Source organism: Trematomus bernacchii, unplaced genomic scaffold (genome assembly GCF_902827165.1).
Source record: "Trematomus bernacchii unplaced genomic scaffold, fTreBer1.1, whole genome shotgun sequence".
NCBI classification, from domain to species: Eukaryota; Metazoa; Chordata; class Actinopteri; order Perciformes; family Nototheniidae; genus Trematomus; species Trematomus bernacchii.
In genome coordinates this window covers 1,000,197-1,072,285 of record NW_022987821.1, presented here as the reverse complement: position 1 = coordinate 1,072,285, position 72,089 = coordinate 1,000,197, and the positions used below count along the sequence as shown (strand labels likewise).

The following is a 72,089-nucleotide window of genomic DNA, read 5'->3' as shown; positions in this document are numbered from 1 at the left end:
TGTTACTTTATCTCAAAAGTCTATTCTGCCAAACCTGATTGTAAACCTTTTACCAGGACCTACATTGTACCTTTAAGACTATAGTAGTTTGAACACAAACATGGTACAAAATAGCATGAATGTGTCATTCTTGTTGCCATTTTTTACATGGGGTACAATAAGAATCCGGAAAACGAAGAGTGGACATATTGACCGGCGTAAAGTCCTGAGGCCTGGTCGGACGGCAGCTGTATATGCACGGTGTCTCCTTGTCGTAACGGGAGTACTGCGCTCCCCGATGCCTGATCCAGCAAGCCCTTTGAGTATTCGTCGTATGTGTACATCACTGGCTCATTGTTCTTCGTCAGTGCTACCCACACGTTACCCCCTTTGCAGTGGACGTGGTAAGCAAAATAGTAGACCCCTGGTACGCTACAGGTAAAAACACCATTTTGGGGGTTGTAGTTCTGATTTCCATTGTGCAGGAGTTTGTCAAATATGACAGGAGATCCTACAGGCGGGAACGGAGTAGTGAGCTTTGCTGTGAACGCAGGCATCTCGACGCCATTTCCACCTATGTCGCCTCCATTTTTCTTCCAACCTTGTTTTGTGCCAGGGTATGGGCCGGTCACGGGGAGGACCTGTCCGATGTCAGGAGATCCAGCAGGCAGTCCTGGAGGACCGGGGAGTCCGGGTTGTCCAGGTTGTCCTGTAAGTCCAGTAGGGCCACTTGGCCCAGTGTTACCTTGAGGACCAATATTACCAGAGGGTCCTAGTTTTCCCTCACCAGGATAGCCAGGTTTACCGGGTAGGCCCGTTTCACCTTTTGGCCCTGGCATCCCAGGAGGTCCGAGTGGTCCCCCTGGTCCTGTAAGCCCTGGGATACCTTGTTGTCCCTGGTAGCCTTTCCCTCCAGTTTGTCCCGCCGCTCCCCTCGGTCCAGTTAACCCTGCGGCACCAGGGGTACCAGGTGAACCCCTCATACCAGCTTCTCCTTTAGGGCCAATGGGTCCTTGAAAACCTCTCGGCCCCGGTTGTCCTTCCCCGCCTGAGAAACCCGACTGTCCTGGAAGACCTTGGGGGCCTATGTCACCCTTCATTCCTGGATTTCCTTTTTGTCCCGCAAATCCATCCTCTCCCTTTTGCCCCGGGAACCCGAGACTACCAGGAACCCCTATTGGTCCCGGTGGCCCGGGCATTCCGCTAGGACCATTAGGACCGATGACCCCTGGAAGACCTCCGTGACCTTTGTCTCCTTTTAGGCCCGGAGGTCCAGTAAGACCACCATGTCCAATGTGACCCTTAGGTCCTGGAAACCCTGGTTTACCATAACCTGGCATGCCTGGACCCCCTGGTAAACCGTGAGGGCCCGATTCCCCTTTCCCTCCAGGGGGCCCTGGCTGCCCTCTGAAACCATCATTTCCTGGTTTTCCAATTCCTGTCAAGCCTGCTGGTCCCGGTTGGCCTCTTTCACCAGTAGGCCCCGCCAGTCCTGACTCTCCAGAAGTACCAGTTTTTCCTGGTATTCCTGGTTGTCCAGGGACACCATTCATGCCAGGTTTTCCAAACCCGGGGCCGCCCGTATTGCCAGGTTGACCTGGTGGTCCGCTCGGTCCTTTCAAACCTGGTAAACCAGGTTGACCGTACCCTCTGTCTCCCTTGGGACCTGAAGGACCAGGAAACCCAGGTGGACCTTTATGGCCAGGCTCCCCTAGACGACCAAGCTGGCCTGGCAGTCCCTGACCTCCTGGTTTCAAAATCCCTGGAAGTCCAGGGGGACCTGGGCGCCCGGGAGGCCCAGGAAGTCCAGTTGATCCTCCACCACCATTAGAACCAAGGTCACCTTTAGGTCCTGGTAATCCAGGCCCTCCAGGTTTTCCTGGCAATCCTGGCATGCCAGGTTTACTGAGTCCTTGGTATCCTTGAGGACCAGGCGGCCCAGGCTTCCCTGGTTGCCCGGACAATGCCTGGCCTGGTAGCCCGTGTGGTCCTTGTGGTCCTGGCGGTCCTGGGGGGCCCTGAATTCCTTGTGGTCCCTCTCTGAGACCTTCAACAGGACGAGGTGGAGGAGGGCCTTTCGCCCCTCTGAAGAATGTTTGGCCTGTAAACAGAAGGGAACAGAGGTGGATAGAGGTGCATATTGATCAAATAAATCCACACTGATCAATAAAATACATCAATCACAACTAAAGTCGTGAAATCATTTGATTAAATGTATGATCACATATCAAGACAAATGAAGATTTGAACGTTGAAGAAAATGTCAAATGCTTGTGTAATGGTGATCATGTTTAATCCTATAAAGACAGACGTGTTGCACCTGCTCTAAGCATCGTAGGTGCAAAAAGACGTGCGAAAAAGCGCACAACAGCAGCACAGCTGAACCTCCCTGTACGATTAGCCTGTTTGTAAGTGATTCAAATTCAGATGTGTATTTTTGTGTGTTTCACTTTTGTCTATGTCATTGCTGTACAATTGGGGTCATTTCTTTCAGCCCTTCATTCATATTGCAAATAATACTTCAGTATGCATTTTGGGAGTTGTCCAACAAAACCGAATGATCCGATTTAAATACACCTTTAAAGGTAAATATCCCTTTGGCGACATTTTTTAAAAGGAAACCTGTCCATTACTCAATCAAAACTGTCTTTATGATATTTCAGCTAAAGTGTATATAGCTTAGCTTAACTGGCAAGTATTAAGTGACTAAATTACTAGGAGCTATTTTCCACTAACCTAAACGGACCTTACCTTTGCCTGCATTCATTGGCCTCTCTATGCCCTTTTGTAAAGGCAGTGGAGGAAGATCCTTTCCATACTGAGGCAGTAATGGCCCTTCATTGCCATAAGGCAGGTGTGGCATCTCGTTCCCCAAAAACTGCTGCTGAGGAAACCCATCGTTATACTGTGGCAAGGGCGGGGGCTGGGGCTGCGGGGGGGGCTGCTTAGGTCCGTAATAAGCCCCTCCGTTGGCCAGGTGTAATAAGCACAGCTGGAACACTGTGACATAGAAAGTGTGGAGAGGTACAGCTGCCATTTTTCTGCAGTGGAGAAGAAAGTAAAAGGAATAAATTGCAACACAGTGAATACGGTTTTTATGCAGCTCTGAAATAATAGAACGGGAAAAAAAGCATTTGTTCAGATTCTAATTGACTTCCAATAGTGTTTTCACACATTTTAGAACTTAACTAGAAATTGTTGATGTCTCCCTTTATATGGGTCGGGATTTCTTTGTCTTCCCACTCACTGAAGTTACGTTTATTCTCTCGGCAGAAAGTAATAAGAGATGGGGAAGAAGCGCCGCATCTGCAATAAGCTGTGTTCACCTGGATATATACAGTTTCACCAGCAGGCGGTGCTCTCTCAGAAATAATGAAACCCTCCTTTGCTCCTGCTCTCCCCTTGTTTACACATCTATTCAAACACACTTTGTAAAAGCCTCAGAGTCTCATATCCTTGAGGTGAATTACACAAAGCGCTTGCTGCTAAAACATATATCGTAATTAAGGGGCCCCACAGGGGAGGTGGTCAGCACTGAACATAATCCTTAATCCTTTAAACATGTCTGTGCTAAAGAGATTGGAAAAGTGCTGCCAAGAGCACAGTGTGAAAATAAACAGGGATGGTTGAATGTATGTTTTCCTGCGCTGTGCTGTTTGTGTGCCCTGAAACAGTACCAAGACATTTTTGGAAGTAAGACTCGCTCACATTTTTCCGGGCAATCGCTAAAAAAGCAAACTATAGTGCCGGGCCTAATGCGTTTAGTTCACCAGTGCAATAAGTGTGTAACAGGTATAAATGGGTCGCAACAAAAAAGCTACTTTAAAGGGGACCTATCATGCAAAATGCACTTTTGTACGTCTTTTATACATGAATATGTGTCCCCGGTGTTCCAGGGAACTCACCAAGTGTCAGAAAACACAACCCTCTCTATTTTCCTCCATACCAAAATCTCTAAAAAAGGGGCTGCAACGGATCTGATAAAAACTGATCCAGATTTGAACACTGTCCTGACATCAGGACAGTGGCGCTACGGCTATTGGGCCAACTCCACCAATCAGGAGGAGACAACCACGGCATTGCCGTTCGAAAGCGCTGGAGACGTTGTAGTACATATGCCAGGCCTCTAGATGGTGCTGTTGCTCACAGAATCAACCCTTGCAAAAACAGAGCTAACATTTTTCAAATTGAGCGAAATGAGGCATGGCTAAAATGCATGATCTGTTTGGTATTTTGAAAAAAAAAAAGTATAAATATGCCTTATATGCCTTATGGTCCTACACTATATTATTCAAATATAGCATGATAGGTCCACTTTAATTGATTCATTTAAAGCATTACAATAGTTTTTTTTAAACAAATAGTAGGAATCAGTTTGACCTAATCGGATCTCTTATGGTTCAGTTGTGCAAAACGTCAAATTCTCTTACTTTCAGATATCCTCCTGCGTTTCTCCTCTCCTTCACCTCACTTTAGGTCGTTTTTCCGGTTCTTTTCCAGGGCGCGAGTAGGACGGCGGCCATGCACGGGAGGAGCAGCCAGGTGTTAGCTGCAGTCCTGCTGGCCCTGTGAAAATATGAATGTCAACTTCGATGGATGTCAGATGGTGACCTTTCGCAGAGGCCTGGGGTTTGTAGCACTAAGCTGCCATCTCCACCTGGTAGACATATTTGGGCCTTGATACAGTAATGCGGAGACACACCTCGTTCCTTGAGGAATGTAGGGAGGGTTGTATCAAAATAAATGTCACTTTAAAATTACAAATCTATATCTTTGTATCCTGTAAAAAAAACTAGGTAATAATACATAACATGTTCCGCTACAATGTTCAACTTTTAAGATGATAACTAGTCCATTTTAAATGTTTTGACAGTGTGCCTCATCACACCCATCCCACTAATGTCAGTGCACTTTCAAAGTGAAAGAAGATCTAATGTATAGATCCAGCACCATGGACAGAGCCTGTCTACCTGTGAGACTCAACTGATCCGCTGGCCATACATTTCATAACACCACATAGAATCCAAACACCAGCAGAATCACATTGCAAATGTACAATACATTTAAAAGCTGTTGTCGAGATGGTTTTAATCTTTTGTCCGGAACATTGGGCAATCAAATGACAGGAACACGATTATATTGAAACAAATCTGGTAAACTGACTGAAACTAGGTCGCTTAAGTGCTTCAATGCCCAGACTAAACAGACTAAACTAAGGCAGAACTAGAGCAAAACATCTCTTTCAGATATAAAACCAGCACTGGATGGATCCAATCCACAAGCATTGATCTTCTTAATTGAACATGATTTCTCACATGTGGATTTCAAACTGATCATTTCTAAGGTCAAAATCCCTTCTACTCCCACAAGGAAAAGGGAACATATGCTTGGCGAGGAAATGAGACGACCACCGTAAAAAAAAAACAAGGAGGACAGAGCTCTGCTTTGAAACACATGTTCCCTCCGACTTCCAAGGATACGTCAGGTCTTTATTAAGCAGACAAAAACACATCGGATCCATTCACTGGAGATGCATGAGTAGCAGGGATCATATTGGAAGTTGGATGCAGCTTCAGAGCTTCATCAGCGGGGACCTTATGTCTAAGACACGCATGGGTTAAGGACAATATAAGCTAATGGAAGGACACTTTTGTCCACATGTGGTTCAAATTCATACATGCAATTGGCTGAATTTCACATGGAAACCCATAGGTTTGTCTCCATAGCCAAACTAAATGTACTCAACTGTACTGTATTACTCTGAAGAACAAGACTTTGAATTCCATATCAGCAGTCCTCCAGACAGTGTAATGGGGATGATTTCTGTCTTTCAACTTCATAGTCTTTTTGTGTTAAATAACAGTAATGATGGCTGCATTCCACATAGGTCCTGGAGTAGGAACACTTAATGGAACTGAGCCATTGTTTACCCACAGAATTATGGTTGAATTATAAGGATACTACACGTTTGAAAAACCCTGTTCAGCTAAAGTTTTGACCCAATTGAAGTATTTTCCGAAGTATGACTCCTTCAACCCTTGTCACAGGTAATTTCCAGGAAGAACATTCTCCAGCACAACATGAGCTTTCAATTAGAACAAGTGTGCGCTGATGGAACAAGATTTGTTGAGTTATTTTAAAGTAAAGGCCCTGTGGAGCTGTACAGTAATTCCATTGAATGCTTGATCTTTCAAGGTACAGCCAATGTTTCTTACAAAATAACTCCAACCAGAATTTCCCTTGCAAATAGGGGAGTTTAGTCTAAGATATCATCCAGGGACTACATCTAGAGTTCATGACGTTGGGAAATGAGAGTGTATAATGAGCTGGACTTTCAGATATTCAGACCAAAGCTTCAGATGAAAAGTGATTCCTCTCTGATGTTTTTTAACATTCAGAAGTATGACATTTACGGCAGGAAAGCACAGGTGTATTTGATCACTTTAATGGCCGCTGCATTCCTCTTAGGGGAGGTGTGTGTATTGTGCGTGCTGGCGCAGAATAATAGACACTTAAAAAGTCAACTAAACACCAGAAATATACTTCTCGTAAGTGATGATAAAAAGTATCAACATGGGCACAGCTGGGAGGGAGGCTGCCACACACCTGGTCTGTTGTTCTCATCACTTGCCATAACCAGTGTAGCATTTCAATCACATTAGAAGTGTCATGAGGTCTGTCCCTTTACCTCCATTGCTTTTCATGTTTGTGTTCTCAAATCAGAAGCTATTTGATTTGTCACCTATAACAGAACCGAGACACAAAAACAGATCCAGGCCATGTTTTCCTGCAGTAAAAAACATTGCTGTGAAAATGGTCCATTGGGTCAGCTTCACCAGACAATGTTAACAACTTTTTTTCCAGCTACTGAACTTCTTCTCACAAGAACTTCTGTGTATATCCTCATCAACATTTATCCATTCTATGCCAAAGTGAAACGAGATGATTGGTTCCAGTCTAATCTGCCTAGTAGCACCTCAACAATCCACACATTTACACCTCATATCTTGTTTTTGAAATTTCTTGGCCAGATGCCGTCATATCCCCCAGCAATGAAGGTAATTCAATTGAATTGCAAACAAAAGCACATCACTTCCATGTACAAAAGTCTGGCATTCATGAGACAACACTGCTGCTCACGGGATGACATAAATATCGATTTGGCATCATTGGTTGCAAGATAACGCATTGCAATTCACTGGGGGAGTTGTACCGCTGCATATTTGCACGTTATGCAGCCCTTTGACTTTGTGTTATTGATGCAGCATGTTACTGAAAGAATTCCATCCGGCTGTATATGTATTCAGATGGTTCCACAATAAATATCTACACGACGTGACCTCCTTGAATCTCAAAAACAAAGACGGAGCAAGAATCCTTTCCTTTTGCAGGCACCTCCTTCGCCCCTTCGCTTGATGACAATCCCATGCAACAAAGACTGCCCCCCCCCCCCTCCCCAGAATGGATGTTGGTTCCTATGAAGCTCTCTGCCAACACTTACAACCACAGCCGGCCCCGCTTGGTGATGAGCCACAAGTCTTTTATCACCTCCAGCTTTGGCTTTGAAAAATAATCAAATTTCCATTTCTCCTCTGTGTTCCTCTGCTGACTGATTCCAGATGCGGGACTCTCGCTCTTGATAAACAAACGATGAGGAACAGAGGCATGTCATTGCTTACAGATACGGGTGCCAGTCTTAATTGCCTGTGGTCACGTCTGGCTTTTGTATTTTATTTCAGAGGGTCTTTCTTTCACAATAACAGAAAAGCATACCACTATTGTACCTATGTGAAGACGCACTATTCACATGGCTGACGAATCGTGTGTTATTCATGATTCGCAGTGCCCGTAAACCCCGTATTTATTCAGCAACTACAGCAGTTTGAAAATCATGTAATATACATGTAACTTTTCAGAGCAGTGCGAAAACGTGTACACACACACAAACACAAAGGAATGCAACGATCAGCTGACAGAAGCATTAGAAGCGCCAAGTCAACATCTGTGGATGCACCTGTACAGTATGTGTGTGTGACTATTTGCATGTGTGTGTGAGTTGTTGCTGTTGTTACATAACTTGTAATAGCGAAACACTCAACAACTGTGACTCTCCTGCTCTCACTGCATGTGGAGCTTCTGCATTAAAAAGAGTACTTTATACATTTTCCATCCACCAATAATAATAATGTTTGGAATATTGGAGTTGAATATTTCTTGTTTCATGTAATATAATTCAAGATACATCTGAAATATGTGTCTGCCTTTTTCATGAGTAATGTCTTTTTTTTTCCACAACTAGAAAAAACATATCTGATTTGTTTGTATCTTTAACAAATCATACTATTGAGCCCTCAATATGGTAATAAGGTGTAAATCTCGCGCCAGGCCGTACCCATATCTGCAGCAGGTCTCCAAGGTGAACAGCCTCTGGCATGTTAGATCAAGGTATATATGACCTAATTTTTCAATCACTGCTGATGAAGAATCAGGTTTTATACCAAAAATCATGTCAAATTGTGGTATTCTGGGATATACATGCGCACAAACCAATCATAGGTCGAAACATTGAGAAATACAGCTTGATTATAAAATCACAAGTGGAAATGAAAGTTGGATCTTTTTGTTCCCAGACTTTTGTTAAATCAGATGTGTTTGTTTTCTTAGTCTCAGTCTCTTGCTGCATTATTCTCACTTACCACAAGTCTGAGAACATTATGGGCCTGAAGCTGTTTTTCTTTTCTGCTGCTCTTTCTGTCTCCAACAGGTGATTCATCCCACCTCAATCATACATAACTTTTCTGTTTCCACCACTAAGCTAATCTCGATGGGAAGGTAATATCTTGGTCCCTCTCCAACTTATTTATCTCTTCCACAGCATTCCTTCACACCTACTTGATCTCTTTGCAGGGCGAAGGCCGGAGTCGCCTTTCGGAGACGTCTACAGCCTCGTTCCCGATGAGGCAGACGCGGGGTCAGCTGACTTTTACAGCCTTATTTCAAACTGATGGTCCAAATAACCACGGAGGGAGAAAGTAGCATCCGGATGACTTTCAAATTGGCAACCGCAGTGTTTGCTTACTGCTTCTCGAACCTCTGACATACACGTATACGTACAGCACATAATTGCACCTACGCCACACACACACACACACACACACACACACACACACCACACACACACACACACACACACACACACACACACACACACACACACACACACACACACACACACACACACACACACACACACACACACACACACACACACAGTGTCCTCACTCATTGACAGATTATCCCTCTCCTACAGCTCTGGGAACCACAAGTCACCCAATGTCTGGCCACAATTTTCATTTCAGGCAAAAAAATTGGAGCGGGGGGGGGGGGGGTGAATTATTTTCCGATTTGCTTTGAGTTCTGTCAAAACAGAGTATCTGGTGTCAGTGGACAGCATTTAATAGTAGGTCTTTACTGTTTGTGTGTTTAGAGAGGAAACACAATGACCAACAAGGATGGGGAGAGTGCATTTCTCAGTCTGAAAATGTACCCTGAAGAGAGTTTGTTTTACAGGCCATGTTCCACTATCGTGCACAGCAGGAAAGAAACAGGCCTTTCAGACGGTTCCAAACTGACTCCAAGTGTTCGCCTGAGCTTTGTGTGGTTTTGCCACTTTTTTTTTCTTGCTCGCTCTGATATTTGCTCTGGCTCTCGAAGGGACACTCCACCAGTGAATGATTATTTTCATAGGCAATAACAACGTTTGGCCAATAATCAGATCCGATCGCTGATACTATGCTCACACCACAGATTCCAGTGGGGAATTCTGCAGTTTGCAGCTGCATAAATATATGTTATATACTGTGTAAAACCGGCCACAATGTGCAGGAGACCACATGTTGTCTCCCGTCTTTAGGTTTGACCCTTTCCAATGAATCATTTTCAAGTACTTGCACCTAACTTTTCCATTTTATACCATGGTGTACTTATACATACTACATTTATATGGAGGCCCTGAAATGCAAGCGAGGAATTCTTTTTCAGGTGATGCAGAAGTGTGATTTAGATTATTTCACCCCATATTTATAATTTAGACAGATTATACTGTTTCTACATTTTTAAATCATGAAGTTTTCTGCTGTAATATTTATAATAATAGTCTAACAGAACAAATTAAGGAATTTAGAAAGATCATCCTGACAATAAAACGTGTTTCTGTTTGAAAATAATAAACACAGTGAGAAAATAATTTACCGGTAGATCAGACCTAGAACAAGAATGCACTTTTCCTTTGCTTATGCCTTTAAGGGATTCCATACATTAAAGTGGAACTATTGTAGATTTCAGTAATCTGAAAGTTTACTGGTGACTTTTACGATAAGAATAAAAAAGCAACATGTAAACATTTGTATAAATACAAAGTTAGCTAGAGAATAAATCTGATGTTTTTAACCTTTGGTAGAATACGGAGCATTTACTTGCAGTCGAGTGTTCCTGTATGAAACATGAATATTTACTCAAAAAATCTGATTTGAAAGGCCAAAAAAAGCCCCAACTCAAATTGACCACAATGATTGATGCTTTTGCAATTCAAACACACAGCGCATGAACAGAAAGTACAAGCAGGCAAATGAAACCTTCAGGAGGAGTAGTAATTGGTGAAATGTGGAGGGTGAGGGCAGAGAAGTGGTGATGATTCTAGGTTTGCTTTAAGACAAGGTTTCTTAGAACCAGCAGTTTCACTTTGATGATGGCTTCCCCAGAGGAGTGTATCTCTCTGTAATGCACTGACTACTCCAGGGGCTTGTCGGTTGTCTGCATTTGCAAATGTTATTATTTATTGACATGATCAAATGGCCTGGGATAATGTAGTGCGTGCTGCAACAAGCATGCGTCTTCTGGCAGGTGACAGTAATGGGATATGACGACAGTCCAGGGAAGCCTAATGCGTTATACAGTCCCACCGTTAAATATGCCACTCAGGGCACACATATGATCCTCCCTTTCCTACTGTCCAGATGTTTCGCGCTGGAGTATTTACGAGGGATAATAAGAGCTGCGACTCGGGAGTTTAGGTAGGAGATACTTTACAGTAAATCTGCATGATTTAAGATATTTACTCCCGCAGCTAATAGGAGAGATTAATGGCTACAGAAACTTGGATATGATTAACATCACCTTAGTGCCACAATTGCAGTTAGAATTTATATTTGGAGCAATTTTTCAGGCAGCAGTGGTAGTGTGTTTGGACACATGGCTTTAAGTCACAGCGCTGCAGCTGCAGATCAACACACACATTCCCTCTGAGCTACATAAACACTTCCTGTTCAGTAGGTGACAACTGTGAGGGAGTCTGAGAGAGAGAGGGAAAACAGTCAGGAGACATTAACAGAGTGACAAATATTTAAAGTCACAGCCTGCTGGCGTGACAGAAGCTTCTGGATTACTCCCTGCACACACCGGGCAGCTTCTGCTTCTGTAACCTTCACACTTTGCTCAAAGCACATTTTCACAAGTTCAACACAAACAAAAGCAAGCACTATAAAACTGTGAAAGAAACATTAACATCCTCTATTATAGCTTCAAGTAAGTACACACACACACAACTACAATTGTACTGAAATGGCCGTGTTTGTGAGTCACTGCTTTAAAAAATCCTTTCTGACGTAAAGAAATGCAGGTAATTGTATACAAATATAGTACAATTGAATAAAAAATGAAATATTCATATCATGATATCACAAAAAAAAATGTACGTTCATTTTCCAGATGTTATCATCCAGACGTTTATTCGCTCTTTTTGTAAGTTGACAGATTCTCTCTCCACATACTTAAAGTGTATTCGAGTGAATTCATTTCCCATAAAATACACACATAGACTTATATATAATATTTTGGCTACAATAATCGTGAAGTTAAGTCTGATTTTGTGACAGCCCTAAACCCAATGACCTCAGACCCTTAACTTACTGTTTTTCTCAAGTTGGGGAATCTTTTTTCTTCTTCTTTCTAGGATGGAAAAGCATGCAACCTCCCCCAAAATGCAAGCATGCATCCTGGCTGTTGATAGCACCGCGGGGTAAGCCACCCACAACCTCTCTCAGGACAATCAAACATTCGCCAAATGTATTGCCCACAATCACAAAGCTCTACATTTTCTTCATTTAAGCTTCCGTGACTTCCTCCCATCTGCAGAACGGTGTTTTGTGTGTTTCCACCGCGCTGCTGCCACATTCTGCTGATGCCAACAATCCTCTCCGAGCACCCAGGATTACACTACGAGTGTTTTACGGTAATCAAAAACCATCAGCAACTTAATTGAGCTACTTCTTTAACCTCAACTATGTGAGCCCACCACATTTTCCCCTAATTAAAAGTGTTTTTCTCTCAAAGAAAGGAAAAACATCATCCCTTTCAATGGCAATAAAGAGCTGAAAGTTAGAAACAGCTGTAAAAAAACTAACCTCTCAGTTCTATAAATTCAACCATTGTGGTGTCTTATATTTGATTAAGACACTTATCACACCACCAGGCCTGTGAAGCTCATTAGCTTTTCCACTTGTGCAAAACAATCTGCTGTCATGCTAGCTACTACTATGCAAGTTATATCAGCGATCAGAAAACCCACCGTCCTCGCAGCGGAAACCAGGAACAGCTTCACCTTGTTAAACGCTGTCATAAATCCACATCCGGTGTGAAACAGGGTTCCTCAACTGGCAGGTGAACACTCACATATTCTGTGATCATCATCTTACCGCCTGTCGCATTGTCAACTTTTATAAATCTGATTGATCTGTGGAAAATGTGTCTTTAGAAGCAGTCAAAAACCTGACTCAGGCTAAATACCAAAGGTTTAAAACACTTCTGGTTTAGGTCAAAAGAAAGTTGGCTCAAAGATTTCTTAAACCCCAAACTTTCCAACTTGCATAGAATTCTCTGAGCCCTTTTCTAAATCTGACTTAAATCCTGTTTTCTTGTATTTATGTGCAATAGTTCAAAGCAGAATAACCTTAGCATTTCGTCCATGCCTTCATTTTCCCTGAAAGAGGTGCAGCCTAAAATCTCCAAAATGTCAAGAAATTCCATTAACTGCTGCTAAATCCTGTCAAGATGCTCCACCGTGCATTTATTTTAACAAGCTAAAGCCTGAGTTATTCTTCCCAGGTGTCTCTTTTGGATATTGTTTTCATTTGGAAAACGGTCAGACGTTATCTGCAGAGACTTCTGTCAGCAGAGGCTTCACAGCAGAGAGCTGGACGTCTTATGAAAACACACTTTGTCTCTGTATCTCAGAGATCTTCTTCCTCACGTGCCATCCCAAAAGCTATACTCTATTGTTTCAGGAATTCAAAAAGGGCGTGATTTGTCATATTTTTCCACGAGAAAAAGGGAAACTGATCCAGTCAAGGCAGTGCAATCAGACAACCATGCAAGACAAACACATAGAACCTAATGAATGTGCACCAAAAGGCCTATTAAGCAGAGCAGCATGCCAACCAAAACATGTCCGCGGTGACGCATCACTTACCTCTGTGTGCTGCTGCAGGGTGAAAGTATCACAGAGCTTTGAGGAGTTTGGGACAGACGCTGAAACAGCAGCTCTGCTCAGGGGTTTGGCTTTTATCTGCAGGTGGGTGGAGCTGCAAGAGAGGAGAGGAGAACGCATGAGAAGGAGGGAGAAGCAGAGGAGAGGATGTGTGTGAGGAGGGGGGGCAAACACTACTGGAACAGCATGTTTGCACCGTTAGAAGTTATTATAGACAGAACGCAATGAGCGGTAGAACGACAAGGAGGAAGACTCCTGTGTGACTGTCGCTGCTTTCTTTTCACGCACACAGATAGAGGGCCAACGCTGACAACACGATCCATTCGCAAGGTCCGTTGAGTTTAGAAGCTGTTTATGAGCTTATGATTGTTTCCAACCAAAGAAATTGAATATTCATACGATAGGATACACTTTATTAGTTTTGGACTCCTTCCTGCAATTCCATAGAATATAGAAAATCTAAATTCACTGTGAGCACAGAGAACCTTGGCAGCCGCTCTTATAACTGTTTCCTGTTCCTCAATCAGCCTTCTTTCATCTGGGGGATTGGCACTCATTAGTAATGCTTACAGGTGGATGCACAGCAGTTAGTAACAAATCCATGTGATGTTTTTGTCTAACGTTTGACTTGGTTCACATTATTTTGATCTTAAAAAAGTTGGTGCTATTCATGGGCATCACACACACATATTTTCCTAATGCTATTTGATCTATGTGATTGACTCAAATGTGACGAATCCAGTCATCATACAGTAAATATAATTCATTCGTGGGCATGGCTTTCATCTACCATTTGGCTACAAAATAGGAATGTGTTAATGCTCCAAAACCAACAAACCAGTGGGGAAAGAACTGACAGTCTACGTGGGTTCACTTTTAATTTATTTTCCTGGCCTTTTTCTCTGACATATGGGGTACGGGAACATAGTCAGAGGCATGTCCTTCATCCTCCGTCTAGAGTTTATGGCTATTCCTGAAGCTTTGTTATTTACTTTAGTTATTTACCTCATGCCTCCAAAGGTTTAAGAGTCATTTTTGTATTTCATGGTGATTTTTTCATGGGACGTTACCAAGCGTATTGATATTATAACAAAGGGATTGGTGATCTGGGTGTCCCTCAGACCTTAGTAGACCTACATCTGTCCATTTTGGCTGGTAATACGGACCCCTCGTCATAAAGCAACCTAACGACTTAGACTTAGCAGTCTGCAGACGTTCCCCTTCCTCCAGTGCACCCCTTGATTATTTGCTAAAGAAAGGACTGAGGAAATAATTGAGAGTTTTAAGACTGTGGCTGGCATTTCATTAAAACCTGGGAAAGTGTGAGAATGCAGAATAGAGCCAACTATTTCACAAGCAAAGCAATTACAATCTTCACATCAGTCTGGTTCTATAATGTGACCACGGACCTGGCAAAAAGAATAGTGGTGAAGAGGGTTTTCTCTCTTGGCATTGAGTGAGTTGAAACTAAACTATTCAAAATAATACCTTTTTTAAATGTTTGATTTATCAAGTCTGATTCCTCATGATTCCTGTCGAGCCACCTTAACCGTTTTGTGTCCTTTGCAGAGCACTTTTGTAAGGTTTTGGCTCAAACTTGACAGATGCAGGTCCTGGACTTACAGGATGTCATTAAATGAAACAATGCAAACTTAATACCAGTTACAGCTTTGGGGCAAGAAGACTAATAGTCCTAATGCAATGAGGCAAAACTGTATATATGTTCCCAGTTGATATACGGTGAAATGTTATGCATTATTCAACACGGTCTGCAGTGCTTCCACAGTGAAACAAGCTGGAACCAGTTACTTTGTGCATTGACGACTCTCTCTTTTCATGACCACCCCTGAATATTTCTGTCTGGCTGTAAATCCCTTCGTCTCAGAGGCGCTTTGAATCCGGTCTGCAACTCCAATGTTCCTCTCCATTTTTGGTGGATGGTTTGAGAGTTTGGCAGCCGGATACAAAAGATTCTGGAGACGACAGATTGCCTTCATCCCTTCATCAAAGCCAGCAGGCGGTGTGAAATGCCCAAGGTCTAACACTGATGTCTTCAACAAATAATTTGGCCTTTTCACTTTTTCTTTGAGCTTTTGAATGTGTTTTTCTGACAGATAGAGGAGGCAGAAACAGCTTAATTGGTTGAATATAGCGGCAAACGTGTTACAGGTTAACCCAAGAATGTACCGACATTTACCTCAATAGGAAACTTGTGCTTGTCAAAGTTGGCTTTTACTTTGAAAATGAAGGGATGAGTGAAGCAAAAACAAGAGGAAAACAACAAAGCTCAGTTGATACTAATAACACAAGTCGTTAATGTTATTAGTATCACATGTGCTTCCCCCCCCTGACCAATCAGGTGTCCCTCACAGCTGATTTAAACTCAACCAATCAAACTGAGCTGTAACTACACAATATGTTTTTTGAATAAGCCTTATAAAGAGAGCTACCTGACACCAATTAAAGGAAGACACAACAGTTGAATAGCATTTTTAAATAATATATATATTGTTTTAAATGATCTTTTTGGCACACATTTTAGAGGCAAGGTTCAAAATTATTCTTTCATTTGTTGATGTATTAAAGTCAAGGTTTTAACTTACATTAAAGTAGTCTAACTGTCTAACTATGTGCTTTTGAGTTATCGGAGCATCATCTCTCTCTGAATCAGTTCAGAGACAGTGCCACAGCTGTCTTACTGCTCTGAGAACATTTCCAAGAACATGCATTTAATTAAATCACAAGAAATCTGCTTTGGATAGACGGTAACCATGCTACACATGTGCTTGTAATATCAACATGTATTTCTCTGCTGGCACAGTAACACGCTACACAAGAAAGGAGCTTGGAGAACTCTGTTGTCACTTTAATTTAACACCAACTGCTTCATACAGACTCTACTCTGCACATAAAATACATGCAAACGTGCCACTGGAGCTGCACTTTAATTGTTTCATTTTTTAATGGTGAACTTTTAAAGAAAATATAGAACCCTCACAAACATCAATCCTGTGCTAAGAAACATTTTAAGTACTCAGAAGTTCAAATATTATTATTCACATGTCACAGTGAGTAAGCCATTCACTGTGGCATGCGACGTGGGACAGCACCCTAATACATAACAGAAGTAGCGCAGCAGTATACTGTTAATTCATTTGGTCACTGCGTGTTTTCCTTTCAATGAAGTCAGGCCAATTTTAGAGCAAACCAAAGCACGCCAGCCCCCCGTGATATCACAGGAAAAGGATCATTAGGCGCTGACCGCCTCTACCAACATTTCCTGTGGTCATTAAGGCTGATGTGTGGACAGAAAACAGCAGAGGTGTACAGGGCCAATCACCTTTCCTGCTTTGTCTGTCACTACTGGAAATACAGTATGTCGAGGTGTGGTGTGTGTATGCATCCCAGAGTGGATGTTTTCCTTAGAGTGACGCCATCATCTAGGTTCAGCAGACCGGGAATAATACATGATTATACACCAATTTGCTGGCTGAAGTTAATTGGTTGGATTAGCTTCGATTTGATGAAATTTACAGGGCAATTTTACACAGTTATACTACTAGATGTGATCAGTTTGAACGGTAAAATGTTTCCACATGTGTCGTTATCAACTTTTATCCCTTTTCTAACAACGTTATTGTTGGCATCCAACATTTTCCATTATGCAACACCAAAAACAAGTGGCATCATGGGAGTTTGTCATTGAGTCAGCTAACCACAGTTAGTATCCCTTCATTAATCAAAGTTAAGGTTTTCTGACGGTGAGTACAACCTTGAAAAACTCTAAATACAGCAGTCTACCTTCTAACATGTGTTTAGCTTGGTTCTCTGATAGACAATCCAGACATCACTAAATCATTCAAATCTAATATATTTATACAAAAAGCTTTGTTCTACAATAAGGATAAACTGGAGTATCTCTCTCAAGTGTCAGGTCATCAATATTTAACCAAAAATGAGTGGAAATAAAAACAAAACTGCGACAGAAATGCTAAGTGTACCAGCAAAATGTACTTCCTACCAACATGAAGAGACATACTCAATAAACAGCGCAGAGTTAAAGCTGCAGAAGCTAACATATATATATATATATAGACTTTTATTCCTTAGTATGTTCCAATCTCCAGGGAGCCAGCATTCTACATTTCCCAAAATGCAACTCAGTGAACCTTTCTTTGTCCACAAAGACTTTATAAAGGGAAAGTAACCACATTCAGGTATTCCAAAATTCTCAATCAATAGAGCTTCTGTGCACAGTCTAATGTCCCTGTGTTTCTAGGCAGGAGTCTAACAGGATTAGACTACTTGCATTTATTGTGAAAAATAGCAAACATAATGCATAAATGTTTACTTGTTCTACTTATTTGCGGTCAGTCAGCTACCAACTCCTTTCTTATATCCACTCACACAAATGCACACCTCTGAAAACACTCGCCAAAACCCTTTAGAAATAAATTGGACTGGAGTAGACAGTCATTTGATTAAAAGAACGGGGAAAATGTGTCACTCTTAGTATAACTCCTCACTGTGTACTTCTACCAGAATATGCTTTTTTAACTTATGAATAAAACAGGATGTTCTTGTTGCCTTATAATATCTATACTGGCGTTAAAACTGAGACCTTTTGCACGGCATCTTCACAGACTCATTTTCCATATTTCATCCACATTATGTCAACTAAGTTGTCATCCGACTCTGAGGCCTTGGACGTGAAGGTAATATCTGTCAAGATTACTGCATGTGTACGAGAAAGTACCGCAGCTCTAAGAGCCTCCCTCTCAAATGTTTTATTTATTTGGCTGGAAGTAAGAGCCAAACGCTTTGGTTTGCATTTCATTCCTGATTTGCCCTTGGAACGGGGGCCAAATATGTGTGGACTGGAAACCCCTGCTGTTTGATGGTGGGAAGTAAATTAATCAAATTTAGGTGGATGCAAAAAAATAGAGCTTGCTCACAGCTTGAAAAGCCCTGAGTCACTGTCTGTTCATGTAGTGTGCAGTCTGGCCAAAGTCTTTGCACACTAGGTTTGAGCTCAAAGTGGGACATTTTTCCACCTACTTCTCATGTAAAGTTCTTTTCAAAACATTAGTGAACACATGGGGACGTCTGATTCAGCTGATTCTATGTCTATCACGCTTTTCCTACTGTCAGCTTCGTCTTTACTTGCAATTTTCCTGCAGGTTTTTCAGACAGACATGTCGGGGGCCCATGTACAGTTTCTCATGGAAATGCTGTTTGACCAAGGCCAGGCAAGTCTCTCCATGGCCCCCCCACACCCACCCAGCAACCATTTACTCAAGTACTATAGTTACTACAATTTGCAGTCCCTGACTTGAGCCTTTTCTTTTCATGCCACTTTGTACTTCCACTTCATTTCAAAGGAGTTAAACCTCAACCAACAATACAATCCTGCTTTTTATGCACAATTAAAATATCAGATTTGTATTAAATAGGATCATAGTTATTAATGAGTACTTTTACATGTGGGTGCATATTCCTGATTATCTTTGCAGGACTTTTGCTTGTATAGGAATATTATATATCAGATAATAGCTTGGGTTAATATGTAAAGTACACTCATTTAGTGTATTTGCCCAAACTGTTCAAATAAAACAAGAGTATTATAACATATTTGACACATAATAAGCCGGACACAGAAAGGTGTTTATTATTACATTTCTCAACAAAAAGTTGGGATTCTTTCACCCTAATGCTATTTTTTTTGCAATCACTTATAAAAGGAACCAGACGGCAAACAGAACATAAATATGGGTTTAATAGCAGTCCCTGTGGGAGCGGTACTGTGTGGACTCAGGAGTTAGCCTTCAACAAGAAGTCCAGGGGATCGACTAAATGTTTGCTTTGAACCCCATACCAGTGCGAAACTCTGCATTCCCACACCCTTATAAGTCTAAAAATAAGACGGATAAAACAACATGTGAACAGCATATGTCTCGTAGACGCTTTGGCTCATTGAGCTTACATTCTGGGTAAAGGTCTAATAACGTGAGGGTCAGCCGTTCTGGACGTTTTTCTACTTCACATTAGAGCTTTACAGACAACACATTTGTCCCGAGTCAACTCAACAACTAACACACATACTGTATGTTCCACGTTATATTCATCCAATTCTGACCAGCAGCAAAACATGTTCAAAAATAAATAAAGTAGTCTACTCTGTCTTGGGTGGACATACCGACATAGATTTTACTTCTGGTTCTGAACGTTCTGCTAGTTTAGAAGCTAACACACACACTTTGAGACACCATCCAGAAGTATATATATATTCCTCTTTCATTTGCCAGAAACAAAGCTAACTAGTGAGTCGCAAACTACTTAAAACATCACCAAACTTCACTGGTTGCAGAAAGGAGCCTATTGTGTTGAACTTCTCTCATGATTTATTACCTAAGTAAACACATTTCCAAATGAGTTAATGTTGTGATTGACAGGTTGGTGCCTAGAAATGTCTTGTTCAGAGTTCGCTTGTACTTAGCTTAACCCTCTCATGTCACTTTTGGCTCCAAAAAAAACGAAGGCGACCGCCAAACTCCAGGTGCCAAAACCATAGTCCACAGACCAATGGGATTACATCTTCTTATATACAGTCTATGTGTGGGACCAGGCACAGTTATTACTTTATTAGTCCGAATATTTGGGTTTGTGCGCACTTCCTTTGAATTTATCACATGAATAAGCTTATATTAATGCTCTGGAGTCTAGAATGGCAGCTGTCTGCGTGCATGCCACTGGAAGAAAAGGTATGAAATATAATAGCCTGAAATAATTGACAAAGAGCCAAAACCTTGTTTCTTTTCCATGAACCATGGCTGTTAGATGTGTCCAGACTCCTTTAGGGGATCATTTTCACACAAATGATGGATTCCTCTCCTTCCACCTATTCTGTAGGTCATGTTGTAGGAAGGTGATAATTTACAGCCACTTCCTCCAGCACACGCTTTGAACTACGAGGAGCACCAAACCACAGGTATTTCCACGCGAAAGTATCATTAGAGTCTTGTCGTGTGTTTTCATGAACCTTTGTCAAAAGCTGCAGTGTGATGTTGAACAGCAATGCTTTTTTTTTTTTGTGAGGCAAAGAGCTGAATTCCTTCCTGCTTACATGTCAGAGGTAGCCCTGTTTTATTTCTGCTCCTGGCAAAATATTTGCATTAATATCTACAAAAACAGGCTCACTTTTTTTGCCTGGCCCATCCAGACGTTGACACTGTGTCAGCTAGCATGAGAGACCGAATGTTGATCCCAGATTCTGTCTATTACGGGTTTAAAAGCACACACTCAGACATGCAGACACACGTAATCCATTTCAGCTTCCATCAAAGGCTTCCCAAACACCATTAACACAAAAAGGCCGCAGCCATAATACCAGGGCCACTGTGCTTCTTTACAGGGTGCAACATAAAACACAAATGCATATTTTGACAGGCAAAATAAAGGAATTTGTGCTTCCAGAAACAGCAACACTGAGCTGTCTGGCAGGGCAAACAATTCCCAGCATTCCTCTGAAGAGCAGGGTAAACTCACCCTGGCCTTCTTCACGCACACAGGCTGAATCATTGATGCCTAATAGACTCCAACTAATACCCCAAATGAGCTTGATTCCATAAATATTGTGCTTTGTTAAAGTTTGCTAAGGTTAATGCTTAGTAATTGTACTTATCATTAAAATGAGAATGTCTGTGGGAAAGAAGAAACAAGTCCTATTTTTTGTTAATCTAGCACCTCTTACTAATCCATTTTTGGACTAAATGGCTCTAACAACGTCACACTGCTTCCTTCTCAGCTAAATAAAGGAAGGCCGAATAGCTACCACGTGACAAAGCAGTATTATTTGAGAGTTTCTAAATGAATAAATCGATGCTGTAAATTACTAACCTTCCAATGCGCTATTTGTAGAAAGAGGCATCAAACTGGACACCACATGTCTCTGAAAGGAGAGCAGAATGATTTTAGACACGTAAAAGCTGAAACCAGGCATCTCTGGGAGACTTTATTAAGTCTATCAAGGTCTCACAAGTCAGTGCTACAGAATTGATGTGTTCATCTCAAAACAGAGACGGAATAAAAACATAGCCAGACCAGAAAACAGGAAAGGCAGAATACTCCTGTTGGTTTTTACAGTGGGTCTATGTTCTGGGCCCTGTTTGTCCAGCTTCAACAGACTGAGCGTCCTCTTTTCATTTGCCAGGAGAACAAGTTGTTATTGGCTCGATTGAGTCCCATGCAGAGAGATTACACACCGTCTGTGTTGACTGAGAGAGAAGATGTTAAGAACCCATGATGGATGTTTACAGACGCGAAATCCAAAGGGCCATAAGTTTGTCTGCCTGTTTTAGAAACATGGGCTTTACTACTCAAACAGATGGAACAAATAGTTTCATGTTCATTTTTTGAAACTCCATAACTATACTCCAAAACAACACTTCAATAAATATCCTCCTCAGTAGGATTTTACAGCAGGTTGTGAGACTCCATGCTCAGCTAATGGAGTCTGTTACATGAGATACAGCGGACCGAGGGACTAATTGACTGCAGGTGTGGGTGGAGGCGCTTTGCCTCCTTTTTTGGGCTACTGGTATTTATAGCATTTTTCACATGAGCTGTTCTGAAAGTGCTGGCCTATTGAGTATATCTTAATGTCTCTCAGGGTACAGCATGTGCCTCATTCAGACCACCAAGGATGTCGACATTTAAGTGCACACGACCCTGAGCAATAAAGCTCATGTGGTGGATTCACAGACATTGAGGTCTCCATCATGTTCTGTAAACACAAGCAGCAACCTCTGACTGTGAACATGTATGTATGAAGTCCACTTCACACAGTCAATGGGTACATATGAAGCTACCACTAAAACCTGATTAGCTTAGCTTAGCACAACGCCTGGAAACAGCTTGCCTTGATGCACCAAACAGGGGTTGCATTCGAATAGTCCATTTAGCTTAGGAACCTTCCTAACGGAGTGAAATGACCCGGAAGTCCCTCAGTGGCAGCCATGATAAGTGCCGTTCGAATTCTCTAAATGAAAGGAAAGGAGGTTTCAAACTTCCTTTATAACCTCCTTTAGCTTAGGAACCACTGGACCTCCCTAACCGAAAGGAGAGGAGAAAATGCTGCCCCACAATGCCTTGCGGCCGCAGCATTTGCCGTCACACAACAGTCGGCCGTTCACGGAAACAACCGATTATGAACGAGAAATGATATCGGTATAAAGTTACGGTGCTTATTAAGCAATTTAAAACGTATGTGGTAAGTTGCCAAAGTGCTTTGTTTTGAACGTTCATCAGTATTATAATCAAAAAGAGAAATATGAACGTTAGTTTTTACTGAAATGATCAAATAAAGTCAACATTTCACAGTCTTTACTGAGCTGTGTGGGGTTTGTTCAACTTTTAAAAGATGTTTGAATGGTGATATACACAGTGATAGATGTTAAGGACTAACGTTTATAATAAATACATTTGTATTGATTTTAAGATCTTTTCATACAATCATACGTATTGGGATCATTTGTATTAATGTGGACCGGAGGGAGAGGGTGACGAGCATAAGTTTCACTTTCCTTTTTTATTTCAATTCCAACTTTGGTCATGAAGAATATGTTTCTCTGTTGTCCCTGTTCATAAAGCATAAAATAACAGCATCAGAGCACGGTGCAGAGTCTCTAGATGAGTTTACAGTAGTCCCTCGTTCTTATTAAACATCCATGTTGTAGTCCGCTGTATAGAAAACTGTAGTTTCCATAGTTTCCCCACAGCAGCAGGCGCACATTTATGACCTCCGCTGGCGCATCATAAACACGTCGGATAGTGAAAGTGCAGTCGGATTCTCTAAAGTGCCGCAGTCTCTTCTCCTAAATCCTTTTGAATTCTCCTATCCACTATCCCTTAACCCCATGACGTTTCACTCCGAGGTCAAGGAATAGACGATAGGGTTAGAACTTAGGAGCTGTTTTTTTGGAGTATTCGAACGCAACCAGGGCCTTCATTCGATTGCTGTCTCTTTGAATTACAAAGATCTATTTACTGTAAAATAGAAGCCGGTTACTAAGTAAAACTTTAAATTCCCTTTTCTACGGATATTAAAAACCCATCAAATTCAATCTAAATGATTTCAATGTTAGGTCCAACACTGACAACGCCTTGGTCATGCCCGAAGAAACCTCTCTGATGAACTATCACAAGTCCTACAAACTGATGACGGATGACGTGGTTAATGATTCCTTTAATGTGATAATAATGCAGCAAGTTCCTCCCTGTGGAAAACTTTCCTTGGACAAAGCTGAAGAATGTTCACTATCCACAAACTCCCTGTGCAGGCTTTGTCAAAAATGTTTAGTCTATAGAATTGTATTTTTCAGTTTGTTTCCCAACACTTACAAGACTTCCTTCCTTCCTGTCTTCTACTATCCTGGGGATTTTACACAATTGAGCCAAACAAACTACTACAGTAACAAGGGTCTTGGACGCATGTTATGACTCACTACTAATTTCCTTCCATGGTAACCATATTATTTAGTTTCAGACACTTGAAAAATGATTCAATACAACATGTTCATGACTGCAGCAATTTAGTTTAGTTTAGTTTTATCTATGAATCTTGGTCTTAAGTTCTGTTTTTTTAATTGTGTGTGAAATATAAGGCGGCAACAAATATTTATATTGGAGTAAAACACTTTCCTCTGATATTAGTATAATTAGGACAAAACATATATATGTATATCACATATACAAATAAAAAAAAAATAACAGCTCATTCCTTCAGATATTTCAATAAAAGAGTTGACATATCTCTAAATGGAAGGTCAAGGGGTCAATGTCCGTAACACTGCCCTCTAGGGCAGTGGTTCTCAACTGGTTAGGCCTCGGGACCCACTTTTTACTTGGTCAATACATCGCGACCCAACATTTTGAAGCACTCAAATCTATTCAACAAAAAATCGTGCTGTAATATATACGCTTTTGAGCATACAATATTAATAAAAGTGAAGTACAGTGCATATATCCCTTATATCCCTTCACAGAACTAAAGTATGCTTTTAAAAAAGGTTTAATGAGATGATGGAATTAAAGCTGAACTATATAAAAAGGCACACATGCTGAAACCCAACCCCAGCAGGGGGGTCTGGGGGGATTTTCCCCCAGGAGATTTTTAGAAATACTAACATAAACTACGCATTCTGGTACACTCTGAGAAGAAAATCGGGCCTTCAAAATAAAAGTTTGACTTTTTCCAAAAAAAAAAAAAAAAAATTCCAATTTTTTTTTTTCAATTTTTTTTCTTCACTCACACATCCGCGACCCACTCGAAACGGGTCCGCGACCCACTTTTGGGTCGCGATCCACCAGTTGAGAACCACTGCTCTAGGGAATAACATGTTAGTACACATCTTAATATACCTGCAATGTACCACTATTATTATAGTTATATTGTGGTACATTATGGCACTACCCAATAAATGAATGAGTCTACTCAAACAATAGCTAGTGTTAAAGCCAATTTGCAAATAGGTTAAACATTTAGAGAAGTGCCTAAATAGAGAGGGAAGTTTATCCCGCCACAAGGTGAAAGACAGTTGTATATAATCCATGACCCACAATTCCTTGGGCCAGGATCCGGGCTGTCTGCTTGAGCTCCTTCCGTAAACAAGATCTGATTTCCAAATTTGACGTATTTGAGGTAACGTTCCCATGCCTCGATTCTAAAATAAAAAAACGTTAAGTGCTTCAGGTTTGGCAAACACAAGCAGAGAAACTGGGAGGAACGCTGAGCCAAAGCGAAGAAATAACAGGGAAAAAGGCAGCCAAAACTAAACCCACTAGAAAAAACTCATTGCTTGTGATTAGTTTGCTATAGAGGTAAGTTGACTTTATTGGTAGTAGACTATTAAACTTAATAACAGGATATGGAGCCATGATTCCTGCCCTGTGCTTGTATTACTTTGGTCTGTGCTGGACCTTTAAACATCGCCCCAATCAGGGATCTGTGGACGCATATTTTGGAGGGGTGAAAGGGAAATCCCTCGTCAGGTTCTGGGGATTACAGTCAGACAGAGAACGAGCCAACCAGATTGCAGGAGGATCAAGACCTACTGTAGGTGGGAAAACATATCAGAGCTGTAGCTGTAAGAGAGATGTTCCTCTAAGACTGCAGAGGAGCAAATCGTGGAAAATGACGGACAAATCTGACCGTCGGTTCGAACTTCATTTGTAACTTAAGAAGGTGCCTTGAAACATTCCAGCTGTCAGCACAATGTTTTCCCACTCCAGACCCACGATGAAGAGAGCTTGGGCTGTTTTTCCTTCCTCCCCGTTTCAGGCCCATTGATTGGGAGTTAATGTAAGACGAACATTGTTACACCCAAAGTGCCGCTCTGACATCCAAAAATCACTAGGAGGGAAATGGGAGTGATTCAGCAGCGCTAGTTCTAACCAAATCTTCTAAAATCATTCACAGCAAGTAATAATCAAATTGCTAATATGCACAAAGCCATCAATAAACAAAGAACGTGTGAACCTTTGTGCATTTAGCAGTTCAACTTGACTTCAGGCCCCTGTGCTGACAAGCATTCAATCATATGAGGTGTCATTGAACAGGCTTTAGTGCCAATGACGTTTTTCCTCCAGTCAGTTTTACATTTGAAATCAATGTTCTCATTAAAAGCCATAATAAGGCTTATATTTGTAACTTTACTGCAAGTGAAAACGTTTTTTTTTTTTCCAACAATGAACACTCGGATGTGAAACTAGTCTCATGAAATCACCACTTTATTTAAATAAAACAAATTAAACAGATTCTTAAAATGACATGCACATGAATGTAATGAAATACAACTTAATGTCAAGCCCATTACTGAAAGTTACTTAGCAACAAGACTAAGTCAAGGGTGTTACAGTCCAATACTAAATTGTAGACGGGTTCACCAGGTTTTTTTGTTAGATTTTGTAGGGCACTACATCCAACATTATTAAAAAGGTGTGGTGTCAGTGAGCCTTGCTGGCGATCCTCTTGGACCTCCTCAGAACAGTGGTCTCCTCCTTCCTGCCCTGGGGGGGAGCTTCCTGTCGGGTCGTGGATGGAGATTCCCGTCGGGTCGTGGATGGAGCTTCCCGTCGGGTCGTGGATGGAGCTTCCCGTCGGGTCGTGGATGGAGCTTCCCGTCGGGTCGTGGATGGAGCTTCCCGTCGGGTCGTGGATGGAGCTTTCTGTCGGGTCGTGGATGGAGATTCCCGTCGGGTCGTGGATGGAGATTCCCGTCGGGTCGTGGATGGAGATTCCCGTCGGGTCGTGGATGGAGCTTTCCGTCGGGTCGTGGATGGAAATTCCCGTCGGGTCGTGGATGGAGATTCCCGTCGGGTCGTGGATGGAGCTTCCCGTCGGGTCGTGGATGGAGCTTCCCGTCGGGTCGTGGATGGAGCTTCCCGTCGGGTCGTGGATGGAGAATCCCGTCGGGTCGTGGATGGAGGTTCCCGTCGGGTCGTGGATGGAGCTTCCCGTCCGGTCGTGGATGGAGCTTCCCGTCCGGTCGTGGATGGAGCTTCCCGTCCGGTCGTGGATGGAGCTTCCTCAGTTTTCACACCACTTTTTGGTTTTGTAGCTGCAGGTTTCTTTCTCTTCCCTCCTACAGACTGCAAAGCCTCTTGGGAACTTGCCTCTTGCTTCTGGACTCTCTTTTGTGGCCCTTTGGATTCTTTAACAGACTTCGTTGGCTTCTCTTTATCGTGTTTCCCACTGTCAGTTTTACCGTCTGCGAGCTTGCTCCTGGATTTAGTTTTGCGGTTTGCTGGTTCTTGAAACGCAACAGCCTTCGGTCTTCCCTTTCCTCGAGTTTTGGCTTGCACTTTAAGATCTTGTGGTTCCTCTTCGACAACTTTATCTGCTTCCATTCCTGCTGCTGCTTCTTCTTGAGTGTTAATCCGGATTTCAAGAGCCTTATACGCTTCCTGTTAAACAAGATATTGTCTTTAAAGAACACTAAATCCACCCACAAAATGTTGTTTATAAGATCAAATCAGATTCTCACCTCTTCTTGTGAAAGTTCACATAGCAGGTTTGACATTTGGCTCATGAATCCATGCACCTTCAGCTGAAATCAGATACAAAAAAAATGTTATCATATAGAAAACACTTAAAATATGTTCACACAAGTTGGAGCCTCTCTTACCTGTTGACTGGCAACATTTATTTCAAGCTGCCCTCTCTCTTTCGCTTCCCTCTTCTTCCTTTGTTTTTAAGCATTACATGTCAGTTTGAGTACCTTTAGAGTTGTGTATGTTTGAGCTATCCAACAAGCACATACATTCACCAGAATAGCAGACACACCTCCATTAAAAAAGGTAATTTAATCAAGCTATTATTTACTTGTTAGCCACCATGTTCCCCATCCGACGGATCTCAATCCGCTTCTCCTCCGTGGCTATTTGGATGGTTTCTTTCGTCACCGTGTCCAGGAAACAATCGAGGTCCAGGTCTGCCAATTGGGCGGATGGTGACGTCATGCTGAGGACCGCCTTCACCCACTCCATGAGGTCTTCACAGGACGGGAGCTGAAGGAAAACAACAGGAGGAATTCAACTTAAAGTTCGCACAAGTGTATGTTTAGAAAACACAATGACATGTGTTCATGTTATTCTGCAGCCTCAGCGGGTTTGTGTTTGAAGCTTTTTATCAAAATGTGAGACTGTAAATGCCAATGGAATGATCTCAAAGGATCCATCATCTTTCACATTTATACACTGTTAAGGGGGGGGGGGGGAGGGGGGGGAAGACATTCTTTGGAAAACAGTGCTATTTTAGGGTCAATATAAAAAGGATTGTAAAAATGCCTTTAGCAGACATAAGCTTGAACATTTGGAGAGAGTTATAGTGATGGTAAAAAAAAAGTCAGATGCGGTACAGGGTCAAATACAGAACTACAAACAATCCAAAGCCTTGGAACTTAGCTTGTTGTCCTCGAAGCTCCAAAGGAACCATTTTCTTTTTATTGCATCTCTGCACGGAAGGACGCGTACATGTTCTTATGGACTAGATTTGATCCTGAATCTAGCTAGTTACAGCTCAGCAGAGAAAAACGCCATTCCTTTTCAAGCTGGTGTAGTTCAATAGAAAGAAAGTAGTTCCTTCCTGAATCTGCTCAAAACAAGCTCTTTGTATTAATCTTGAGTAAGTGGGTCATGACTTTGAAACACGTCTCCGCCCCTCAGTTAACGAACCTGTGTCCTGAATTATTGTATTTTTGTGTCTCCTTTATCCCCTATTTTATACTATTAATATTTACAAACACACCACCCGGCCACACACACAAGAGAATAAGCTTCTCGTCACTCACCGTTAGATCAGCCAGTGCTATCTCCCTGGAAGCTAACGCCAGCTCTAATTGCATCAGTTCTTTACTGACCAACCTCTGCACCTCTTCCAAATCACCCTGAGGACAATCAAAGCAAGAAAACAATTCATCAGCACCTTGGTAGAAATCAAACTATACAACAATGATTGCAATCTGACTGAATAACACGATTCCAATCAACAGCAGGTAGCGAGGAAGCCACACTTACCTGCAGCTGTTTGATAAGTTTATCTTCTTTCATCTTTTCCATAAACTCCAAGTCATTCTGCGTCAGCTGACAGCCCTTCATTCCTTTCAGCATGGGGTTAGGGTCTTCTGGTTCTGAAATGCAATACAAGATCAAACAAGGAAAACATCATCTCAACATTTGACAGATTGTGCCATACAGTATGCCAAATGTTTTCGTACCTGTTTTTGGTGCAATTGCGTTGTAATTGAATATCACATTTTGGTCATTGTCATCTGCCTGTTGGGTAACAGCACAACAGATTAATTTACATGTAGTTCCATAAGATAGTTTGATAAAGAGTGCAGTTAAATAATGTACCTCCATATCCAGCTGGGGCTCCACCTGCTCCTCACTGGAATATTCAGTATACAAATGCAATTCTTGCTTCACACCGGTCATAGGAGGAGTTCTGAAAAGCTGTCTTCCTGCTGCAATATCATTCCACGACTGACGGCTGTCTCTCAGGATTTCAGCAGATCTGTCTGACATGTCTGAGTTTCTCTTCGCTACTTCAAATAAGACTTATAAAGAAACCAGTAAAAAAAACAGCTGCTGGGTCTTTAGGTTTGGTAGAGTACTGCTGTTTCTTCCTCCTCACTCCCTTTAGTTTCAACTAGTGACCTGCAGTGAGTGTGTCTTTATAATCACCGCTTCATTGTTTTCACCTGTGTCTCAGTCTGCTATGTGTTGCTTTGACCAGCAGAGAGCGGCAGATGCTTTTAGTTTTGCAGCACAGGAAGATTTTCTTTATAACTTGAGATATTTCTCATTTGATGTAAGGCCAACAAAGGCAGTACATTCATTTAAACAATGTTTTCAATATTATATTAATAGTGAATAATGACCCCCTGCACTTATACTACAACTCCTAAGCTGCTAACCATTGTATATAGAGCAGAAAGGAACTAGAATGTGATTACAATTGAATGACAAATACATTAAAATTCAAGGACGGTGGTGGAAAGAGTACATTTAGTACAAAAGGTTGCTAAAAACAAGACACGGCAGGCAAAACGGCCAAATGATACTAATGTACTGTAGGAGTTTATCTTACCTTATCTTTGTCTATGAAGAATTATCCTAAATTCCATAAAAAGTTAGAATTAACATTAAGTATATCAATTGTTTATTATATGTTAGAAGCTGCATTTATGACACATTGGAATTCTATAGCAGAAGCTTGTGAGTGTGATTTTCTTTATTAAGGTCATGCTGAGTAAGTTTCACAGACAGACAGGCAGGTGTGCAGACAGACAGATGGACCCGGTACAAAATAGACGGATAGCCAACCAAAAGCGTGTCTATCTTTACACTGAGCTGCCGGTGTCACACTCCAGGAAATCTAGAGGAGAGTGCTGAGTCGTAAATAGCTCTGTTTTTAAACGGCCCGCTCCCATAATGCCGAGGGAGGGAGGAAGAGGTCGAACAGCGTGTGTGCTGTGTGGGATAAACTGGTGCATTATGACACTCACTTGGCAACACAGAGTGGAAAACATTAAGATTGGTTTTACGTTGCAGCGACAAATCATTCCTCAATAAAAATCAGATTTAAAATGTATTTTCTCATCTTCGTCATACCGACCATTCCTCGCTGGTGTAAGTGTCTCTTTCTACCATGAGTGTGTGTTTGCAGGGAGGCAATGTACAGCGGGGGGTACACTGTAACGCTGCTGTCATTCAACACTTGTTGTGTCTTTAAAGCAGAAGTGAAGAAAGACAAGATACCTTTTTAAAAATGTACTGTATCACTTTTTTTGTGTTCATTTCTATTTGTTTGTTTATCCATTTGTACAAGAGAGAGAGGGAGAGAATAAATACCAATGCAAAAAGTAAATGACCCCCAAACCCCATTTGCAGTACAGGCTGTACAAACAGACTTCCAATGACATCCTCCCAGACATCGACCATCACACACTCTCAGCACACAGCATGTAACACATCCACAGTCCTCTGAAAGCTCTCCTGTCCTAAAGGCCATTTACAGCTGCTCAGACATGTAGCGTATTGGGCAGGCAGAGCAAAGGGGTCGTAAAGGGACGGATAAAACAGCACCCTGGAGCCTTGGGATGTGAGACAGGGACAGTGTGGACAGAGACAGGTGTCCTGACTTACTGAGAGACTTATGGAACATGGGTTAGTTAGTGCCACTGCTCGGAGATAGACAGAGAGCTGTTTGTCCCGGGAAACAAAATAATAATGTCATTTAATACAGCTCAATACCAAGAGCTGGCGTTGGACTGATGAAAGTGTTGGGGCTCCAGGACAACTGCTGATTGGACCAACACTTTCAACTAAATTAATCTGATGTAGATCCATTTTGGAGGGTCAAAGTATTTGGTTTTAATTGACACAAAATAGTGCAGGCTAATGTACCATATAGCCTTCTAACTTCAATATGGAAGCCCAAAATGGCCGTGTTTCAATCATTTCAAGTCTTCTGTTTTCCTGTGATAGGAAGTTATTTGTCTTTGCTACACAACACCACAAGCTATAAACTTTAAATAACCAATGTTTTTCTTTTCCTCAGATAACAAGATATAGTGCAAGGCCTTTTATGAAACAGTGTTTTTTTTCTCTTGATGTCAAAAATGAATTTGATCTCCTGTTTCAGTTAGCCAACATTACATAGTTTCGATATTTTAACAAACTATATATGACTGAATATGGAAGTGAATGAAAAGAATGAGAGTAACGGGATACGCACATGTGCACACACGTTTTCCGAATCATAAAAACACACGCACACATGAGCCTCGGGCGATGAGAGGCGGCTAGTTGGACACTTCAGGGCCTGAACTTTCTGTCGTGCGTCTCTCAGAGCTGTCAGTGCGGTTAATTTTGTGATGTTTGTGATTAGTGACCAGTGTGAGGTTACAGCATTACTCAGATCAGCCTGGACCTAGCCCTGTGAAATGTCTGGACTCAAATACAATGAAATACATGTGTGGTCAATCTCCCTTCTCCCAAACCAATGTTCCCACACATTGTCCTGCAAACAAAGCCTCATGTTGCTCTATGAGCTTTTACATGTATGTTTGAATGCATTATGTTTCCGTTAATACATACTTACAATATTTCACGTAGCTTTTTAAATGCTTGCCATAGCTGCTAATGAAATGTATCACCATGGTGTAAACATTATCCAGAGGAATGCCAGCTATGTATGCTCGTATATTATAAAAATACAAAGACATGTAATAGTTTGCACCCAGACAATGATTGCAAAGCAGTATATTATACTTAAGCAATAGCTCACGACAGGCCGTGGTATATGCTCATTATATCACAGCTAAGGGGCGTGGTTCGGCCCGACGCGAAGCGGAGGGTCGACAACCCCCTTAGCTGTGATATAATGAGCATATATCACGGCCTGAAATGAGCTATTGCTTTTATAAAACGGTTACCAAGTGTGGCAATATGAAAGACAAATACACACTCTAATTTAAATAGTTTTTATTAGTAAATAATGATGTTCAAAATAAAATAGTCCCTCTGTTGCCTTCTGCACGAAACATAGTGCGAGGTGGTTGCTATGCAACAACACTAACAACAGCTAGCGAACATATTAGACAGAGAGCGTTGATCCATTATTTGGCTATTTATTTACATTAATGTGTATGTTGCCGTTTATTGTGCACCCACTGAAAAACTGTGCAGCATCAGTAGCATGGCTTACGTGGTTACTTGTATAGGCTGAGGTTGTTCTAGGCTGTTGCTTGGCGTGGCGAGAATATTGCTCCACTTTCTCCGGTCCCCGAGATTCGGCTTCCAGTAGCTCTGGAGAGAGCTTTCGCACCTGTGGCCACTAACGGTCATAATTTCTCTGCTTTGTTTCAAGACCCGCATCAGAAAGGTTTTGAATGGTGGTACTTTTCCAGTTGGTCTACCTGCTCTTCACGTAGCTCTACATGTCGTCGTTTAGGTGCTTTTTGTTCTGGAGATAGGCACTCCTCAATCCACTCCTCCATAGTAAGACCCCCCCCCCCCCCGGAGGTCGAAGTTAATCTTAAATGTTTTTGCGGACCTTTTTGATTACAGATTTGAAAACATCGTTGCTTGCTTTAAAAGTAGCACAATTCATTATGTCAAACGTTGGAAAGTATCTAAATATCCCTGCCCTAATGCAAAAGGAACTGCACACTGAATATTTTTTTGCCGTTTGATGTCTATGTCTGGACCGTTGCGTAAAAAGGAGGGTTTCTGCCCTGTTACTTCTCCGCTGCTTTCTTGTTCCAGTTTGAAACTGTATACTGTTTATCTCAGACGCGGAGGGATACTGAGTTGTTGTGAAAAGTAACTTACAATTCTACCCGTGGTATACGCTCAGTATATACGCTCAGTATACCACGGCTAAGAACCAATCAGATTGCTTGATTTTACTTGTCCGTTTTATAATTAAAAACAACCAACATGTGATTTCTCATTAAACACACAATATGTAATTGTCTGCCTCTAGGGGTCCCTAAATCAAAGCTATGGAGTTTTGAAGTGTGGGGAAGTCCCGTGGCATCATGGGAGTTGTTGTTTTCACCCAGCAGGATTACGTCAGTGTTCATTGTGCAGGAGATTTCAAACGGGGGATCAATAAAGTACTATCTTATCTTATCCACAGAGGTCTCCTCCTCTCTGAAAAAAATTGACGTGGTGATTCAAAAGTAAAATTGTAAAACAGTTTCACATTGAAAGTAAGTAAGACTCTTCCCCACACTTCTTGTACCAGAAAAGTGCTCCTCCATTATTAATAATGATAATAATAATACATTTAATTTTTATAGCACTTTTCCTGGTGCTCAAAGACGCTTATTGTTCATTTTAGGAGCTCTAGTAATTGTGATTATATTATATTATATTGTCTTATATCTTTCCTGGAATCTCCTGTTATTATCAAAGGAAGATGCACATCCAGCATTGACGTTGCATTGTAGCCTATAGTGTACATGGTTAAGTACTTGCTGTAATAGATATACAGGCTATAATCATGATAGAATAACAAGGATTGACAAATATGTGCCACTGAGTGCCAAGAGTGAAGGTGTCAGGATAAAACCCTGCATACTCTCAGCTCTCTGCGGCCTATTATTATCTCTTCCTAGTGTTTAGTTGCATACACACATATATAATTAGATATACATGTATATCTATACATATATATATATATCTATATATAGTTTTGCAAACTCTTGTCCAAAAGGGGTTTCTGTTACATTTTCTTTGTACTTAAAATTAGCAAAAATCCCAAATGTTTCTTGGTCATATATAACAACAAACTGAATTTGGTCATATACGACACATCAAATGTTCTATTAGTTGAGTTTAAAATGTGTAAAGGAGTGTTTGCTTAATGACCACACACGCACGCACGCACGCACGCATTATGGGTGGTAGAGGCACCCAATTTGACAGTGAAGAGGCAAATGTCTCTGGTTCTGTTTTGTTTTAAACTGTCCATCGTGATGTTGACGATGATCCCATGCTAAATTGTTATAGTACTCTTTTTTATATCAAGAAAAATCCACGAAGACCAAGAACATAACCTTGATGCGTCCCTTAGAAAATCACATGAATCTCATGTTAGCTGGTTTATTACGTTTTTCAATCTCTGCTCTTTCTCACTATCTAAATCTTCCCGCTTCTTATGGGTGTTTACTCTTTTAGTTAAACCAACCAGATTGTGCCTCCATCAGCCAATCATGTCGCTGCTGTCAAACTCTGCTCCTGTCAGCTGCCATTCATCGTCACACCCCTCCTTAACCCTATTCACCTTCTCTGGTCACTACACACTGCCCATGTTGGGCTCACCAGAAGTCCTCATCACATCCAGATCTTCAGCATTCTTTTCTTCTCAGTACCACCACCACTCATGTCTACTCTCCATTTCATAGGGGGGTTTCATAGGGGGGGGGTTTACCTATTCTACTCACAACTTCACGACCCTCTTGAAATTTGACGTCACGATGGGGTGTAATCGTCAAAGTCTATTCCCAGATCTCATAAATTCTCACAAATATATAAATACTCACTCAGTCTCTCCTGATTTAAATAATATATCACTTGACATAAAATCACAACGTTTTAGTGCCATTTTTCAATATATTTCCTCACTGACGACGATACTAAAATATCCAAATTCCTGTCCAAATATTGCCACCCCACCCCCTGCTCTCTCTCTCTTCCTCTCAGGGACAGTAACGGACTCCTCGGGGCTCAGTCTTCTGTCAAGGGCCATATGGTTCCGTCACAGCTCTGTGTGTGCTGACGTCCAAGTGTGTGTGTGTGTGTGTGTGTGTGTGTGTGAGTGTGTGTGTGTGTGTGTGTGTGTGTGTGTGTGTGTGCTGCAGAGGGAGGGCAGCAGAGTGGCTCAAGGTGTCAGAAGGGAGGGCGGTTTAAATTTAACTGCAAGCAGGGCTGATATCTGCATGGCAGGTCGTGTCTCCCTGCGCTCTTTCTCACACACACACACACACAAACACACACAGTCTGTCGTCACGGTCCCCAGCCTCACACACATACACACACACACACACACACACAAAGCAGCTCGATCATTCAGTCAGGACACGCTCCTTTTCCTCCTCTTCTTCTCTCATACCTCATCAGACCACCTGGATTGTACCAAAGGGCCAGCTGAGGACGCGCCGCAGGAGAGGAAAAGCGTTTTGGGAGCAGAGCAAACATTCAGGATAACGCTTCATCTGAGCCGGCAGGCTGAAGGCACGGCCAGTGGCACTGCAGAGGCACAGCAGCACAGTGGGCTAAAGCGTCGCTGTGAGAGGTAAGACTGGAGCTGGGCTGCGAGAGGTTGTGTGTGACAGGGGATGTGTGTGTGTGTGCATGCCCTGACAAACGCCTGTATTCATCTCTTTCAGTTTGAGGGAAATATGCAAATGCAAAAAGGTTCCTTTCTGTGTGTTGAGGGTTAGTCAGCACTATGAGTATCACCCACAAATCTATCTTGAATGCTAATTTATATGTGCTATATGTTTGGAAATATTATAAGCCAGGGGTTATCAATTATACATGCTTTTCATTAATAATGCATTTTAAAACTTTTCTGGATTTTATACTATTCTGTTTTCTGCAGCCCACTATCAACAATTTCTGAATTGAGATGTCTAATTTAAGTTGATAGACTAGGCTCTAAGTGAGCGGAAAGTAATCTGCATTGTGGCAGCTTTTCTGCAAGATTGCTGCTAATCAGACAGATATAGAGATTAGATGCTAGAACAAAGACTCCAGGAGGCTCTGGGGGTCACAGGGAATGTCTGCTGATCCTAATCTAACTGGAGTGAATTTGCTTTAATTGGGTTTCATTTATTTGTCAGGGAGACAGAAGACCTAATCAACACAGTTATTTGGTCTCACATGACGCTGTGTATTGTTTTTGAAAAACATGCATTTGAGCTCAAAGTCAAACTTTGCAGACTTACAGTAAATCACCTACGCTTCTCAATAGAATCTGCTGACCGGGGTTAAACATGATACGGCCCTGGCGGCAGTAACGGACCCCGTGGTCAAACTGCCCACCACTTCAAAGCTGCGGTGATAATTCATGCGCTCCTGTGCAGTGATACTGTCTTGAGTGGACCTGGTGTTGCACGACGGGTAGTATTGGTTGCAGCCAGGGAATTTCCAAAGGGCAGCGTGTCCATGAGCAGCAGTGTCATACAGTTCCTACAGGCAGGGAGGGAGGAGGTCAAGTTACCAGGCCTCAGTTTGGCAACGTCCTAACGGGGGTGTAACAGTCAAATGTCAGGCCAATGAAGCATTTTGACTTGACTTTAATTGTAAAACTCAGACAGTATTCATTTCCATTTTTCCAAAGATATAATTACACGCTCCGACAGGAAGTGCTGCGCTGACATTGATGATGTGTTGGTATGTAGTGGTCAGCAAAGTAAAAAAGAGATGTTACCAAGAAAAAGGATTAGCACAGCTCCCACCTATCATCGGCATGCAGCAAGGTTTGCAGTTACTCACAGGTTATGAATAAATTGAGCTTACAGTGGCATTAATAGGGACATAGAGCTGCCATTTGCTACCTTTTCTACTGACATGTACTAGACTACAATAAACATTAAAGGAACCAACAGGTGTTTTAGCATTCCTCCCACAAACCTCCCTCTTGTGAGTAAATATTTGGGCTGACAGAAGGTCCCCCAGCACGCTCCAGATGCAGCTTTAAAAGGCTTGGGGTTTGGCATGCGACTACAAGTGACAGGTTAATCCGTTTAAGTACGTACGATAGCGGGGCGGGGGGGACGCAGCCTTCTGGTGAGGCTAATCTGCCGTAAACCAACAACAAGGCAGCCGACCAACGGATTGATCAGCAAGTTTAAGGGGAATGGCCTAGGGTCATATGAGTTGAAGTACTTTGTATGAATTCATCCATATCAGGGCTGCCCAAAGTTGAGCCACGAGGGTGGGTTTGGCTTACTAGATGTTTAAGCAGGTCAAGAAATATCAATAATAAATCAAATAAATAAATAATATAAGTTGCTTTAAGGGAAATTGGTGTCCGATTGCCATTTTGTATCTTAACAATACAATAAGACACAATATATGTTTTCTCATATGCTCATTGCACACCTTTTAGATTGAGTCTTTGGCCATAACAACAGTGGATAAACATGGCGGGAATGCACTAGTATCTCACAAAATTATTTCTCGATGAACAAATCTGACGAATAGCATGCGATGTTAGACATTGCATAGCGTAAAAACAATGCATTATATGAAATATCTTTAGATGATCTGCAACAGAACCCCTTGCTGTAAACTCCTTTTGGTTTCTTTCAGAGTGATTGACAGTTTGAGGGTAGTGGGGCAGGGATCATTAGACGAGACACGGTTTAATAAACCTCTTGGCACCTTGAGCTTCACCAGCTGTAGGTTGGATTAGAAGGTCTGGCTGCAGAGGCTTTATTAAATGCGTTTGATTCATCAATGGGGAGAGCTCAGCGGTGTGTGTGTGTGTGTGTGTGTGTGTGTGTGTGTGTGTGTGTGTGTGTGTGTGTGTGTGTGTGTGTGTGTGTGTGTGTGTGTCAAGCTGGCACGAGAACGTGTGTCTGAAGGAATCAAACGTCTCCTTAATTAGCCCTTAGAAAACAGATCCTCCTGGTTTTTTGTGTATTACTTTTAAGTAAATCACTGAAAATGAAAGAACTGAATTTAGAGGGGAACGTTGCTCATAGGTAAGGCTTTGAATTTGGATTAACATAACTTTCTCACAGTTCCTTGTTCTCACATTGAAATCATATCAGCCAGAGACATGCTTCACAACAGATAAACGTCACATGATATCAGGGGACGCTTGGTGAGAAGTTCATGGGTCGTAACTGTCATCCTGCGGTGGCTGCTCGTAATAACCAAAGGCCTGCTGAAGTGTCCTTGAGCACACATTAAAGCTCTGTGCTGGGGTGCCAAGGGAAAAGTCCACAGGAATACATAAAGTGTCATGTTACATATTTGGATCAGGGTAAAGTGAAACTTGAATCAGGGTAATCAGAATCCCCGATTGGTCTTTCCCTGGGCTAGTGTGATCAGTGGTTGAGGTGACCCATGACAGATTAATACATTATTTTATATGTATTTTTAGTTATATTATAAGTTTTGGTTGTTAAATCAAAAAAGTTGCCAATGTATAAGATTTCACTTTTGAAACTAGTAGTGTTCGCGCATATACTGAAAGTTCTACCTCTTTTCTTGAGATTGTGATGAGAGCATTGATGTGTTGAGTGAATGGTTTTGAAGAGTTAAAGAAAATGTATGTACAGTACAATTTATGAAAGAATAGAAATGTCTCATGATGCGCATTCTGCTGCAAAACAAGCAAACGTTGTGTCTTCATTGTGATGTTTTTTTGATGATGCGTTGTGGGGTCGATCAGTCCAGCATGTTGACAACATGGCGTTTGGCTGAGGGACCACTGACTTGTTTCAGTGCTAGGATCCTGTTTCTCTCACAGAATACCATGCGCTCGCAGCTCTGGGAAAACAGCACTATATATACCAGGAGAGTGGCGCAATGTTGTCCCACATTAGTCTCTTTTATGTCTCACAGCTTGATCCGCAGCCTACTGCTGTCAAGTGAAGTCAAAATAAGTCCGTGGAAATCCGTTTGTACAGCGGGGTGGGCTTTGAAAGATCAGCTGGAGGGTGCTTTCACAGAACGTGCTCCCATGAGAGCAAGTGAAGACAAGCAGACGAGGCTGAGGGGTATGACTATATAAAGGGAAAAGTCTGTATTAGGAAGAAGCTCTGGTAGCAGCAGGTAGATTCTCATTTAGCCAATTAGTCTGTCTGTTCCCATAGACTGAGATACATCCTACCTCTTCCACATGATCCATCTATGTCTGTTTTTCCGTGAAGCAGGAAATACACATTTTTGTTTATAAAGAAGGTTCGGGGCGGGGGTAAATATCTTTGGAGGAATAGATGGCTATTCAAGAAAGGTGAGACTTTATACTGTCAAAAAGTAACAACTGCAAAATGTTGCTAAACAAGAGTGGTGTTTTTTAATTTTTGTAATGGTTTTACCCACGAGACGGCTGTTCCTGGATAACTATTGTTGACAAAATGACGACTTGAATTTGAATTGTAGACAATTTGGTTTTCAAAGCATGCAAGGAGCTGATGCTGACTCGAAATTTGAAAGAATTTGCATATGAAAATTCAGCATCATTTTTTTCATAAGAAATCATACAAACTGTTTTAATGACGTTGCATTTAAAAAAAAATATATATAACCGCATACATTTCTTGAATATATGTGCCGTCTTCACGTCAAAAAATTCAGAGTCAGCTCAAATGCTTCAGTCAAGATGTGGACAGAATTCCATCTTCTTTACAGTATGTTGCATTTTATTGCTGACACCTTACTTCAGCAAAGTGTCTTCCCCATGTGCATCACTAACTCACAGCTTAACTCCAGGTGCATGAATAATTCACACACATATCTTATAGCCGTTTGCTGCAGCAGTCACCGCTCACTATCTATAGGGAGGCGTGTGGCGCAGTGGAGTAGTGCGTTGGTGTTCGGATCAGGGGAGCACAGGTTCAAACCCCACTGCAGTCAGCATGTTGTTGTTTCCCTGGGCAAGACACTTCACCCCAAATTGCTCCTGTGGGGATTGTCCACAGTATTGAGTATGTAAACAAAACAGGTAGAGGGCTGGTGAATTCAGTCTAACACAAATGAAATGCAGATGGAAGAATAAGTAAGACTACAATGTTTCTGAACAGATAATGTGCTAATAGTCAAGGTATGTCTTTTCATTTCCTGAATGCTATCAATTTACGTCATCCACATTGTTTGGATTTGCCAGTGCGTCACCACCATTACTTTATTTAGTGTCTATGTTAAATATACAACAAGGGCCCACTCTAACGTCAGCTGGTTGATGGGGCCAATGCTTTCCATGATGCAGCAGAAATGGTCAGGGCCATGTGGAAAAAAATCATTCAGGACCTGATGATTTAAAAAAAGGCTATTCAAGTGCAGTACTGGGAAGTTGGTGACGTGGAGTGTAGGTGTCCTGGTGAAAGTCAATGGTAAAAAAGTATTTTTGGGCCCGATGGCATTACGTGATGGCCCCAAAGTCGATATTCCACTATTTGTCCACCATGTCAAGTAGGGGGCTACCATGGCTCTGTTGAAAGGTAACACAATCTGCTCACCGGCATCTCTAAAGCTCACTTATTAACACGCAGTTTTATCTGTCAGATTATTCTTGGCTGGTTCTGTAACATCCTGAGATGGTAACTATGACCTCATGATAGGCAACCGGCAGGGTATCTACAGATCGTTTTTATTTATGGATGTCACAAATGAGATACAACATATTAATCAGTGAGCTTGAGAGGTGGTGGATTAGGTTCCTTTGGATAGAGCCATGCTAGCTGTTTCTAGTATTTATACTAGGCTAGGCTAACCGGCTGCTGGCTATGGCATTACTGTATATTCTCTTCAAGAAAGTGAATATTTAAAAAATGTCAAACTTATACTCATCTGCTTGGCACACTGGATGATGTAAGCGACTACTGAAAACACTAAAAGTTCGCAAAACCTGCACCTAAGAACAAGTTACTTGTTCTGCATGAGTGCATCTTAGCTTAGCTTGCTTCGTAGCCATACATTATGTAAAACAACTCCCTACAGAGCTGTGTATCATGCAGGCCTCAACGTGAACCAGCTCACATCTCGCTGCTATTTCTGCATTGAATTTCCACCAGGGACTTGGCGTTGGTTGTGAAATTCTTGGCATATGTAACATGATTGGATATAGCGACACAGGTGGCAGCCTGGCTCTAAGTATGCACCAGAGAAAAAAATAAAACAAGTTAGCTCGCTGCGAACACTCTTTGAGCCCCCATTGTTGCCCCTCTATGTGTTTACTGTTGCTATAGAAGCAGACCCAGCTGAGATGAGGGAGCTTAGCATTGCGATGCGACATTTGCATTTGCTAAATGACAGGGTCAATTATCAGGCTATTTTCTGATGACCCACTAACATTTTCCCTGCTCCCTCTTATTTAGGAGACATGTTAAGTGCAAAAAGAACAGGAGGGAAGGAAGGGAGTGTTACAGTGGGGAGAAATGTCGCCCTGTGACACCTAATTCACTCGCTTTACCCCGAACAGACCTTTGAATTGTCCTAAATGGGCGTGATTTGCTCAGACTGGGGTTGAGTTTGAGTGCTGCTAGGATGAGGCCCTTCAAAGCGCATGGTGTTGGTGAGGGTGGAGGTGGGTGCATTAAACCCACCTGCCAAGATGACTCATACAGTATGCAGTGCAGGGGGCCAAAGCCACAATAAAGCTGATGTCCAAGTTGTGAAGGATACATTGTGGCCTTGGGAAAACCTGAGAGTATAGTGCTTTTAATTCATACAACCTCAACTAAGCTGTTTCCATCATTCTACCTGCATCGAGAGTTTGCAGAGCCCTTGTTCTAGATACAAAAACGTTACCATACTCTGCAATGATGACTCATACTGTCACAATGCACTGATACTCGACTGAAGAACAGTAGCATGGCGACTGAAATACAATGATTTTCCTTCAAGAAAAACATAACTCTGAGAGATGTTGTTTTCCTGCTTGGAGGCAGCATAGCAGCTGAGTATTAACAAAGCTAGAGAACTGCAATATAATCCTGGATTTGATGACCTCTTGTGGTATGAAGCGAAGCACCAGGCTGAGATACGCTGCTGGACTCCCACTGTCTTGATGGATTAGTTAGATGGTGTAAACAAAAGTCAGACAATAACACAAACAAACTAACTGATAGAGGCAACTGTCGACCAGTAACTCACATAACTCAAATATTTCTTACTGAATGCCAATTAGGCTTAAAATGTATGTATATATAAGAGCAACGTGTCACATGACATCGACGTTTAAGATTTGAGTGGACTTATAATCACTGACCGACTCAGGTAATCACCTCACCTTGAGAGATTCATACACTGCCAGATAATGCGATCCCATAGCAGGGACCGACAATAATTGCTTATTATAAACACATCACCTCTGCCTGTTAGTAAAGTCGATGCAGTCCCCATCATTGATTTGCTGTTTTTTCATTATCTAGGCACTAAATAGCACAATATAATAAAGTCGATAAAGTCACATTTCAGCTTAGACAAATGACTTAAATCAAACTTTGGCTGCTGAAGGACAAATGAGCAGACTACAGTACAGACCCTCAGAGGGAAGTGGTCCAACACCACCAGGCAATGTCTCCGCCTCGCTTCTACTGGCCAGGGGATTGGATGACCCCTAATTTTAGCCCGGGGTTTGTCGGCCACTGGACAGATTAGATTACAAGCAAATAGGCGGTGATGCCACGGTAATTGGTTGGGGAGAAAATAAGGAATATTATGATATATTAGCCTAATATGCGACATGATATTTGTTGTCCTGAAAGTCAGAGTCCTAAAGCCATGATGATCATTAACTGAACTCAAGTCCAGACATAAAGTAAGTGCATCTGCTTACACTCTACTAACTGCCAATCTAAAAACATCATATATTTGAGTGTGTATATATATATATATACAGTATACATATAATGAGCACGTTCATGACATATGTTCATGACTTGTGTGTATATATATATATATATATAATCTCGTTTCAATAGCTGTTGAGACATTTCAGTGGATGTATACAAGGAGTCACCCAATGATTAGTGGACTACAGTTTGGAAGCCTCTTGTTTGTCATTTTGGTTAAAGTTGTACGAAAAGAAACCCCGACAACGCCCAAACCGGACAGCATCGTGGTGGAGACCTGTCAATCCCAAAGTAGCCACACCCTCAAGTGTACCCTGCTTTTTATCGTCCATTTGACTCTAAATGGGACCGTAATTTCAGCCTGCTGATGGCTCTAAAGAAAAAACACCAGAGGGTCAACAAAGTAAGTCGGCTTCATCCTCTGGGAATCCTGAAGATCTGTTAAATATGTCACGGCAATCCATCCAAAATGTGTTGAGATATTTCAGACTGTTATTGTCATCTCTATGCTAGCTAAAGTGGATATTAACCCATAAGAACCCGGACCCATTTCTACTTTTGGGAACATTAGGGGGAACCTAATTTAGACTAAATAGACCACCTAAAACACATTTTTGACAAGTAACTCCCCCTAGTGTCAAATATCTGAAATGTAGCTAGTTCTGTCACATGTGTTAGCCTGGCACGTGGACATCTTGGACATGTTGCTATGGGAACACACAATCACATGTCCTGGACCGGGACCCACCAGACTGTTCAGTGTGTGTTACTTAGGGACTTCATGAGATAAAATAAAGGCTAAAGCTGAATAAGGAACTTTCCAGAACATTTAAAGTTCATGTGACACCTGTGTCCTTATGGGGGTGGATATTTGACTTTATATGCATGTATGGTTGCATCATTTTCTATTTGAAAAATGAATTGTTAAATGGATTCTAGTTATCAAAGCCAAAATTCAAAAGTGATGCAAAAACTGTAACTTTGATATAATACAATACTACACGAAAAATGACTGAGACTTCCAGGTTAACCTGTGAGTGAGAGGCAGTATGTGTGACAGCATGTAGACCTGATGGATGCTGAGACCCTGTAATCCTCGACTGTCAATCCTCTGTCACTCCACAGATGGATGGGTAGAGCGGGAATGCACCGGTGAATGTGTGTATGCATGCTGATGCATTCACATTGCTTATTTCTGTATCTGAAGTATGGAGTATAAGAGGAAAATATGAAGAGGATTTTATTTTAGGTCACACTTTTTGAGAAGAAAAAGGGACATTTTATTATTAGGCTTAATTTGTACTTTATTCTCAACATTTAGACTTTCTACTTTATTCCAGAAATGGTATTGCAACTTTATTTTCAACATTTCATCTTTTGAAATACATCTTTCTGCTCTGATTTATTTAGCTTGTGCCTGGCCATAATACACAAATGTTGAGTTTATTCTTGAAACATTTATTTCCATCCCCCCTGCAGAGTACATAAGTACGGTGTAAGCAGAGGTGGGTGAGTACAAATACTTCGTTACTGTACTTAAGTACATTTTTCTGGTATCAGTACTCCACTACTTATTTTTCTGATGACTTTTTACTTTTACTTCTTACATTTTGAACACAAATACCTGTACTTTCTACTTCTTACATTTTGAACACAAATACCTGTACTTTCTACTTCTTACATTTTCCAAACAGGCTGGTTCCTTTAGTTTGAATGTGTGTTTGGTGGCGTGATCATTATTATTTAGAGTCATTGCGTGTGATTTTAAACATGAGTATCTGTACTTCTACTGGAGTAAAGGATGTGGGTACTTTTGCCATCTCTGAGTGTAATTAAGTAACCAGCTTTTCTTGACAGTCGGTTAGTAAAAGGCTAGAGGGAAGCTGAACTAGTAGATATATTTATTTCCATACTGGGTGGTGAAACAGATGAGTACGCTTACGTGACTTCTAAGATCACATAGTGCAGATGCAGTTACTGTGACAGCCTGCTGACTACCTGACTCTATGTGAGAGTCCTCAGTCAGGGGAGCTAACATAAAACAACATTAAAACAGTTTCTTTTTATCCCAACCAGTGACTGCGCCTGGTAATTATTCCTGTACACTAGCTGTTTCCTGGTAAATGATCGTTGTTCAAATCAATTGATCTCTCTCAAAATAAACAAACAATATAGTGGCTGAATCAGACCGAAAGCATCTTAGGCATTTGATGACACAAGCTGTCTGCAGGCTGCTAATACAATGATCCATTTAACGTAGAGTAAACTAAACCATGGCAGATTGGAAACAAACAACACACCTTTTGGAAGATGTGCCCCCCTAAGAACTCTGCTAAATGGGAAAATACATACAAAACACAATTTGTACTTATCTTGTTCAACTTCATCCTTTGTTCGGCTAAACTGTTCCCCAGTTAAATCTGATTTAACTAGATGTGGTTGTGTTTTACACCTTCAGGCTCTGTACTGTGCTTCCTCTAACTCGTTTGGTGAAGTTGAATCAGAACTAGCCTCAAAATGTTAATATGATAACTAAATAAATATGCCATGGCTGCATCACCAAGTACACAATCTCCAAAAGGCCATTTCAAAAACTAAAAAAGTGCTGCCCTCTGCTGGCTGAACAGAGTCTGTATATTCTCTGAACAATACTTCAAAATAAGGCAATGTTAAAATTGGGAGCTGAATTTAAAATGCACTCGGGAAGATAAAATAAATACTGTCGTGGACTGAATAAAGGACAGGAATTTAAATATGTGACTACTGAAGAAAAATGCCATATATGGAAGAAGCGGTTTTTATGAGAACGCTTTTTAATCAACATTATTTGGATCTGACTGTGATTTTTTCTCTGGGTGTGTATGTGTGTGGGATGCAGGGGATCACAGTGTGAGGATGTTAGGGCTTGTACCGGAGGCCATTTGTCTTTCTCCCTGGTCTCCCATGTGGTGGCAGATCATTCCAGATATTCACACATCCAGACCATCGGATCTGTCTGGAGCTGCTCTGTCACACACAGGACACTTCAGAGGGGGCGGAAGGGATCAAGTTTTACAGCATGGAGAAGATCTGGATCTTTTTAAAATGTCATCTAATACATTCTTGTCCATTTCATTTTGAGTGGGAACACATTTCGCCGCTCTGGCGGCATTTGATGTGAATTGAATGCACATGAGTGTTTTAATATAAAAGTGAATATCTGCAAGGGCCAATCTTGGGCAAGGGCTGTATTTTCTAGTTCAATGCATTCAAACAACAAGTTGGTAGTGGTTCCCGAGTGTTTGTTCCCACATGGGGCCGTTCATTATCAGCTTTATCAGCTAATGCTCAACTATGTTCACCAGCTAGTTGCCCACTGTGGTTCAGTTATAGGTCATGCCATATCTGCTATTACTACTGTTATGTGTATGATATTACTATCCCGCAGCACTTCCTGGCCAACTCCCACCGCATCAGTCCTCAAAGCTTCTCTTTCTCGTAATCACCTGCTCTAGAGAAGACACGGTTACAGTCTGATGACACGACAGGAGCAACTGCCAATGCATGGAAGCCGATACAGGATATTAAATATATTGGGCGTTTAGAACGTGTACTGAGGCCGACATGGGAGCCCATCAGGGTTAAACATAGAGTCAGAGAGCAGCAGCATGAGAACGAGGCTCACTCTGCGTGCGTCATGTTTTGCTGATGTTTGAATCCAAACTGAATTACTGGCCCCATTAAAAAGTCATTTGGTCCCGGTTATGGTTGAGAGGTCGCTGAACTTCTGTACTGCTGTGTGTTTTTGTTTTCACCAGCTTGACCTTGTTAAATGTGAAGACCTTGGCACGAGGGAGATCGCTAATATACAGTGAAGGGAGGCCTACACAATTACAGATGTTACACACAGTCAAACACAGCGCTTGGAGCCAGCCGTGAGATCATGAGAAAGACATTCTCATTGGCAAAACTGTTGGACAAAAGCAGACAAACAGAACGTGTGTGTGTGTGTGAGAGTGTATGTGTACATTCTGTACGGCAAGTGAGACTAACAGCATGTATGCTTGGCAACGTTTCATCCGACTTGGCTCTCCTCTCAGACTGAGAACTCCTTCAAATGTAAACCTGGCAGAGGAAGCATCAATGCTGTGTCTCTCCTCCTTTATTCCACTTTCCTGACTGTCACCAGCTTTATGTCATGAAACTTGAACGTGATGAGAGATAACAAACAGATTCCGCTGTTTCTTTCCCCCCTCGACGTTTATCTGAGATTGAAACATGTACTCGTTTTTGTTTCACAGTGACATTTCATAAAATGTTTAAATGATCTCAAGCCAAGACAGTTTAATTTACATAGCTGACAATTACATATTTGTAAGAGGGCTCTGCAATATGTACCATATAAGGAATTAAGGCTCCAACTTCAATCAATTCATCTGCCAACTTTCATTTTCCCGTGTTCTGTCTGTTTAATGTTAGAACATAGTCTGACAGGCTGAGATCACATCTAATAACGACTGGTTCATCTGACCAAGACAAAAACATTTAGCTAACTATAACTTAAAACAAAGAATAGCAGCATATTTTAACATTTGAGTTTCGTTTCGCTTGAATAGTTGATACAAAGAGACATGATTTAGATCCAGAAAAAACAGCCAAAACACACGCAAAACAAGAAAAGGTTAAAATAGACAAACAGAGGAGATAACAGAGGAGTGATTTGTCTTCCAGCACAGGCAGACATTTACATTTCAGCTTATTGTAACTTCACTTGAACTTTGAGATGAACCTTTGCTGACGTGAAGGTTCAAGCTTTAATGGAAAAAGGGCTCCCTCTGGTGGAGAACATCGTGTTTCTGTGTGTTTTTGTACCGGTGATATCTTTTGGTCAGATTTCAAATGCACAGTGGAACTATGTAAACAAATATGATCTCTGTCCTTGAGATACACTTTCTAGTGTGCCAAATAGGATGCACCAGGCAACAATATGGTCAGGAATATGAATTTATAACAAACAACTATCTGAGTATCTTCACAAAGACTTGATAACGACCTTTGCAATTGTTCTAGCTAAGGCAAATCAGAGCAGACTGCCTTTTCAGCAGGAGGGCTTCAAAAGACAGGCTCTAAAACAGAGCAGAGATATATTCTGAAAGAAAGTAGGAGGAAAATAAAGTGTTTTTTGAACAATAAAGTGTGTAAACATGTTCTAGTAGATATGCAAATATAGTATAAAGTATTATATATATAGTATTATAGTGAAAACCTATTAATAAGCATAATAAGTTAACATTTAAATAGGAACCAAACCAGTAAATCAGCAGTCATGTCACCTTTTTTGGCAAAAATAGCTCAAAATATATATATTTTTTGTTTGTACATTTATTTGATTTTTTTTCTGCCACTTCTTGAACCTCTTAATGTGTAGGGGGGCTTTGCATGCAGCTGAGTAACAGCTTTGCTACATGTGAGCAGGAGGGAGGGGGGGGGGGGGAGCTGTGGCCCTGAGCTGTGGACCACTTCACTGCCGAAGAATTCCCAAACCACTTCTTTTGTTGCTTTACAGTCCTCACACTAATGCTCTCAGGAAACATCCCCGACGGTTTTATGGCTCTTCATCCGACCTCGAGGCCTGAAGGCTGATCGCTACCTGTTACCACGGCAACCCCTGCGCTGTTTGTAAACATTTCATTTCATTAATTTTTTTCGGCTACTTGATAGAAACCTCTCCGGCACGGCATGCTACTCTGACAGCTATAACTTGGGGAATGTTAGCATTAAACCATGATTTAACACTTTTTAACAACACTTTAAGAGTTGCAATACATGTCGAAACATTATTTTCTACTGTATACTCATATTTTACAATGGAACACCTAGTCTTTCACCCCAAAGGTATCTGCCTCAAACATATTTATTACCACTTAATGGTATTGATTAACACAGTACATGTTCCTGTATATCATTAAGTCATTTTTAAGGGCTCTAGAAGCTTACTTTATTAACAGCTAAAAACAGTTAACTCCTGTACCATACAAAACAATATATGTATTAATGTATATGAATTTTTATTCTTATCAAGCTTTAAGATGATTTTCATTTTACAAAAAGCGCTGATTTTGGCTTTCTGACCTCCTCTGGCTCTGTAAGTTTGAAGTTTAATCATCACTGACACGTCTATTTCTCTTTGGCTCTTTCTGTGTGCGGGCTTACACACAAAGACATAAACATGACTGTGAATACTGATGTGCATGGTTGAAATGTGGAATGTGTAAAGAAGAATGGATTCATTATTGATTTTGTGAATAATTTAATGCAAGCATGACTACTACATTCACTGCGAAGCACATTACAGATATTTAACACTTTAGTTATATGAGCATGGATCTGAAAGCTGTACTACAGAACAAATATGATATTTGCTGATATTTGATTATACAGTCAAGCACATGGCTGTGACCCCACATTCATCTCACCACACCAAGACGTTTAACCGTGTGAAGAATGTAGATTTTACATGAAGCAGACCGTGCCGCAGTGAGTTAGCGTTGATATTGATGCGTGACTGAACAGTGGTGCTTTGAGTGGAGACGTGCTGGGATGAAAACAAGCCTTTAAGACCTGATTTGCTTCTCCTCCACATGATCAATTTCTCCTGGGCCACAAACAGATAGTGTGGGTTATTGACACAGACACACTGCTGTGGTAGGTGTAAAATAAGTCACAGGATATACAAAATGGCGGTTGCTGTGGTAGGTGTTTTCCTTTTAAAGAGCCTAGGTACAGTAATCCTACACAACAAGTCAAAGTTGTGTCTAGGAATATTCTGTGATTTGTAGATATCAGTTTTACGTCTTATTTTGTGTACAATTTATGTTTGTGTTTGGCAATTTTCTCAGAAATAAAAAGACAGCTAGCGTTAATCCAAAAGGCAGCATTGGCTTTGTATATTTCGAACTTTACTCCTATTGTTATTCGTATAGCCCTACTGTTATTTGTATAGTCACTGAGAAATATAAAACAGAATGCCCTTTTGAATCCGGAATCAATTTACAATAGAATCGTGACTCCAAACTAACGCTATGTCCCAAATTGCTTACTATTCTTTAACTTGAAGTACAACACCAGTCAGACTAATGTGCTAGAAAACCTGTGGCCATATTTTGGATATCAATACAAGAGAAAAGCATTCATAAAAAGTCAATTCTCCTCCTCACGCCGTGTTATTGGAGAGCTACACTGTGCATGTCTGAGTCCATCCAAGTGGGAAAAAGTTTGACAAACGTTACATAATCTACTCGAGCCACCTGAAAGCATTTAGTCCCTTCAGAAATGATTGTAAGTGGTGATTTAGTGCACACTTTGTGTACAGTAAGCTGCATATAAACCCTCCAAAGGATACACTGCAGCTCCTCCATCTTCCCCTCCCCTCTCTTCCCTTTCTCTGCCCTCTTTTGATCTGCCTTTCTCTCCCCCTCAATCACATTGACAGCAGCGTGATGTCAGGCTGCAGGAATTCACTCTGTAATTTGTGCCTGTGCAGCGGTGGGTGTGTACATGCAATGCACATGTTCTGTGTGTTAATGTGCGCACAGGCTCCCGTTTGCATGTGTGTGTGCTGGAGGAAAGAGTAAAGAGGTGTATTCTCTTTGTGGCACACCTGCTTCCTCACCTTTAACCCTCTTGACTTTAACAGCCCTCCCTCTGCTTTACAGTACTTCCAGCTCACATGAGAAGTGAAGTCATCACTAAAAAGCCAGCTTGTTTGAGCTTAGAGACAGCAAGAGTGGGAAGAGTGCTCAAAGGTATATTGACTACGTTTGGGTACATTGGGGAAAGTTATGTGGGGCAGGGGTGTGGTGCTGGCTTAGATTATAAGTCCCAAGAGTCACAGAAAAGATCCCAAATCATAAAACCCCAAAATAATAAGCTTAATGGTTTTCTAAAGTGTTCAGATGTGCGATGAAATGACTTGATTGGCATTAAAGACCGACTTTATGAGGGTGTATGAGTTGCTGACTGGCTGGCAGGTGCGCTTGGTGAGTTCATTGCCTAAAAAGTCTTTGAATGAAAGAGCCTTTTGACCTGGTAGCTTTTCGGAGAAACCTTGGTGGTCCCGGCTAGACAAGCCCGAAACTGCCAAGTGTTTCCAGTAACAGCTTTGCTGTTGGCTTCGGACATTGTCCTCGCTGCTTAATGAGAGCACAAGGTAATGGAAGGGCCTCAGGGACGAAGGGGAAAGAAGGAAAGAGAGTCTTATGAATGAATAAGAAAGCTGTTTTTATTAATACTGCTAATTTTGAGTGTGGCTCAAGGGATGGCAGTGGTCCACCGCTTTGGTCCATACTTAAATATCTCTTCAAGTATGAAATGGATTGCCAGTATCATTTTGTACAAACATTAATGGAGCCCAGATGATGTTTTTAACAAATTAAGTGTACTCTACAAGTACCATCATCGGGTCAACACAAAATAATCACATTTCAAATACCCTTTGCTTCGATTCTGTTTTAAGGCTATCAGATGTCATCAGAATACGATTAAATGTCCAAGGATTTGAACCCGTGCAATGAAATTCCCTGTTCTTTACCAAAGCCTGTATATAAGAAGGGGAATTGTCACCGGAGTGAACAAGACATGTTCAGGTGACCAATATTTTGCATTTTCATGAAGTGAAAACAGTGAAGGAAAACTTAAAATAAAACCCAATAGAACAACCCCCGTTAGCCACGTAACTGTATATAAGAAGCCATTGTAAGCTTGATAGCATTTAGCTCAAACCATAACCAAAATAAAGTTTCTGGATCCGTGTGTGCTACAACCTTGATCCTCTAGAAAAGCTGTACCTTCATATGCATACCTGAAGTTAAAAGTCATAGGGAACGCTAAACCAAAAAAAAAACATTCATTAATCCTTCCTCTGTGTAAAGTCGTGCTTGTGCTTGAATGATTCTTTTCAATGTGTTGCCTTTAATGCCGAAACCAAGCCAAGCAGCCAAGTCCCTTGTATTACATCTTAGCACCTGTTAATCATAACATCACCTCCTGGCAGCGATCCCTGCTCACAAAATGAAAAATGATTGGAGTTTGTTCAATCTGCTCTGACAAAAACGCCCAACACTGGCTGGATGGGATTAGTAAGAGGACAAAGCATCGGTTTAGTAATCTCTGGGCAGTTTTACACATGTCATACACGTTCATTCAGGATGTTATTATGAGTACTTCAACAGATGGAAATCATGATGTATTATTATTGCGTATGAAGCACAGGAACCAACATGATAAGTGTTGGGTAATATTGTGACTTCAGGAGTAGAACAATACAAATCTATTTCATTTCATTTCAAACCTTTATTTAACCAGGTGATTGATCTCTTTTTTCAAGGGAGAGCAAGTAGGTTCCACATGAAGACATACAAACAGAAAACAACAGAAAAACTAAAAAGGACATCATACAACAACGATACAGGGATTTACAATCAGTGAGAGCTGCACAACTCTGCTTTTTGTCTAAGATATTAGCAATATCATTCACCACTTTCATTGTGGCAGTGATGGTGCTATGTTGCTTTCTGAAGCCTGACTGATGTTTACATAGGATGTCATTGTTACATAAAAACTCCTTTACCTGTTCACTCACACATCTATCCAAAGACATCATCAGAGAAATATATGTATTCCCTACTATGAACATTTCAAATGTGCACTAAAAGGCTCTCACAGGGTTATCCAAGGATCCGAAGAACAGATGGCGGGTAATTAACTGTGTGTGTTTGCAGTTTAGTCTTCACACCTTCTCCGAGCTGACGACACAGACAACACAGCACTGTCATGGAGAAAATATGTGCGAACGCAGCGTACACACACATTTTAAGAGCCAGTGTTTCTGCCTCCTTCGGCAAAGCAAGGCCCAGAGGAAAATTCCAAACAGTGACTTTATTATGCCGCGCTTTCATTTGGCACCGCTTTCCAAATTCACACCTTGTGTTTATTTCAATTTGGACTGTTATGCTGGTGTCACGGATGAGTTTTATCATATCTACTTAAGTGCAAACTGTTTTTCTCACGTTCAAACTGTTTATTTTAGATATAAATCTTGATAGTAAAAGCTCATTATGTTAACCTAATGATGTTATATATTTTGGCGTTGTCTTGATCTCGTTCAAATCTTAAAGGCCAAGTGGATACTTGGATAATGGAAGAAAGGTGTTTCATGCTGTGTAACTAAAATTCAACACGTGTTCTCACATCAGTTCATGTACACAATGCAGTAGAGCTCTGGCCAGCATTGTTGCACGCTTGCTCACCATTCCAGTGTTTCCAATTTTGACCGCTTTCCTCCAAGTTTCAGGATCATCGCACGCCAGACATATAACACTGATCTCAAAACTCATTTATTCGACTCCCACCTCGACAGTGAGGGAGCGATTTGGAGATATATAAGATCCAATACGAAGCTATTCTCCTGGCCCCTCAGTGAACCTTTTCATGAACTATGTGATATATTTCTGATCCATCTTGGAGATTTTGCAGATACGTGATACTTGCATAGGAATCCCAGCGGGGCCGCGTTACATGTCTGTGACCTGTGGATTGGTTGCGCAATCTCTGCTCAAATCTGCAGACTTTTATGCAAGTGTGTGTTGCATAATAGATAGTACATTTCAACAGGCTGCAGTTGTGCAGGAGTGAGTGAAAGCTGAATTAATTATGTATCTAGTGCTTTAGAAAGGTTACATTCTGTTCTAATGACACACACCGGGTAAGGTTACAAACTGTTCTGTAAACTTAACATACTGGACAAGAACGGTTTGCATGGACACTACGTATATCTGCACAAACACACACTACGTATATCTGCACAAACACACACTGCGTATATCTGTAGAAACACACACAGTGAGTGCCTGTAGCCCTGATCTCTGAGTAAGTCGATGTGGAGTCTGTCTTAGACTGCAGGGAATTACCTCAGCTCTGAATCATGTGGCGCCTTGCCGAGAGTGTGCACAATGCAATCATCTCGCCATCTTTCTTCCCCATAAACTGTCAGAGGGCCTCACACAGAGGGTGGACACACACAGAAACACGTTGCATAAAAGGCGCATTTAGGCTTATTCAGTTGGAGTGGTGTGATTTTGGTCTGTGGCAACTTTGGACCAAGTTTGAAATATAGTATTTTACAATTTTTGCTTCATTTGCGAGACGGAAAAGGTGAATGCCAATGTTATTTATCAAAAATGGCATGACACTACCATATTTTGGATCTGTAAAGATAACTTGGTTTAGGTTTAACTAGTGGCAAGGTGGAATAAGTCTCCATATTTGTACTTTTACAGCAATATTATAGTAAAAAACATTAAATTCTGCAACAGGAATTCTACCAAAGTAACAATAAGGTATTAAACTGTCTTGATAGTATACAGAAAAATATATACTAAGTATTAAAATGACCCTGTCACAGATATGTTATTCACTATATTTTATTACTGGAATGTTATCACTAACAAATGATCATGTAACACTCTAAATACATGTATACATATACTTTACACATAGTAATGTATTTGGTTGAACTGATATATCAATTCATTTAATTTAATTTGTAGCTGATCCCTTTTTTTCATTCAAGTACAAGTCAATTGCTTCGTCACATTTTAGAAAGCCATCACTATTTCAGAGATGCCAGGAGGAGAACTTTATCATTCATTACCAGAAGCACACTTCAAATATTAGTATGTTGTGTTGCCTAATGGATACAAACGACTAAATAAAAGTCAGTTAGTAGCACACTGTTGTGAAATACCATCTTAAGCCGAAACAGGAACTCCCGAGCTCAGTTACGTGGAAACATTTTGATATGAGCCGCGGCTGGGTAGAAGGTGATGTAATGCCTTTGGGCAGATTATTCTCTCTCACATCAAACACACACAAAATGAGTTTCAGCATGTTTTCATTCCAGTGCTGCTTTGTCTTCTGGGTATATTTACTTAAGCTGAGCATAATGCTGAAAAATAAATACATTACGGGCTTACAGTTGTTTGGCATGTCGGGCTGCAGTTCACAGCATACATCTATTTATCATAGTTCCATCTATCATAGTCAGTGAGTCACTAAATGGCCCATTCATAAACCAGATGTCACAAGAACACACTGTTCAGTACAAACAGACCTTGGTAGGTAGCCATGATGCTTTTTTTATTCGTACGCCATGTCCTCAGATGTTACGCCTTTTTTACGATCACTCCCAAACCATCAGACCACCTATCATCATCTGTAGTAAAGACAAAGAAAGTACACAAAAAGACCACAGCGCTCGAGTGGCTATATCCTCTGGCAGGACTGATTTTGGCCGCCTTTTTCTAGTCATTTAACGTCACAGGAAAATGAATTAGCCTTGAATGGCGGTCAAAGCACTGAAGGTCCAGATCCAAAAAGCCTTGGAACTGTCTGAAAATGTGCGCTATAACCGTGCTTTGTGGCCGGTGGTACGACCGGGTGATGATGACTCTATTCCGCTGAGTGACTAATAATAACATGGAAGGCAATGACGACATGTTGCGCTGAGCCGATGACTAACGTGGGTCTGAATGTGATACGTAGGTTTCGTTTACGGCTTTTTTGCATCATGATGAAAGATCAGTTGTATCAATAACGTGTGACGAGATCCAAATGCACAGTATGACATGTGAGAAACAAAAGTTATGTCGAGACATGCACAGCCTCCAAAGACGTTGAAAGATTGGAAAGCCCAGACTCAAAGATTTCTGCTGCCTTTGGTAATGTACCGAACATGTTTGTGCTCACAATGGTTGGAGCTGATTAAGTGAAAGTGGGATCCATGTCTACTAATGCCAACATCCTCTGGCTAGAAAATGTAAATTAAAACATCTCATCAGGCACAAAGTAACTCCTGGAACCCAACAAACCTCAAAGATTGATTACACATGTAAGAGCATCTGAGAGTGTTTTGTTCTTTAAAGCACTTCAAGTAAAGGTCATGGATTCAAATTGGCACATTTTGTATTCTGTTTGTTGTGTTGCCTGTGAGTACAGCCGAAAATATAGCCTCCAGGGCAAAACTAATAATAATAATGATGTTAAATATTCCTTATCTCCCATTGCTTCAACAGGCAGAGGAACATGCGGTCCCGCAGCAACAGTCTGGAGGACGTGACCAAGGCCAATCCGGAGCAGGAAAAATCGGACTCACGCAAGGGGTCTGTGGAGCGAGAGGTGCCCTCAGGAAGGGCCGAGCGCCGCAGCAGACACCGGGAGCCGCCGGATGACACGGGCACCATTCAGAGGAATCACAAAACGGCCAAGAACAGCCCCTGTGCCGGTGGGAGTGGAAATGGAAGTAGTAGTGGGAGTGGGAGTAGCGGTGCTCCAAAGGGAGCTCGGAAGGAGAAGACCAGGGACCTTTCCCGAGATGACCTTGTCTTTCTTCTTAGCTTGCTGGAGGGAGAGCTGCAGGTAATCCAAAGTGTATGAGTGAGCCTTAGAACAATTAGTCGGTCCAGCAGACATGGCAAAGGCCCCAGTTGGACATATAGTCAGAAACAATGGGTGAGTGGGCCCTAAAGATGGACTGTGTTAATGGACAGGCAACAGCTGAGGCTACTTCCTGTCATTCCAGCCCTGGATCCAGGAATCTGCTGGCACCGTTTGTATGATAGGAACAAGGCTAAGTCTGCATTACAGGCTGAGGCTTTAGAAGCTACATACAAAGAATCAAAGTCAACGCATCTATTGGAGGTGTTTTTAAGTCTGAATCTGTGGGCCTGCCTTCAGATAAAGCCTGGGAAAAGTTGCCCCTTAGCTTGTTTAGTTTTGCCCTATTTGTAGATGCCTGTGGGATTTTTTATTTAATCTTAAAGACACTTAAGAAGAGAGCCAAGTTCATGAGTAAATGTCCCTCACTAAAACGTAAGCTTGAAGTTATTTTAACCATCATTTGTTAAGAATAGAATCGTCTCTTGCTGTTTTGCTGCTGCATATTGGAAGTCTGCTTCATAAAGTTAAATCTAACCAAATCAACCTTCTTCCCCGACTACAGGCCAGAGATGAGGTGATCACGGTTCTGCGGGCAGAGAAAATGGACTTTGCACTGCTGGAGGCCAAATATGGCTTTGTCACACCGCCAACAGTCCTGCAGTCCCTGCAAAGAGACGCCATCCAGGGCAAGGCTGAAATGTTCCAAGAGGACATCTACGAGAAGCCAATGATAGAGGTAACAGCAACTCTCAATCAGAATTAGCGACCGCATATATGGGTCTGAAATAAGCTCCATGACAGGTGTCTTCTGTGTGCTTCCCCCCCCCACAGCTAGACAAGCTAGTAGAGAAGCAGAGGGAGACGCACCGGCGGATGTTGGAGCAGCTCCTGATGGTGGAGCAGTCGCACAAACAGGCCCTGTTCAAGCTGGAGGACGAGAAGAGGAACCACGGAGAGTTCATGAAGAAGAGCGATGAGTTCACCAACCTGCTGGAGCAGGAGCGCGAGAGGTCAGTGAATCAATCACCACGAGCAAACTATTAGCTGAATTGTTTCTTCAACCCTGCAGTGTCAAAATGTATTTAAGTTGGCTTCCTTGGAGATATTTTGGTGACATATGATCTAAATGCAATTACTAATAACATCACATCTCAAATGCTGATTTTGGATGCGCAACTACATTCTTCCATCAACCTCAAGGAATAGGGTGCAATGACCATTAGGCCATTTTGATTCCTGTTTTTTTAAAGCCTTATCAGAATGTTCTTCCTGACATCAGTAGAGTTTTATTTAAATTATGACTACAAAGAAACAACACACGAATGACATATTATGTGATACTCGAGTTGCAGCAGTTTTAACTTCTGACTACTAAGCAAGTTTCGCATGAAGTATTATCGGGTGGGACTAGATATTCCACAACGAGAGGTTATAACACATTTCAGACCTTAATTAGACTGCCTGATCCATTAAGATCTAACAGGCAGAACATAAAAAGCCTTAAACTATATCAAGTGACATTCATGTCATCACCACACATCATGCATGAGTTCAGCCCCTAAATGCAGTATCTAAGTGAAGCCAAATTTACGACTGATGCGGCTTTCCTATTTTAGGAATATCTGTCATCTCTGCTGTCCCTACAGTACAAGTGTCTTTAGGAATCAATGTCAACACGCGCATGTTGGACGGCATCTAGAGTCATTTCAGCATTTAGAGGAGAAGAGCGATCAAATGTTTGTCTTTTTCTATGACAATGAGATGAAGGATAAGGATAGTGGCCTTAAATAAGCTTAAGCGCATTGCTCATAATGAGCTTGTCCGCTAGTAAAGGAGTTGTTAGAGTCCTCCTTCCAATCCTCTGTAATGTTAGCATGAAATCAAATTGCTCTTCAGGATTACAGGGGAAACAAAAACAAAAGAATTCCATTATTGTTTTTCCCATGACCTGTAAATAGGTACTTCACTTTTATTATCACTGTTTATTGACCAAACGCTGTAGCACACCAACGTTTTTTTCTGGAGAGTAGGAGCAAGAGTTTGTTCACAGATCATTTTGGTTTGAGCTTGGATACACAAATAAGCTTTAACTTTGCAGCTCTGTTTTATGGTAGCACTGAGGATATACGGTATGTGAAGCAGAGTGAAAAGCTCTTTCTAATCCGCTATCCTGTGCACTGACCTAAGACCACAAACAGATGTTTATTCATTTGGCGTGGGATGTCAGTCAGTCATTATTGAGGTGTGTTTGTTAGTGAAGCAACTGCAGCTCATTTATGCTAATGTTAAAATCATTTGAAGAGATACGCCTCTCAGGTTTATGCCTTTATATTTCCAGGACAATTGTTTTAGTGAAACAGGTTTGTTTTACCAATAGAAAGCACTTTAAACGGAAATCATTTGTGCAACTGAAGATTGTGACTACCATGCTGAATAAGGTACATTAATGGGTCCTGAAGCTCAAATGAGTGACATACCATCAGGGCTGATACAGGGGCTCAAGCCTGGACAAGGTGAAGCAAACTTTCAAATAGTATCACCAAAATAAATCAGGAACGACTAGCAACTAAGAGTTTTCTTGATGACATGGAAAACATGTTGTCCAACACATTTTAAAAAGTGTTGGTACGTGTCATCAGATTGAATAGGGGGAGAACAACAGAGTCATGTTGGCGATGGTTGACTCTTCATATAGCTACAAAATCTCAAATTGTCACATACTTCCTTTTATTACTTATTACCTGGAAACATCATCATCCCAATCTGATATATATTATATCTGCAAAACATCTGAATTGTTAGATTGTTATATTTAATCACTGCTAGAATGTTTGTACTGTACCATAATTCCTGGTAGCACTTATTCTATCAAGTGCTATGAATTATAAAACATCATTTAGAGGCCTTGATAACATATTACAGCATGTTGTGTCTGTTAGCTGTAATTGCATCTGTGTGATGTAAGCAGACATTGTACTTGTGTTAAATATCCAACCTCACACTGGATTACGAGACATTACAAGTATTTTTTCTTACTGTACAGGCATGTTGTCTTAACGGCTCTAATGGTGGAACTGTGATCCATTAAATAGCGTAATGTGAGATAAGTCTGGGACGGAGCTGTTTAACATTGCCAGCTAAGACCTAATGTGGAAACATGTCCGACTGATTTCTTCTGTAAATGTCAAACAAGAGAGCCGTCACTGGGCTGTGCTATGTTTACTGCTTCCTTAGCAATATCACATATCATACACACACACACGCAGGGTATGTGCACTAACCCAAAACCTCACCTACGACTCAAAGGGGCACACTCACGGCCGTAAAACCACACACACACACACACACACAAATGCGGCCTCAGCAAATCATTTCACAAAAGAAACACAGCTGGACGTCGGCCCGTGACCTATTTGGGACGGTCACATCATTCCACTTCAGCCGTAGCAGAGTGTTTGAGTTGGACCGGAGGACAGTTTGACGACGGTCTGCGCTTTGTCACCAAGCATGTCAGGAAGGACATGGCTGCCATGAAAAATAGGCCTCTCTGTCAAGGATCGGGCTAATTACTGCGTGAGAAAAGGCGAAAAGATTTATACGACTGAGAGCAGACCAAAAAAAGAAAGAAGAAAAACTAACCTAATGGCTCTGAGAAGCATCAATCACACTGCATGTTCAACAAGATGCCAGATTACCATGGAAATAGTTGATGATGGTGTATATGTTCAGTGTCGGGTGCGCCAAAGACTCCAGCCTGAGTAAATGTATAGAACTGAGTCAAAATGTGTGTTCGCATCTGCTGTGTTCATCTGTCCTGAGATTGGACGCAGCTTTATTTATGTACTCTCAAAATGTGTGTCATGTGTTAAGTTATTAGGTAAACGTGTCTCCTCTTACTGTACCTCATTCCCTCCTGGAGTTGTTTTCCTAGGCAATCCTCACATGAGACATTAGATTTTTTAGTGCCGCTACACAGATAATTATGAGTTATAACATGGTACTGCCTATGCACATGAGTTACAGTACATGTGGGGCTTCATAAATGAGGGGCCAACAGCATTCATAATATGAACTGAGTAGTTTAGTTTGATGGATCTTTATTAGAGCTTGGGTTTTATTTCTTTAGGGTTTGTACATAATTTATATTGGTTATCAGCCTTCACTTTGTTCACTGATCTCCAACATTACCAGCAGCCAATACAATTAGGGATAAACTCTGCTGTTGAAACTTCCAGTGCTGATCAGAAAAATAAAACCTTTCATTTCTGTATAACAGTCCACTGATCCTCTAAAGCCCTTCGCTCGAGCACAAAACCCAGTTTGTTCAGCGATCCTGTTCTGCTCTGCTCTCCTTCCAAAACATTATTACAGAGGGCTAGAAAAACTGCTAACCCAGAAATAACTTTGACTCCTATAAGGAAACGTATCACTTGACTGAAGAGTGTTTTGAGTTTGGGCATGTATCGTATTAGAGGCACCACGTCACAGCAGGCTTTCATTTCTCTCGCACTGATGCATCATTGTTTTATGCATTTTAGCCCGATGTAATCATTTCCTTTTACGGGGTTCTGGAAAGTTACATCCTAAGGTAAGAGTTGTACATGGGAATGGAGAAAAGCCTTTTCCCTCATACACTTTAAGCGCTGTACACCTCCGCTGCCTTTTTTACTCTATTATCAAAGCAGGATGCTATTAAGACAGTAGACCCTGGAAGCTCCTAAAAAGCATGCAAATATGGACAGGGGGGATGAACTGGACTCCCCTCTGATAAATTGGCAATCGAGCGATGAGTGATGACCTCATCGGGTGCCGGGTACACCAGGAACAGCAGGAGTGTGAGAGCGAGAGCGGCATCCTAACCATCAGCAGATGTGACTTTAAACATGACTTCAGACACACACACACACAAACACACAAACACACACACGCTGCATGCAGCTACGCCACGGCAGGCTGTGTGCTGGCCTTTGTTCTTCTGCAGAGAAATGAATTTGATGACCATCTGTATCCTCTGATTTCATGCACAGCATAACAAAATGACTGATGCTAGTGTGTCATGTGAGAGAGTGCATGGAAATATGAGTCTCCTGCTATCTTTACCATTTAAAGCTACACCAGGCAACTCCACATGTTGATGTCTGCAGATGACAGCAAGGGGCATGAAACATGAACCTGGACTCGCAGAAATCCTGTGATGTAATGGCAGTAAAATGTTTACCAGGCCAGCTGGTCTGGGATCATTTTAAACCAGAGGGAGTAGAGAGGCAAAAGGTATGTTACTGAATCCAGGGTTTGTACAATTTAATACTTTAATGAGTTTCATTTGGCAGTTAAACATAATAAACGCTACCACAAAATCATAAACAGAAATACTAATGTGCTATATAATGATAAGGTCTTTGGATTTTAATATTGTCAACACTCTGACCTAAGCCTGTTATATATAAGGGCTCACTTAATGGAACAACAAACTGCTACTTCCACCATTTTCTTAAATAATTTTCATTACTTTTCTATAATTTCTTTCTTTTATTCTTGTTAATACTTGCCTGTGTCCAGGCCTCTGAATAAGTCTGGCATTGTGACATGAAGCTGCGTTTTTAAATCGGTTAAATGAGCGTTGCATGTACAGTAGATTAGCAATTAGCTTAGCTTAGATTAGCATTAGGGACTAACCCCATTGTCAAACTATGCATCATAGAAGACATTATCGCCGACATCCCAGCTTGTTTTAGTTTGATCTGCTGATTTTTCTCTGTGTTTATCAGACAGAGGTCTGTGGATAAATCAAGCAACATTATCTTATCTCAGACATGTCAGTGTCTGTTTGTACTGTATGTTGGCCAATAAACACAAAGAATCGTCAGTAGAGGAATGCCAAACATACACCCTATAGTTCTACCATTAAAGGGAAATTACAATTTGATAGAGTCTTGGTTAATATATTTAATGGAGAACATAGTTCGTTTTTGTTATGTTTTCATAAAAAATATGTTGTGATATTGATAGTGACATCAAAAATCTCTTGGATTTGATTGGCCTATAGTCTGATAGTGTCTTGCAGTCTCAACAGAAATGAAACGTTAACCAAAAGTGGTCGTCACTGCAGAGTTTGTTATTTTGTCCATCCGCTGTATGTTAAAATCTAATCACTGTGTGAGGCCATATCAATGTCAATATGATCCTAGGCTGCATGACACATGAATCAAATGTGCGGGGGTGTTGGATGTCCATCTATTTCCTTACATGATTAACAGTAATGAGATGTGCGTAGTTTCCCCCAAAAATATTTTTATTTCCTGTATTCAATTAGTCATCATGATGAAGCTCAACAGTTATTAATTTGCCATAGAAACAAAGCGCTGGGAAAACAGCCCGCAGAGGATATGAAACAAAAGCGCGTTGACGTAATTGACTGGCCGAAGAACAAGTTATTATCACTGAGTGTTTCTTACTGTAGATACAAAGCACGGTAGCTGCTAACGTGACACCACATGACCTCCCTCCATTTTGATGGTTCGCAGGGCACACAATATATCTCCATGCCATCTGGCTGACTGCAGCAGTGACATCACTCATGTGGATCAGATCGAGGACATTCTTCCGCGATGTCCTCACTGTCTCTCAGACGCTTATTATCAAGACCTGCCCTATTCTTTGAAACTGAACAGATTTGTTTTTACGATCTGTGATCTTTGCTTATTAATTATCACTGATCCTGTCTCTGCAGGTTCACCTCAGAGGCAGGTTGTGAACCCTGCATGATAAAGTTATACAAGATTGTGAGGAAGTTGTCCAGCAGCTGTTTCACTGTATATACACAGATCTGTCCTCACCTATGCGTTGTTAGGATGTTATCAGTAAGCTGACATGTGATGGCTGAGGCTTTCCTGAAGCACACCTGTATTCCTCCTGAACATATTTCCGCCTGCTGCAATGCATATTATACATTCCTCCTCAAGGCCAGATTTTGATATGAGGAATAGATGGAGAAATCGTCTGCTCAGTTTCCAAATATATCTTCTAAAAAAAAAGTCTTGTTTATTAAAGGCTGGTACGGGAAAGTACACACAGTTCTTCTGCGTCAAACACTTCCTTTTATGGGAAGGACAGCTTACTTTGACTTCTCTATATGACGCTACTCAGATATTTCTACGCTTTGAAGCCTCACCAGCATGTTGAGGTCAGGAATCACACGGATACGACACATTCAGGGACACCCTCTGAGCACACATGTGACACGCAGCCTCCTCTCAAAACACATTCTGAGAAATGCGTCAGTACCTTGCTCAAAAACCAGAGTAGAGTGAGAGGTTTAGCTTTATCTGTTTGTGCGCATTAACTCTTTGAATATAAATGGGATAACAGGAGCGTAACAGCAGAGGATGAGTCTGTTTTTTTTGTTTGGTTTGTGTACTGTAAACGTCAGTGGCTACTGAGCTGATTGGGTCTGGTTGGCCAACATTCCCTTTTCTTCTTTGGCCAGATAAAGAGCAGATTGCTCCACTGCCACCTCCACCTCACGCTCATGTATCTGACTGTACTGTAACTGTAAGGTTGACAGGATTAAGAGTAGGCAACTGATCCTCCTTTTCTTACACTTCACCTTAAAAGCTGTTTAATTGCACAACTTTATCCAAAACCTGGAAGACATTGACTGTGATTTATTTTAAAGCTATGTATTTAAAAAAACGATTTTAAGAAAACTTGCATTCAAAAATGTTTTAGTCTGGAGGGTTTAAATAAACGCTTTATAATGCTTGAAAAGCGTTTTTGTAAGCAGTAGTGTAAATAAACATATTGCATGATCAGACAAATTACCTTTTTTGGATTTTTAGATAATGAGGGAAGCTGTTGTTCACAGGTGAAAGGAATGAGCTCATAGCTTTGCCTTTTGGATCTGTTGTGTCGTGTCTCTAAGCAAAGCATTTCCTTTGAATATCATGGACTGAATGCTTGTTTTGTTCTGGTTTCAGCACGGCCCCCTGAACACAGCTTAAGCAGTTCATGATTTCCTGATAAATGGAGTTATCTCATACACAAAATATGAAGGTATTCTTTAAAAAGACAAGGTGCACCAGGAGTAACTCTGCACTGCAGATGTGCTGGGAGTGGTGCATCAGAAGACTAAAGGCAGTAACATAAAACAGACAGCACTCACATGAAAAGGGTTTTATGTGTACACCCTTTCCTTAAAGTGTGTGTATTAGTATTAGTCCACTACATCTGCAAACTAGGTGGTAATCTGGCCCAGAGTCATTCCATGGCGTAATGTGATTACATCTCCCTGACAGAATGCAGCGATTAGACCTCACCGACCGCAAGGACGTAAGACTTACTTCTTGTTTCCAACTTGTTATAAATGAGAAAAAAAGCCTAAAATAGAACTTAAATGTTGCAATTCTCTGTAAGCGTGAGAAAAAACACAGTTTAGGATTCAGACTCCTAAAGTGAGTGTGGAGCACTTTCAGGCAATCTATTAAATCAGCTTTTTCAAAGTCAAAAGAGTGCAGAAGGTGTTGTCCTAAATGAGGTCTCATTATCTGCATTAACCATGTGGAAAAATAACCTTTCCTGTAACAAGAATTTAAGATATTATTTCATTAAACAAGGACAAAACAGGTATATCTTTGTTATGGTAAAATGACCTCAGCCAAGTGTTCTCAGAGCATTTGAGCAGCATATTTGTGACTTCGAACGTCTGTCAGGGTAAAAAAACTGACTAGAACTTGACAAATGATTGTGGTGACTAGGAATCTGCAGGGGTGTTGTATGAGCTAATCTTCTATTTGTGAAAGGAAATAGCACCGAGGGCGGAGGGCCAGGGTCAATGAGGAAAAATGCGGCTAATGTAGAGTTAGCATGACATTTCTACGCTTGCTGTGAACCATGCATGGCCTCTGTCAGAACTAGAGACAGTGAAAGATGGCAAAACTCAATTGCAACACACAACAGCGAAACCCAAAGAATGACATGTAAGCTTGACATTGCGGAGGATACATTTACCCGCCAGCAAGAACTAATCTCTCTGATTTACCTTCTTCTCACATTTGTTCTAGCAGACACCTTCTTGAGTTACAGCTTGGCAAAACATGGCAAAGGGAAGCCATTTTTCCCTGCCGTCCTGTCAGGCTGGAAGGAAGCGACAGCGAGAAAGTTGCACATTACGTCTTTGTAGCTGGCAGCTGCAGAGTCTGAACAATGAGACTGAGCCTGTGCTGCCGGCCAACTAGCTGTCCAGATAGTGAGTGAAATATGGAGGAGGAAAGAGCCTGCCTAGATCTGCCAACTCAAATGTCTCATTGTGGTGAATGGGCTATGGGGACAGGGCAGCGATGAATTGTGCAAACAGGGAAAATTAATCAATGGTGGTGACATTTTACCCATTTGCTTCTGAACAAAGACAGGATTGCTGCACTGCTGTATCAGGCCCAATAGTCTAATAGGCCAATGAAAAAGGTCATTTAAGTTGCGTTCAGTTAAACTGGGCGCAAAAAGAAGTCCAATTGTGGAGACGTCTATATTTAGAAAATGTGTTTTTACGGCAAGACCATGGCAGATGAGTCTAATACATACGCTCATTTGAACACAACTCATGACCTCATATCCTGTTTCACCCACTGGGAGGAAGAGTCAGATAAACTCCACCCATGGGACTGTAATTTGGCGCAAAAAATACCTCTTTTGGTTATCTTTCTTCCTCTGCAGCATTAGTGATTTACTGTATGCCACCATTGTTGCTTTCACTTTCCTGTGTTGGAGCTTTCCACACCACCTTTACCTCAACTGGGTAAAACAACACAACCACACAAAACGAAACAACATAGAAGTATAAAAGTCTATATCAAGCTATAGTTTGGTATGAACACACAGGGGATGGAGATTTAGCTTATCTTTGAACCTTTTGCTATTTTAACTGCACATATATTATTTATTGAGTCATTGTGTCTGGAGGGATTTTATGGGAACTGTGTAAAATTGAAATTGCTCATGTAACTTCAGGAAGCACCTGATTTGGAGGTGGTAACTGTTCATTAGGGGCATTTATAGGGCTTCATTTACTTTTCCCTGACGAAGTTTGTCTGAAAAAACAAAGCTACTATTTAAGGTTTATGGCAGTTACTTGTGAATACAGCCTTTTATTTGCAGCTAAGGAAGTTGGAATTGTATTTGCACATTTTTTAACATTCATCATCAACTTTTAACTGTTAAAATCCCCGCGTTACGTATCAAATATTGAGAGAGAGAAAGTAAGAAGTGACTTTATGGTTATCGTGGGGGTGACAAAATCACTGCGAGAGAACCAGTCGAGACTGAGGTGGTCCAGTGTCAGGATGTGATATGGAAACCGACATTTTAAACTTGGGGATTGACTGTTTGGCAGGGAACAATAGAGAGCTGTCAAAGGGACCACCCTGTCGCAGTGCATCCTGGGATATTGACAAGACTCTCAGACTGCCCAGGAAATAAGAGCCACGGTTGGGTTTTAAATTCCCTCAGCCCAGATCCGATGGAAGGTGCTGGAGATGATTGATGAGAAGGTTTTCCTGTTAGCTTATGAGGCTGGAGAATAGCTGGCACTGCTCTTTTTCAGGGTTGAGCTACAAAGGTAAACATTATCTTTTCAGACACACCTTATCCCTCAATAGCAAAGAGGGAGGACATTTTTTAAACTATCTGTGAGTCATTTTGTGAGAAATATTTTTCATAAAAGAGCAATCTTTTACGTAAAACATTGCAAGAATGTAATTTAACTCTCAATACAATGCATGACTTAATATAAAACCAAATGTAGCCTTTTTATGGAGGGAGACTAGCAGTGCCAAGCTAACTTATTTGCCACTGCTTGATAAGTTATATTCACGACGACGATGTGGAATACACTTCTTTAGCTGCAAAAAATAAAACGTCCACCTTCCTCTGCCCAAAACAGCCAACCGCATTCATCCTAGAAGTCATTTCCAGAGTGAAACTGCCTTTCTGATCCTAGCCCAAAACCTCAATTACAATGCATTTTTCCAAAATGTAGTTAAGCAGTCAATTTAGTTTGACTTAGAAATCCTGGAGTTGGGTTGACCTGGCAGCGACAGTGAACGCTGGCACATTGTTTGATATCATTGCAACATTAAAGGATTAAGACGTGGGGAGATAATATTTTTGCAGCAGGATTTAAGATCGCTTGTACACAATAAAAGCCAGGGATGAAATCAGACATTTGTCAAAGTCCAGTGGCTGACTTCTCAAGAGATGTGGGATTGAAACCAAGCAAATAGTGCTGGCAGAAAAGGCTGGGTGGGTTGTATGACTAAAGGGCGGAAAAACGGTTTGAAGGGTCGATCCCGTTTCAAGAGCCTCTAGTGAAGTAGGAGAAAGAGGAAGTACGCCTGTCAGCAAAGAGACAAGGAAGGTTGGATACTAAAACCCTTACGAGGCTTCTGGAAAGAGCCGAGTGTAACGTTCAATGTTTCACGTATGATTTATTTTGTAGTCTCCTGGATGAATAAAGCCAGGCTTCTTATCTCATACCTTCAGAAAGACACTGATGTTTTGTTACAGTGTACCAGAGTACCTGCAGTCAGGACACAAGAGGGAGAATAAATGCTATGCCTGGATCTCTTTAATTTAATGTAAGTACAGCATGAGCTCATTTCGAAAGCCCACTCCTTTTTTTTAAACAAAGAAAATGATGAGCTCACATTTCGACAAGCCGTATTTTAAAGCCAGTTTATGCTCAGCCTGGAATATAAAAAAAACGGGTTCAGCTGCTTATCCTTTCTGCTCAGTTAGGCCTTGGTGTCGTTTCAGAGGGACTGGATGGCATCCAAATTTGTATATTGCATTTCAATTGGAAGCTTTTCTTTTGCTGGGAAGAGTGAAATGAAATGCAATTTTTAGGATCAAATGAAAAACTGATTTGGCATTTGTTTACAGCCAACACACAAATATACAACCATTTGTACACAACGGCTCAGTGCGCATTTGTGAGACTAAATGTTGAAAGGTAGGCATTTGATGGGAAGTTGGCTCAAAAAGTTATTTTAGGGTTAATTTGGACAATGTTTTAGAGCTTAAGCCCAAACTACAGGTGGAGCTGAGTGGCATGCAGAGATCAATCATAATCCTTCCTTGTATAACTATCTTTAAAAAGAATGAAAGACTTTGCTCGCCAAACACAAATCTAATGGGGCAGCTAAATAATACAACTTTAACATTTCATTGGATAACTCAGAACAGAAGAGGACAGAAGTGTATTTACAGATCCAGATGTTACATTTTTGAAATATCTCGTAAAACCTCTCAAGGCTAGGCATCCTGCCAGAGCTAATTGCACTAAAAGAAAAGAGAATCACCATTGATCCTCATCAACACTGGACAAAGCTAAAGCTCATAATCCTCAGTGCTAAAATGCCTCTCTGGAATCCCTCCAGATGTGAGCCATCTGTTGTGTTCAGTCACTGAGGTGAGACTAGTCGTGTCTCTGCAGACGGTGACATCACCCAGACAAGAGACGGGCTAAAGTCCAACATTCAGGCCTTCCATTAATAACGCTGCTGATGGGAGGCTTTCACGCAGCCCCTTGACATCCCACCAGTGCACTTCATCAACTTTAGAAGTGTTTTCTGTCACAGGGACACTGAAACACCATGGCTGCACTTTACAGTATCCCTAACATGCTCCTTCCCTCATTTGCTTCCCTGAGAGGTTTCAGATTGTATGGAGTGGCTTGGTGTAAAGTCACGGTTAAAGCAGCTACAAAATGGAGCAGATCTGACCTCTTCAAACCAGGTTGCAGAATCAAAAAGGTGACCTAAAGAATACTAGGGACAGCTATCCGTTTACGGGCTTCAGTACACACATATGGAGATGGATGTATTCATGTATTCCTTTATTCCATCGATTTTACATGAAATCAAACTATTTAAATTATGTACTTAAAGGTGGGGTAGGTCATTTTGGAGAAACCAGCTCGAGTGCGCTAGAATTTGAAAATACACAACCGGAGAAAATCTGCCACTTCCTTACAGAGCCCCTCCTCCAACACACACGAACGCGCACATGACCAATGAGGGCACGAGATAAGTTTGTGCACAGATGGAAGGCTGACAGGCAGGTAGGCCATCCAGTTATTTTAGCTGGGCCGGCTAAAATGATTGGTCGTGCTTTTTACAGTACTACAGCTTCCACAGATGACATTTTTTTATGGAGTTTTAAGATATTCATTGCTATCGGGATGTTAAGAGCATTCCATGGAATATAACAAAAAGTGTATCTCGAGCCGGTTTCTCAAACTTACCTACCCCACCTTTAATTTCTCTTGGTCTTTTTTGGTTTCCATTACCTTAAGTTGGCCGAACTAGTGAGACACAGGACATCCTGCACAATCCGTCCATTATTATATAATCACTGTTATCACACAACTGCAAAAGTACACATTGTACACTACTGTTTTGACTATAGTGTCTATGCTTTATATGAGAATACTACTGTGTACACTACTATGTGTACTATGTTGAAAAACTAAGCTGTATTCTATGTGTGTACTACAATCACTATGCTCCATACTAGGAAAGGATTTGGTTCCACAAGTGAGTCAAGTTAAACTGAAACCATGCAGTGGAAATGAGACATCAATTCAATTACATATGACCTCCTCCCCAGGACAATCATTCTCTAGTGACAAAGCAACCCACAGGAGACCAAAGGATGACACATAGCCAAGATAAAACATGTCTTTTAAAGGGATGATAATGTTGAGACAACAAATACAGATGTTGGGAGGACATACAACAATCTCTGAGATATTGAAGCAATGACGTGATGACTAAATGGTATGAGTCTGCTTCTTCTCAATTTAATTCAGAGACAATGTGAGGCCAGTTGCCAAGTCACTGCATTACATTACATTAATAAAGGATGCACGCATGGACAGGAAGTGAGCAGACATTAGAAAAAGCTTTTGTCCAGTATCCCAAAACGCCCCCAGTGAGCGCTCTGGGTGGGGGGGGAGTGATGTCACGCCAACGCACCCACTGAGACAGATGATCACATAAGACTATCACAGCTCTGCCTCACTTAAGTCAATTCCAGCGTCACACCCTGCATCCAAAATCACTATCATTTACATTCCTTCTGAACACAAAGAGGTGAGCAGCGAGTGGGAGGGTCCCGGGTGAGAGAGCATCTGGCTGAGAGAACACCAAGGGAGGAAAAGAAAAAGAGAGGAAGATGAGAAATGGTGAAAGGGAGGGACAACGTTTCTCATAAATCATGTAACGGAAGTTGTTATAGCAGGCAGTGGACAGCACTGGAAAATCATATTAAACATTACTAGACATTTTTAAATATAGCTGAAATGTTTGCATTTTTTTACATTTGTTTCGTCATTTTTGTCTCAGCTCCAGTTACACGGATGCATTGCTTACATAACAGTCATGTGGGTTGTTTGGAAGGAATGAGGAAACGATTTGCCGATTTACAGATACACATATTTCTATTTGTTTTAATCTGATAGCATTTTTCCAGTTAAAGCAACAGCATGACCTGACGTTTCTTTCGAACCGCTGACGTGTGCGCTGTTATTACTGAGATACACTGTGTGTCATCTGAGGTCTGGCTCTCCTATGGAAAGGGAACAGAGCCAAAGGGTTATGGGACGGTTCAGATAAATGACGGAGAGGGACATCTGGAGAGTTTCATCAGGCGTGTGTCATAGACGGAGACAACGTGGTGGCGCAGGCAGAACGATAGATGGATGGAAACGCACTTTAGTACATCTGACGGTCTCATTTTATACACAGAGAATCGGATATGACTAATACGATAATCAATTATGTTCCCATTGACAGAGCGTGTGTGATACTCTGGTACCTAACATGGTGTTGTCCAGCTGCTCCTACGACAACGTTAGCCGACTTCAATTCATGAAAGTTAATTGTTGGCCATTTACAAATATATTTATCAGCGTTTATTGCACTTAGCTTCACCCTAACGAGTAATTGTCACATGGGTGTGGTTTGTCTATATAAGTCACCTGTTTCATGTCGAGTGCGGATGACAGAGGGTGAGCTTGTGCTGTCATTTTTTCTGTTGACCGTTTTGTCCATAGTTACCGCGTTTTGATTTAGTTTATTACATTTCGTAAAACTATCTTGCTTCAGTATGGACTTTCTCTTTGTAAACGCGTCACAGTTTATAGCCAAGCTTAGCCTCTCGGCGACTCAAAACTGAACTGGAAATTGAGCCGCCACGGGGTATGCTTTCTACAGAAGGTGTTGGCATCAAAATGGAACTGAAAAGTATAACGATTCTCGCTGAACACCCTAAATAGGCACACGCTAATACACTGTGATGATGCCAGAATTTTGTTTCTCCACTTCATCAGGCTAGTGTTGAAATAGCAATGTGGTGACACCCCCATCACTAGAGCGGATTTCTTTCTCCAATAATGCAGTTGTGAAAGGATGATCAGATTAGGAAAGCCATTTCCT

General features: G+C 41.4%; 3 protein-coding genes across 3 annotated transcripts in view; 1 reads left to right on the top strand and 2 right to left on the bottom strand.

Moving 5' to 3' along the window:
• Nucleotides 1-13,582, bottom strand: part of LOC117499249 (collagen alpha-1(VIII) chain-like) — a 14,597-nt gene extending 1,015 nt beyond the window's left edge. Inside the window, exons 1-4 of the mRNA XM_034151630.1 lie at nucleotides 13,505-13,582; nucleotides 4,410-4,545; nucleotides 2,731-3,020; nucleotides 1-2,080 (exon numbers count right to left, since the gene is read on the bottom strand). The exon at nucleotides 1-2,080 is cut by the window's left edge and continues 1,015 nt beyond it. Of these exons, the coding sequence (XP_034007521.1) occupies nucleotides 144-2,080; nucleotides 2,731-3,016 (2,223 nt within the window). The 5' untranslated portion in view covers nucleotides 3,017-3,020; nucleotides 4,410-4,545; nucleotides 13,505-13,582 and the 3' untranslated portion in view covers nucleotides 1-143. The remainder of the gene's footprint in view (nucleotides 2,081-2,730; nucleotides 3,021-4,409; nucleotides 4,546-13,504) is intronic.
• Nucleotides 13,583-26,290: 12,708 nt separating this feature from the next.
• Nucleotides 26,291-29,704, bottom strand: LOC117498900 (proteoglycan 4-like). The gene is made up of 8 exons (XM_034151064.1): nucleotides 29,435-29,704; nucleotides 29,296-29,353; nucleotides 29,096-29,208; nucleotides 28,870-28,965; nucleotides 27,903-28,087; nucleotides 27,706-27,763; nucleotides 27,565-27,627; nucleotides 26,291-27,484 (listed from the first exon to the last, which is right to left on the bottom strand). The coding sequence occupies exons 1-8, from the start codon at nucleotides 29,603-29,605 to the stop codon at nucleotides 26,525-26,527; spliced, it is 1,704 nt and encodes a 567-aa protein (XP_034006955.1). The 5' UTR covers nucleotides 29,606-29,704; the 3' UTR covers nucleotides 26,291-26,524.
• Nucleotides 29,705-35,645: 5,941 nt separating this feature from the next.
• Nucleotides 35,646-62,191, top strand: LOC117499221 (filamin A-interacting protein 1-like). Its single transcript, XM_034151599.1, has 5 exons — nucleotides 35,646-35,888; nucleotides 56,238-56,580; nucleotides 57,164-57,337; nucleotides 57,433-57,611; nucleotides 62,161-62,191. Exons 2-5 carry the CDS (start codon nucleotides 56,248-56,250, stop codon nucleotides 62,189-62,191), a joined length of 717 nt encoding a protein of 238 aa, XP_034007490.1. The 5' UTR covers nucleotides 35,646-35,888; nucleotides 56,238-56,247.
• The last annotated feature ends 9,898 nt before the right edge of the window (nucleotides 62,192-72,089 follow it).

What these genes read in the sequence shown, in the direction of transcription:
- LOC117498900 (XM_034151064.1), bottom strand. Translation starts at nt 29,605, where the DNA reads ATGTCAGACAGATCTGCTGAAATCCTGAGAGACAGCCGTCAGTCGTGG. An exon ending in TAGCACTGGCTGATCTAACG is followed by an intron (nt 28,088 to 28,869) that starts GTGAGTGACGAG and finishes GTTTTCCTTCAG; the next exon opens with CTCCCGTCCTGTGAAGACCT. An exon ending in TAAATGTTGCCAGTCAACAG is followed by an intron (nt 27,628 to 27,705) that starts GTAAGAGAGGCT and finishes ATCTGATTTCAG; the next exon opens with CTGAAGGTGCATGGATTCAT.
- LOC117499221 (XM_034151599.1), top strand. Translation starts at nt 56,248, where the DNA reads ATGCGGTCCCGCAGCAACAGTCTGGAGGACGTGACCAAGGCCAATCCG. An exon ending in ACGAGAAGCCAATGATAGAG is followed by an intron (nt 57,338 to 57,432) that starts GTAACAGCAACT and finishes CCCCCCCCACAG; the next exon opens with CTAGACAAGCTAGTAGAGAA. An exon ending in CTGGAGCAGGAGCGCGAGAG is followed by an intron (nt 57,612 to 62,160) that starts GTCAGTGAATCA and finishes GCCTGTGTCCAG; the next exon opens with GCCTCTGAATAAGTCTGGCA.